The sequence below is a fragment of the Anomaloglossus baeobatrachus genome, chromosome 5 (genome assembly GCF_048569485.1).
Source record: "Anomaloglossus baeobatrachus isolate aAnoBae1 chromosome 5, aAnoBae1.hap1, whole genome shotgun sequence".
Taxonomy (NCBI): domain Eukaryota; kingdom Metazoa; phylum Chordata; class Amphibia; order Anura; family Aromobatidae; genus Anomaloglossus; species Anomaloglossus baeobatrachus.
The window spans coordinates 303,278,877-303,350,965 of NC_134357.1; positions in this window are offsets into that span (position 1 = coordinate 303,278,877).

Here is a 72,089-nt window from a genome sequence, read left to right on the forward strand (position 1 = left end):
ATGTACTAGAGTCACTTACACATACCCTTCACACCATAGCCACCGGACATACTTACTTCGCTACAGCCATAAACGCAAGTTCAACATTTACACCTGTCTTTGCGCTAGTCTCCATGAAAGGAATGCCATACTCCTAAGGATTAGAAATCAATGTATAGTTAATACAGCCCACCGTCACATGGCTTTAAAGATTAGAGGGGTGTTCCCATGAACAACGTTCATTTTAAAGTGGATTTTAATCTAATATAATTATATCATTTATACAATTAGATGTCTAAAAATAATGGTCCTGTGCTGAGATAATCTCAATAAAAATTAGAATATCATCAAAAAGCTAATTTATTTCAGTTATTCAATACAAAAAAAGGAAATGCATATACTAGAGTCATTACAAGCAGAGTGATCTATTTCAAGTGTTTATTTCTTTTAACGTTGATGATTATGGCTTAAAGCCAATGAAAACCCGAAAGTCACTATCTCAGAAAATTAAAATAATTACCACAAAACACCTGCAAAAGCTTCCTAAGCATTTAAAATGGTCCTTTAGTCTGGTTCAGTAGGCTACACAATCATGGGGAAAACTACTGACTTGACAGATGTCCAGAAGGCAGTCATGACACACTCCACAAAGAGGGTAAGTTACAAAAGGTCATTGATAAAGAAGTTGGCTGTTCACAGAGTGCTGTATCTCAAACAGATTAATGGACCGTTGAGTGGAAGGGAAAAAAAATAAATAAAAAAAGTGGTAGAAAAAAGGTGCACAAGCAACCGGAATAACCGCAGCTTTGATTGGATTGTTAAGAAAAAGGCCATTCAAAAATTTGGATTTACAAGGAGTGGACTGCTGTTGGAGTCAGTGCTTCAAAAGCCACCACACACAGCCGTATCCAGGGTATGGGCTACAACTGTCACATTCCTTGTGTCGAGCCACTCATGACCAATAGACAACGCCAGAAGCATCTTTCCTGGGCCAAGGAGAAAAAGAACTGGATTGTTGCTTAGTGTCCAAGGTGTTATTTTCAGATGAAAATAAATTTTGCATTTCATTTGGAAATTATGGTCCCAGAGTCTGTAGGAAGAGTGGAGAGGCCACAATCCAAGCTGCTTGAGGTCTAGTGTGAAGTTTCCACAATCAGTGATGGTTTGGGGAGCCATGTCATCTGCTGGTGTAGGTCCACTGTGTTTTATCAAGACCAAAGTCAGCGCAGCCATTTACCAGGAAATTTTAGAGCACTTAACTATTCCCTCTACTGACAAGCTTTTTGGAGATGGAAACTTCATTTTCCAGCAGGACTTGGCACCTGTCCACACTGCCAAAAGTACCAATACCTGGATTAATAACCACAGTATCACTGTGCTTGATTGGCCAGCAAACTCACCTAACCTAAACCGCTTAGAGAACCTATGGGGTATTGTGAAGAGGAAGATGAAACACCAGACCCAACAATGCAGATGAGCTGAAGGCTGCTATCAAAGCAACCATAACCCCTCAGCAGTGCCACAGGCTGATCGCCTCCACGCCACGCCGCATTGATGCAGTAATTCATACAAATGGAGCCCCAACCAAGTATTGAGAGCATTTACTGTACACACTTTTCAGTAGACTCCAACATTTCTAAGTTTAAAATCATTTTTTCAGGTTGGTCATATAATATTCTAATTTTCTGAGTTTTGGTTTTTCATTGGCTGTAAGCCATAATCATCAACAGTAACAGAAATAAACACTTGATATAGATCACTGTGTTTGTAATAACTATATAATATGGGTTTCACTTTTTGTATTGAATTACTGAAATAAAATTAAAATTTTGTTGATATACTAATTTATTGAGATGCACCTGTATGTGCCCCGGCTATGTACTGTGTAATGGCCGTGTCTGACCGTACAGGGACATGGTCCGATCACATCACATCTCCTGGGCCGGGGAAGAAGTAATAAAGTATATAACAATACAGCTTGGGAATGCAAATTATTCCAGGTGGTAAATTTTTAATTTTATTTTTTCAAATAACAGGCAGGGAAATGTTTTACCACACAAAGAATCAGATACAATCCTGTGCTGTAAGGTCTGTATATTCTTGTGCTTCCTCACCAGCCCAGGAGATGTGGTGTGATCAGAGACGGCCATTACACAGTACACATCAGGGGCAGGTACATAAGGGTATGTGCCCACGATCAGGACCAACTGCCTTATAGTATAAACATTTCCATTAAAAAAAAAATATATAAATAAATATATGGGTTCCATGGTCAGTGGCAAGCTGCCGACAAAAAACTCTCTTGCTTTGGTGCACCTGACTTGTCTACAATGCATGGGGTAATATATGGCCAGTAGGGGTTTGTACCAGCAATGAACGTCAATCATAAGGACTTCTAAAGCTGGATCCATGGCAATTCACTGCATAATAAAATATATCTATGAATCAGCACAACCTTTTATATAGAATAGATCATATACATATAGTAGGTGCACACATCCATAAATTGAATGGATACATATATTCGAAATTCTGGTTAGAAACAGAAAACAAGCTCCAGAAAAGATTACATTTATGGCTTAAAGAGAATCAGCCATGATTAAAGATTACATTAATGGACGCGTCTTGTTTTTTGTTTTTAAAAGGTGAGGATTTACTAGAAATAGGCGAGTGGTGGGAGTGCGGTGAAATGAATATATGTCTATGCTTAGTGGTGCTGACAGGAGCAGTGGTGAGTGGGGCTGGGGGCATACAGATTTGGCGGGGTCCTTGGGGCATACAGATCTGATGAGGGGGGGCTGATGTCCCCTGCAGTAATGAGCCCACTGTTTAGTAATGTGCTCCAGCAGGTTTCCTTCTGTCCCCTATTATGCAGTGTCTCACCTGTTCTCCACGCCTTCTGTGCCTCCAGCTGCAGCACACAGACCCCTCCGTGATAGCGTCCGGAGCGGCTGCTGCAGGATGTTGTGGCTTTACTGCAGTTAAACGCTTTACGGTGCCACAAAGCATTCAACTGCAGTAAAGCGCTGACAGCAGAAGCCGCGGCGGCTGCCCCGAACAGGCGAGTATACAGTAGTGTGTGTGCCTGTCTTCAGTGTATACATGCATGTGCGGTGTGTATGTGTGTGTGTGCGCGTGTGTGTGCGTGCGTGTGTGCGTGTGTGTGTGTGCGCTTGGTGTATCCATGTGTGCCTGCTATGTGTGTATATGTGCTCACGTGTGTGCGTGCGTGCGTGCAGTGAGGACCTGGAAGCCGGAGCATCGTTCGAACTGCAGCTGCACAAGTGACAGTGCCGCCATGCATGCCGGAATAGGAGGGCAGAAAACTGGAGATTATGTATGTAGATTAATTTCTAAAATTATAGCTATGGTGCCACTCATTATTACAGTGAATTGGTCAGCAGGTATTTGCTACCTGATCTGAGAGCAGCATGCTGTAGGCAAAGAGATCCTGAATCAAATGATGTATCACTTTGATTGCGTCAGAACAGTTGCAGCCAGTAATCTATGCATTTAGATTTAGAATGTATCTGAGTCCAGGGAGCTGTCACTCCCACACCGGGCTGTCATTAATTAATATACAGTTAGGTCCAGAAATATTTGGACAGTGACACAATTTTCGCGAGTTGGGCTCTGCATGCCACCACATTGGATTTGAAATGAAACCTCTACAACAGAATTCAAGTGCAGATTGTAACGTTTAATTTGAAGGTTTTAACAAAAATATCTGATAGAAATTGTAGGAATTGTACACATTTCTTTACAAACACTCCACATTTTAGGAGGTCAAAAGTAATTGGACAAATAAACCAAACCCAAACAAAATATTTTTATTTTCAATATTTTGTTGCGAATCCTTTGGAGGCAATCACTGCCTTAAGTCTGGAACCCATGGACATCACCAAACGCTGGGTTTCCTCCTTCTTAATGCTTTGCCAGGCCTTTACAGCCGCAGCCTTCAGGTCTTGCTTGTTTGTGGGTCTTTCCGTCTTAAGTCTGGATTTGAGCAAGTGAAATGCATGCTCAATTGGGTTAAGATCTGGTGATTGACTTGGCCATTGCAGAATGTTCCACTTTTTTGCACTCATGAACTCCTGGGTAGCTTTGGCTGTATGCTTGGGGTCATTGTCCATCTGTACTATGAAGCGCCGTCCGATCAACTTTGCGGCATTTGGCTGAATCTGGGCTGAAAGTATATCCCGGTACACTTCAGAATTCATCCGGCTACTCTTGTCTGCTGTTATGTCATCAATAAACACAAGTGACCCAGTGCCATTGAAAGCCATGCATGCCCATGCCATCACGTTGCCTCCACCATGTTTTACAGAGGATGTGGTGTGCCTTGGATCATGTGCCGTTCCCTTTCTTCTCCAAACTTTTATCTTCCCATCATTCTGGTACAGGTTGATCTTTGTCTCATCTGTCCATAGAATACTTTTCCAGAACTGAGCTGGCTTCATGAGGTGTTTTTCAGCAAATTTAACTCTGGCCTGTCTATTTTTGGAATTGATGAATGGTTTTGATCTAGATGTGAACCCTTTGTATTTACTTTCATGGAGTCTTCTCTTTACTGTTGACTTAGAGACAGATACACCTACTTCACTGAGAGTGTTCTGGACTTCAGTTGATGTTGTGAACGGGTTCTTCTTCACCAAAGAAAGTATGCGGCGATCATCCACCACTGTTGTCATCCGTAGACGCCCAGGACTTTTTGAGTTCCCAAGCTCACCAGTCAATTCCTTTTTTCTCAGAATGTACCCGACTGTTGATTTTGCTACTCCAAGCATGTCTGCTATCTCGCTGATGGATTTTTTCTTTTTTTTTCAGCCTCAGGATGTTCTGCTTCACCTCAATTGAGAGTTCCTTAGACCGCATGTTGTCTGGTCACAGCAACAGCTTCCAAATGCAAAACCACACACCTGTAATCAACCCAGACCTTTTAACTACTTCATTGATTACAGGTTAACGAGGGAGATGCCTTCAGAGTTAATTGCAGCCCTTAGAGTCCCTTGTCCAATTACTTTTGGTCCCTTTAAAAAGAGGAGGCTATGCATTACAGAGCTATGATTCCTAAACCCTTTCTCCAATTTGGATGTGAAAACTCTCATATTGCAGCTGGGAGTGTGCACTTTCAGCCCATATTATATATATAATTTTATTTCTGAACATGTTTTTGTAAACAGCTAAAATAACAAAACTTGTGTCACTGTCCAAATATTTCTGGACCTAACTGTATATGTATGCAAGAGAACCACGAGTTTTTTTGTGCAGAATTAGACAATTTTATTACATACAGAAGGTGAACAATCATAAAATCACATAAAATCCATAATTCATGGGACCAGAGGCTGGAATATACACCATATCAGGGCTCAATTACAGACAAGAATAGTGTGATACAATGTAATAATGCACCCATTCCAGTGCATGAGTGAAATACACTTAACTCCAGTGTCAACATGTCAGAATTGAAAATCCCTCAGAATCCCATCACATAAAGGCAACTGCCATACTAACATTGGTATATCTACCGGTCAGTGGTGGGATGGTATATCCAGGCCTGGTCACAATAAGGACCTCACAGAACGACGTACGTTTCGAAGAGACGATATTTTAAAATCTTCATCAGGGTGGAGGTATTCTGACCGTCCATCCCAGAGCTCCGGTTTTTAAATGTGCGCGTTAAAGCGCCAGCCGGAAGTTCGCATGCGGCGCATGCGCCGGCCCGCAGGCAAGTCCCCTCCTTTGCTCTGGATGATGAAGGGTTTAAAACAAAATGGGAGGAACTTGCCCAGACGTGTTCCCGTGGCTTTTTGGGCCTTTTATGGGATCACAATTCAGCTACCCTGACCTCGCTTGAGGCTGAACTAGAATCTATAGAGAAAGATCTGAATGGCACCTGTACACCTGAAACTATGACACAATTCAACTCCGAAATAAATCAGGAGTTGGAGAGATGGGAACGGGAAATCAAGGCGTTCAAGTTCAAAAAATTGAATAGAGACATTGCCGATTATTCGACGAAAAGGGCGTACAAATGGAGAATGGACACAATAAGAGGACGGGCAGGGGGTTATCCCTTTAAAAATCAGAAACCCAGATCCTCATCCTTAGTGTCGGACACCTCATGTGGCGACTCCTCCTCCGAGGCATCAGTGAGTTCCCCAACTGCAGCGGAAACAGTTGGGGCGCGCGTTAAGCAACGTGCCCGCCCACCTGCTGCTCAAGGAAAGAACAAGCGACAGGGTAACAGGCTGCAGGTAATTAACCTTTCAACACGGGTTCTCACTGGTGCTGAGGTGGAGGTGCTGTCACGGGGTCTCACGTTTTCTCCTGCTAACCCTTTTCATCTATTCACAGCCTTGAAAGACCTCAACCTTTTCTCTCGTAAATTAATTTTAAAAAAACTTTTTCACAAGCGGAACACAGTGTCTGACAGCCAGGTGGAAAGGGATGCCATTCAGAACTTGGAGGATCTGTTACAAGAACAGGAGGCACCAACCACAGGTATATTTCCACATGCTTTGTTACCTAGATCTACAAGGTTCCCCCCATTGTCCCTGAGTCCCGCTGTAGACATCTTCACCAAGATGGTGTGTGATGAATTCAGACAAATACCAACCAGGTGCAGACGTGACAATTTGACACGGGCACAAAGATCGGCACTGGTTGAACTACAAGGGTACAGGGACATAATAATAAAGGCAGCTGACAAGGGGGGGAATGTTGTGGTGTTACCAATAGAGAAGTATGAAAGGGAGGTATTGAGACAGTTACGCAATAGGGAGACATACAGGAAACTCCCCTCAAGCCCGTTGGTTTCATTTTCCAATGAGCTCACTGCCATCCTGAATGAGGCTCTTGAGAAAGGTTTGATTACTAAGAAAATGTTTGATGGACTTTGTAATAAACATCCGAGGATACCTACATTCTATATCCTACCTAAAATCCACAAAGACGCCGTCAACCCACCGGGACGCCCGATAGTGTCCGGCATAGAGGGCTTGTGCGACCCCATCTGCAAATTCATAGATTACCATCTGAAACCTTTGGTGGAAGCATTGCCATCTTATGTGCGTGACACTACGGACGTCCTGAGTCGCATTGACGGTGTCTTTGTGGAGGACGACATGATTCTGGTAACTGCCGACATCGAGAGTCTCTATACCTGCATTTCCCACGAGGATGGTCTCAGAGCGGTCCGTTTTTTCCTCAGTATGTCGGGTCGCGATGATGATATGGGCGAACTGATTATTGAGCTCCTCCGCTTCGCCCTGTCACACAATTTTTTTGTTTTCAAGGATGTCTTTTACCTACAGCAGCGGGGCACTGCCATGGGCGCGGCTTGTGCGCCTTCGTACGCCGGCCTCTTCCTGGGGTATTGGGAGAGGCTAGTTTTCGGTGACGGAGGCCCTGAGCTTTGCGCCCATGTGCAGTGTTGGCTGCGATACATAGATGACATCCTTTTTGTGTGGCAGGGCGACGCGGACCAGCTCAATCGGTTCATGGGACAATTGAATATCAACAAATTCAACATTAAGTTGACCTACAAAAGCAGCAGATGCAGGATCGATTTCCTGGATATACTAATTACTGTTGATGACAGGAGATCGATCCAAACGGACGTCTTCCGCAAGGAGACGTCCGTAAATGCACTGCTGCATGCGTCCTCAGCTCATAATCCATCTGTAATTCGTGCCATCCCGACCGGGCAATACCTGAGGATGCGACGGATCTGCTCATCTGATGTCATGTTTGAGGCACAATCTGTGGACCTCAGGGACCGCTTCCGTGATAGGGGGTACAGCATGAGGAGTATAAAATCTGGTTATAATCGTGCGAAAAACACCCCTAGAGCACGGTTGCTGACTAATACCCCAAAAAAACTAAAAGAACAGGATGGTATAGTGAGGTTTATTGGGACTTACAACCAAGAGTAAGAGACCATGCGTAAGATCATGAGGAAACACTGGCCGGTACTCCTCACTGATCCCGCACTTGCAGAGGTACTGACTAAAAATCCAATGATGACCTCTAGGAGGGCCAGAAATCTGAAGGATATTCTGGTACGGAGCCACTATATTCCACCCAGGACGAATCCGTTTGGCTCGAGTGTGCACACATGGGGATGTTTTCCCTGTGGGCATTGTGTAGCCTGCAGCAATATTCTCCGCAGTTCTTCCTTCCATTCATCAGATGGATCTAGGAATTTCCAAATTAAACAATATATCACGTGTGGCACTACTCACGTGGTATATTATGCTACTTGCACGTGCCCCCTGACCTATGTGGGGCTCACGTCTCGTGAGCTCCGCATTAGGGTTAGGGAGCACGTCAGAGATATTGCTGCGGCAAAATCAGAGGTAGATCGAAGTGTCTTAAAAACATTACCACGACACTTTAGATCTCACCACGCCTGTGATCCTTCCAAACTTAAAGTCAGAGGCATTGATGCCATAATGGGAGGAATCAGGGGTGGTGACATCAGGAAACGTCTCGCACAGTGCGAGACAAAGTGGATCGTGACCCTGGATACTTTGGTCCCTAAAGGTCTCAATGAGGCCGTTAGTTATTCCCCCTTTCTGTAAAACCGGGACAGAGGCTTAGATATGTGGGAAATAGATACAGCCCTATGGATAACCTCCACAGGGACTGAGAATTAGTGGATGTCTCCTTTGTCTCACTTGATTGTTGTGGTACCACTGCTGTCTCTTAACCACCTACGTTTGTATCACTTTTTTATTCTTTTAACTTTTTATCCATTCTGCCCGTCTTTTCCGGAGTTCTTATTCCACATCTTTTGTGATTGCAGGACAATACCCAAAAATCACCATTGGTGGAAGTGTGACAGAATGCCTATATGGACTACTAAAGATATGAAATGACCTTTTCTGCGAAAAATGATATAAATAGTGCCATTATGTCTGTCATGTCTTTACACCTGTGAATCTGGTACACCTGCATCATGATATTATGCATGTTCCATCACGCTCTCAGTGAGATCCGGGAGTTCCCGTGCGCGTGCGCCGGCTCACATGCTCGTCCCTGCTTGATCGCCGCCGTCTGGCCATCTCGCGCCTGCGCGGGAGCCATGGAGACGCGTCCGTGCTCCCGCGCATGCGCGATTGTGACGTGACGGCGGCGGTCTCGCGGGACTTGCCTGCGGGCCGGCGCATGCGCCGCATGCGAACTTCCGGCTGGCGCTTTAACGCGCACATTTAAAAACCGGAGCTCTGGGATGGACGGTCAGAATACCTCCACCCTGATGAAGATTTTAAAATATCGTCTCTTCGAAACGTACGTCGTTCTGTGAGGTCCTTATTGTGACCAGGCCTGGATATACCATCCCACCACTGACCGGTAGATATACCAATGTTAGTATGGCAGTTGCCTTTATGTGATGGGATTCTGAGGGATTTTCAATTCTGACATGTTGACACTGGAGTTAAGTGTATTTCACTCATGCACTGGAATGGGTGCATTATTACATTGTATCACACTATTCTTGTCTGTAATTGAGCCCTGATATGGTGTATATTCCAGCCTCTGGTCCCATGAATTATGGATTTTATGTGATTTTATGATTGTTCACCTTCTGTATGTAATAAAATTGTCTAATTCTGCACAAAAAAACTCGTGGTTCTCTTGCATACATAATATGTTACTGAGTTTGTGCCATTTGTGGGGGCTCTTACTATATTGTCCCCACACATTTATACGTTGTGCTCTTAGGAGTATTTGCCTAATTAACCTAACTGTATATATATATATATATATACATACATACACACATAAGACCTGGCAGGGATCGCTGGAGTGTCACTATATGGTCGCTGGTGAGCTGTCAATCAGGTAGATCTCCACAGCGATCAGAGATCAGCCACCAGCGACCCGTGTAACGACGCTGTTCTTGGTAACCACATTCAGATCGTTGCTCTCTCGCTGTCAAACACAGCGATGTGTGCTTCACAGCGGGAGAGCAACAACCAAGAAAATGGTCCAGGACATTCAGCAATGACCGGCGACCTCACAGCAGGGGCCAGGTCGTTGCTGGATGTCACACACAGCGACATCGTTAGAAAGATCGCTGTTGCGTCACAAAAACCGTGACTCAGCAGCGATGTCGCTAGTGATGTCGCTTAGTGAGACGTGGCCTTTAATCTGCTTCTTATATGTCTTGGTAATGTTGTTAAATAACGCAAGTAGATCACTTTGTGCAAACGTGGGGTTATCAGTAGAGAATACCTGGGAGGCTTCCAGTAAAAGGCTGTCTAGGTTGGATTTATGTGACAAAAAACCTTCCATATTAGGGATATAAATTAAAGGGACCTATACCATGGCCCCCAATTAGAACAACACTGAAACCTCAATTTATAACCCTAATCAGCGTAGGGTTTGGGACCAAGAAAAGGTAACCTGGATAGTCTTGTTACCGGAAGAGTCTAGGTGGATGTTTCTTTACTTTCCTACTTTTTTGATTTGTGGATAATCTTTAGTACTATTCTAATCAGATTCCCCTTTACAGGCACTGATAGTTGGTTTAGATAGCTCTTCCCTCTCTTCCCTACCCTGGTTTATTGTTTTATTCCCTTACATACTTGTGCCATTATATAAGGTAGCATACTTCACATGGCTTAGCCTTTATACATATGAGCCTTGATGAGAGGGTTTTTTTTCTGCTCATCCCAAAATTAGTGAGCATGGTCAATGTGTATATTTGAGTTTCCCAATATATGAGATGGAAAAATAGTATCCCTATCATATAGTCATAGTTATAATAGGCATATTATCTGAGTACTGATGTTAGACACTGGCATATTAATGCCCATTTATTGTGTGTGTGGGCTTAATTGTAATGATTGTGCGCTTTGAGATATGGCACTATTAATTTTCATGTGAATGGTGTTCTTCTAATTGATTTTTCTAAGTCCCTACACAAGCGCCGCTGTATTTAATTCCCACGGTGACTAAGTAGGGGAGCATGCGCACTGCTGACATACTGTTTCCTGGAAAAAAATCTCTATATAGCGTCTAAAGGGGGCTTTAGACGCTACGACATCGCTAATGCGAACTCGTTGGGGTCACGGAATTGGTGAACCCTTTGTATTTACTTTCATGGAGTCTAATCATTAGCGATACCGTTGCGTGTGACACCTATGAGCAATTTTGCATCATTGCAAAAACGTGGAAAAATCGCTCATCGGTGACATGGGGGTCCATTCTCAAAAATCGTTACTGCAGCAGTGATGAAGTTGTTCCTCGCTCCTGCGGCAGCACACATCGCTACGTGTGACACCGCGGGAACGAGGAAGCTCTCCTTACCTGCCTCCCGGCCACAATGCGGAAGGAAGGAGGTGGGCGGGATGTTACGTCCCACTCATCTCCGCCCCTCCGCTTCTATTGGGCGGCAGTTCAGTGACGCAGCTGTGATGTCGCTGTGACGCTGAACGAACCGCCCCCTTAGAAAGGAGGCGCTTCGCCGGTCACAGCGACGTCGCCGGGCAGGTAAGTACGTGTGATGGGTCTGGGCGATGTTGTGCGGCACGGGCAGCGATTTGCCCGTGTCGCACAACAGATGGGGGCGGGTACCCACGCTAGCGATATCGATACCGATATCACAGTGTGTAAAGCGGCCTTTAGTCCCCGGGCATGCACAATATGACTATAATAATGTAACTTGCACTAAGTGCCCGCGCATGCGCAGGTTCATCTATTATCGCGGCACTAACCATGGGGACGCTAGGAAACAGATGATTGGATGAACTCAGCATGTGGTATATGCCTGACCCGGATATCATCTCTGATTGGTAACGGTGCAGACTCGCAACAGTGCAGTTTATTGGTTGGCACGGGGATCGACAATCTCGCTGTATAACAACACGTAAGCCCGCGGTGATTTGCTGATATGCAGGCTTATCCTTATATGAGACAGCGATCCTGACTGGTCCTCTCAAGTGAATTACTTCCCTGTTAACGAGTAAGATAATAGAGAGTGAGGGCTTGTGTTTCATTATGCCAATGGGAATGGGGAAACGATATTGCTGGACATAGGATTGGTTGATCTTATATTTCCAATGATCAGGCACATTGGATGACCTATGGATGATGTTATCACCCGAACTTTTAAGAGGGGTTGCAGTCTGATTTTCAGCTCATTATAGCCTAAGCCCCCTGATGAAGCCAGTCATGGTGAAACATATTGGGGAGGCTATTAGCTGAACGCTTTTAAGTAGGCAGTGTAGGGCTGTACCGACCTTTATTTATTACTAGCTGTATTACCCAGCTTTGCCCGGGTTAATAACTGTTGTTAACAAAATAGAATGTATTAATAAAAATTTATTCTGCACACAAAACCCACAAAACAAATAGATAGAAATGTAATTATAATGTCTGTCTCCCCCTCTGTATATATCTCTCTATCTCTCTCTCTCTTTGTCAGTTTGTCTCTTTCCCTGTCTGTCTCTGACTGTCTCTGTCTGTCTCAATCTCTTTCCTTGTCTGTCTATCTATCTCTTTCCCTGTCTGTCTATCTATCTCTATCACTTTCCTTGTCTGTCTCTTTCCCTGTCTGTCTCTTTCCCTCTGTCTCTTTCCCTCTCTTTTCCTGTCTGTTTCTTTCCCTCTTTCCCTCTGTCTCTTTCCCTGTGTCTGTCTCTTTGTCTGTCTCTTTACCTGTCTTTGTCTGTCTCTTACCCTGTATGTCTCTTTCCCTCTCTTTCCCTGTCTGTCTGTTTTCCTGTGTCTGTCTCTTTGTCTGTGTCTGTCTCTTTACCTGTCTGGGTCTGTCTCTTAACCTGTCTCTCTCTTTCCCTCTCTTTCCCTGTCAGTCTGTCTCTTTGTCTGTGTCTGTCTCTTTGTGTCGGTCTCTTACCCTGTCTATGTCTGTTTCTTTCCCTGTCTGTGTCTGCCTCTTTCCCTGTCTGTGTCTGTCTCTTTCCCTGGCTGCATTGTGACACGCCAACATTCCATATAAGGGCGTGGCTGCGCATTCTTCTGAAGTTCTGGCTGCACTGTGGCTCCCAGCTCCATTCGCTTTAATGGAGGCAGTTTTTTTTTATGGAATAATTGTAAAGCGCGTGGTTAAAATTTCCCCTCAAAACATAGCCTATGACGCTCTCGGGGTCCAGAAGTGTGAGTGTGCAAAATTTTGTGGCTGTAGCTGCGACGGTGCGGATGCCAATCCCGGACATACACACATACATACATTCAGCTTTATATATTAGATAGGACAGTTGTCCAGCTGGTGATAGTGTCTGGTTCACTGCTGGACACCTGATTTAGTTAGTGGATTTGGTTGCCCTGCATGCTAATTTTAACCTTGTCCCTTAATTTTGATTATAATAGAAGTTATTTTTTATAGATCTTTAGTTAGGGTACCTCTAACTGCCATTTGGGCAAATTGTATTTACATTTATATATTCAACACATATCCATACAAAAAAATATATACAACAGGAAATATGTATAATATACACATTCAAAAACAATACTGTTCAAACATTTTAGGTGGGTGTAGAAAAAATATTGCAAAGAATGCTTTAAAAAAATAGAAGTGTGTCACGCTCCCGGTCCGACCGCGCCACTCACCACCCGTCGCTCCAATCCCTGGGGTCCCGGCTCCCCACCGAGCCCGCTCTCCTGCTACCCAGTCCATACCTTTTTCCCGTCAGCCCCGGCCCCGCGCTGCTCACTCACTACAGCCACCTGCGCCCCAGCGTCCTGCCTCTCCTCCTGTGGTATCGGCTCTGACTTCCGGGTTGCAGCTCTCACACATGCACACTAGGGCGCGCGCGTGTGCACTCTCCTTGACTTAACAGCACAGCTGTCCGGAATATCACTAATTAGTAACCTTGGGTATTTAAGACTTGCTACTCCCCATGGCCAGTGCTTGTTAAACGTGTCCCTGTAGCTTGTGTCTTGTACTAGTTGTTCAGGTCCCTCTATTCCTGTGCTTGGTGTAACTGTCTCTGCTTGCAGATCCTGAGTACCGTTCTGAGCACACACTCCAGCCTGATCCCAGTAACCTGCACCAGTCTCCGGTTCTGGACTTTAGCCTGATCCTGTTAACCTGCACCAGCCTCCGCCTCAGGACTTCAACCTGATCCCGTTAACCTGTACCTGGTCCAGATCGGATCCTGCATCCAGTGACTCTTGCTGATCCCGGCTTCTGTGCATCTAGGCCCTCTGTGGTTACACCGGACAGTCCCTGTATAGGGGTTCGCTCAATGCGACATCGCAGGGGAGCCCGGTGCATGGTCCAGAGGGTCCATTCCCAGGACTATCCTTACAAAGTGTTATTAGTTTAATTTGATCAATTAACAAAATGCCAAGTGAATGAGAAAAAGAGAAATGTAAATCACAATATTTGGTGTGATCGCCCTTTGCCTTCAGAGCTGTGTTAAAGCATCAGTGCTTCCAGGTACACCTTCACACTGTTTTTTGAAGGAACTCTGCCAGAAGATGTTACAAACATCTTTGAGAACTCAGAGATAAGAACTCCAAAGCTATCAATTGGAAGTAGCATAACCAGAGCTTTTTTTGCGGTGGTACGCGCCGGTACGGTGTACCGGAAAATCTGAAGAGCGCTGAGGATAAGCACCTCTGGCTCTGTCCACATGGCTAATTTGTAAATTTGCTATATCATCAGCCATTGGCTGGAGCAGGGTGACCTCTGTGTCCCCCCCCACTCCGATCTGATTGGAGCTAGCATCCATGTGACGCTATCCCTCCAATCAGATGTGGAGGGGCGGTGGGTGCCCACCCTCTTCAAGATGTTCATGGACGCTGAAGATCGATGTCACGGCCGGTCACCCCGATCTGCTGCCATCCGGTAAGGTATTTTCTCCCCTCTGCTGTCTTCCACTCCCCCCCGACCTCCGTTGCCCCTCGTCGTCCAATTCAAACCCCCCCACCACGACCGACCTTCGCTCCCTCCAACCTGCCCTGTAATCACTGTGCTGCTCCTGCCGCCGGCGATCGGGTCCCCCAGTGCTCACTCCCCCCGGCCCCCAGATGATATTGGATCCGGATTGGACGGCGCGGTACCCTTGACCCAGGATTACTGAGGAGGGGGGTTCTTTATTTCAATAAAGATGGAGTCACTAATTTTGTTGTGTTTTATTTCTAATAAAAATATTTTTCTGTGTGTTGTGTTTTATTTTTTATCTTTACAAAAAATTCATGGTGGCCATGTCTAATATTGGCGTGACACCATAAATTTCGGGCTTAAGGCCAGTTGATAATATACAGCTGGCCCTAACCCCTTATTACCCAGCGAGCCACCCATCACCAGGGCCGCTGGAAGAGTTGGATACAGCACCAGAATATGGCGCTTCTATAAAAGCGCCATTTTCTGGGGAGGCTGCGGACTGCAATTCGCAGCAGGGTTGCCCAGAAAGCTTGGGCACTCTGCGCTGCGGATTCCAATCCCCGGTGCCTGGACACAAAATTTGTGCGAAGCCCACGTCATATTTTTTTTCTTAAATTATTTCATGAAATTCATGAAATAATTTAAAAAAGGGCTTCCCTATATTTTTGGTTCTCAGCCGGGTACAAATAGGCAGCTGGGGGTTGGGGGCAGCCCATACCTGCCTGCTGTACCTGGCTAGCATACAAAAATATGGCAAAGCCCACATCATTTTTTTTAACGTTTTTGGGCAAAAAACTCCTGCATACAGTCTTGGCTGAAGGATGCTGAGCCTTGTAGTTCGTCAGCTGCTGTCTGCTCTCCTGCATACACTAGTGGAGGGAGTATGCTGAGCCTTGTAGTTCTGCTCCCCCTGCCTCTCTCTCCTGCATACACTAGTGGATGGAGTATGCTGAGCCTTGTAGTTCTGCTCCCCCTGCCTCTCCTGCATACACTAGTGGATGGAGTATGCTGAGCCTTGATGTTCTGCACCCCCTGCCTCTCTCTCCAGCATACAGTACCGTATGTAGTATGTAGTAAACCGTGCACAGGATCTCCCGGCAGCACGACAGCAACGACAGCACTCCCTCCCACTCCTCAAACTCGGCCGCCGGCTGACAGATCCTCCCCACCCCCCCCCTCAATCTTGGTGCCCGGCGCCTAACAGCAACCTTCCCCCCCCCCAGCTCCTCGTCTCAGAGATGCGTACCAGCAAATATTTTTTTACAAAAAAAAAGCACTGAGCATAACTAAAAGGTAATATTAACCCTTTAAGAGGGAACAAGTCTGTATGGTCTTTGTTTATTTTTTTTTTTCCTTTTGTGTGTGTGTGTGTGTTATTTTACAATTCTGTAGCTCTTTAAAAGATAAGTCAGTTGATAGCTTTATAGCCCAAAAGCGCAGCTCCAAACGTTGTGTCTGGAAGTGCATTGGGGCGTGACGATGCACTTCTAGCTTCTCAGCCTCATACCTGGCAACATTGTCCCCTGGCTTCATTGACAGGTCATTTGATTTGGTGCATGGCCACTTAACTGTCAATAGGTCACAGGGTGGTGGGGAGCTTTCTACTAGGTAGATAATCGATCGCAAGACTAAGAAGCTGTAAGTGCCCTGTGACACCCCAATACATTTCCGGACAACTTTAAAAACTGATCTTTTGCAGCTGGAGCAGTACTCTGGGGTCAAAAAGTAATTCACTGGGTTCTCTTTTGAAGGAATACACACAGTCCTCTAATGATGTGGGTGATGTGGGGGGTTAAAGTTTTTGACAGGTTTCCTCCTAAGGGTCTTGCCACATAACTTAGAATAAAAAGCCAAACCTGAAACTCTGTTTGCAACAAAGTGTTTTAAACCCCTTGTCAACATTTGACACAAGTTTATGTCATGGCCAGGAAGGGGTTTGCGCAAAATGATGTAAATGCACATCATGGCAATGATGCGGGCACAGGAGCTGTGCTCACGTAATCGTCGCTGGCTGTTGTACTCACTAAATGCTGCAATCAAGGCAATCACAGCATTTAGGAGGCTGGGAAAGGGAATGCTCCCATCTAATTGGGACCCCACTATCACGGGGAGGCAATCGTTGTCTTGGCAACTTGAGGACACGATGATGACCTCAGAGTCGGCCAGCTATGGCAAGCCTGTTATACCATGCCAGGACTTGGTCTAAAGAGGTTTTGGTCAATGTCTCATTTATAGGTATAATGTATTGCAAAGTAGGTGCATTGCAATACATTATACCAGCAATCAGACTAATAAAAGTTAAAGGAGTCCGACAAACTCAAAATTTTTTGTTAAGGTAATCTGTGCTGTATTGTCATATAAAACACCCCTACATTGTTATTTTTTGTTTTCTAACTTTTGTTCCTCTTGAATTATCCCTTTATTCTCTGCAGCTCTTTGTTTACATTCAGCTCCAGCAAACATGATAACTTCCTGTGCTAAACCTCCCAGTCAGAGCTGGCACCGCCCGCCTCAGTGTCCAGCCTTGCCCCAGTGTCCAGCCTCGCCCCCTGCCCGCCCCCTGCACACACATTCCCTGTCAGTATTCTGCCCAATACTGACCTGTTATCACTACAGCATTGGAAATAACAGCCCCACATCGGGCTCTGCGCCCCACACACACACACACACACATAGGGCTCTGCACTCCCCACCACATCGTGCTCTTCACACCACACACACATCGGGCTCTGCACTGCACACACACATCGGGCTCTGCACCGCACACACACATAGGGCTCTGCACCGCACACACACATAGGGCTCTGCGCCACACACACATAGGGCTCTGCGCCACACACACATAGGGCTCTGCACAACACACACACATAGGGCTCTGCACTGCACACACACATAGGGCTCTGCACACCACACACACACATAGGGCGCTGCACCGCACACACACATAGGGCGCTGCACCGCACACACACATAGGGCTTTGCACCGCACACACACATAGGGCTCTGCACCGCACACACACATAGGGCTCTGCACCCCACACACACAAAGGGCGCTGCACCGCACACACACATAGGGCTCTGCACACCACACACACATAGGGCTCTGCACCGCACACACACATAGGACTCTGCACACCACACACATAGGGCTCTGCACACGACACACACATAGGACTCTGCACACCACACACACACACATAGGGCTCTGCACCGCACACACACATAGGGCTCTGCACCGCACACACACATAGGGCTCTGCACCGCACACACACATCGGGCTCTGCACCCCACACACACATAGGGCTCTGCACTGCACACACACATAGGGCTCTGCAACCCCCCCCCCACACACACACACACACACACACACGGCGCTCTGTACCGACCCCACTACCCCCATAGGGAACACATGTAGGGAATACATACTTACCCTCCTCGGTCCCCGCCGCTCCTGCACGTTCGCACGCTGTCTGGTCTGGACATATCAGCACAGTAGTGACGTCACCTCTGTCCTACACTGTCAGACACAGACAGCGGGACAGTGATGAGAAGCAGCGCTGTGCTCCCTCTCATCAGTGCTTTCAAATGTATCGGCATCTGTGAAGCCGCAGCCGGTACATTTGAATGTGCGATCCTGAGCATGGGGCCCCTACAGCAGTGCCGGGGGAGGTTGCGAGGAGAGTACGGGGTGCGGGGGAATGTGTGGGAGGGTGCAGGGAAGGGGGCAGGGACTTATGCACTGTAGCCGCCCAGCAGGGCGGCAACATGCTGTTCCCAGATTTGCATGTCAACATGGTCCTGCCCATGTTGACATAAAATGACCGGAAGCAGCAAAATCGCGCAGGAGCAGTCACCTGACCACTCTGAGTCGGGGGAGAGGGGCTGACAGCAGGGCAGGTAAGTGCTCACTATCTACTTACCTGCCCCAATGTAGCCCAATATGGTAATTATAAAAAAAAAGTCAAAATAAGCCGGATAACCACTTTAATCAGACCACAAAGGCAGAGGGAACATTAGAGGTGGACAACGCTTCAGGCTGTGTGCACACATTGCGTTTTTGGATACAATAAATTAATGGATATATTTATTTAAATAGTTTAAAGCTTAAAAAAAGAGTAAAAATACCATACATATGCAGGAGATAGGTTTGATTGTAAATCAGAACAAGGCTGTCATGGGTGTGTCATGCGTGACAGACAATCATGTGGTTTCTGGCAATAGAAGGTCACAGTGTTTGGCTACACAGAATGCTCCCTAACTTTCTATTGTTCCTGCTGTCAGTATTCATTGGTATAGGTAGCTTTCATGCTGGATTTTCATCTCTTACCCTTTTGGACCCAGCAGGAGCTCGACTTCCACCCAGCTGCTGATCATCAGTTTTCTCTTGGTGCTTAAATCCTCCCTTCTTCTTTGGACTGGTGCTGGTGATATTATTCAGTTAATTCTAGCTCTGGTTCCAAGCAGGTGGCTTGTACTCGTCAGTAGTATCATTGCTGAACTCGTTGCATAGGTACATATTTACATAGGTTGAAAAAAGACCTAGGTCCATCTAGTTCAACCTTCCTCCACCAATTCTACATTTTGTACCTAAGTCACTTATAACCGACAATGTTCTGTATACTGAGGAAATCATCCAGCCTTTTTTTAAAGGAGTTATAGTATCTGCCATTACTACCTCTTGTGGTAGGGCATTCCACAACCTGACTGCTCTAACTGTAAAGAACTCTGTCTAATTTAGCTGCCGTAATCACTTTTCTTCCAGCGGCTAAATAGGAAAGGGTTCTTTACAGTTAGAACAGCCTCAGTCATCTGTGGATAAGTCTCCCATGTGCCCCCCTTGTGTCTTACTTTAACATTTAGTGGTATTGATGAAGAGCTCATCCAACCTGTTGCCTATTTAGGGTCCAGCACTAGGGTCAGGTACCCGGCTTGGCACATAGGTGTGGAACCTATCTAGGGTGGTGAGGGACCCCAGAGACCAGCTGAAGGTTTGGTCAGGGTTCACCATCTCCCCCTTTCCTAGACGCAGGTGTCCTCTTCCCTTTCCTGTCGTCGCTCGCTTCGTACTTCCCCGTAGCTAGCGTGACAAAAGGCTGGGAAGATAAAATATGAAGGATTAGCTTCAATGTGTAACTCTGGATCTTACAAATACTTGGAGATGTGCTCGGATTAGCTCTGCTCCAATGAGTGGATCAGTAATTTATGGCTGACAGATGGGACTCCTGTGGTCTAGCTCCTCTTTTGATTAGTCGGCATGGCACAATGTCATCGTTGCAACTTGAACACACAACAACAGACAAGATCGGCTAAGCAAGTGAGGAGCCACAGATGCTGGCAGGCAGGACCTACTTCTTGGGACTCCCATCTAGTGGCCATGGATATTTGACCTGGCCACTGGGCCAGAGTCCTGCACATTTATTTGTTCATCTGTAGTAGATAGATGTCGGTCCTGACTTATATTATTGGGCATGTTGGAAGGTTTGATAAAGGGTTGGACAGTTACTTAGCGCTATCTCCAAAAAGTAGCACTAGGTGGTTTTCTGTTCTTTACAAATGGTTTTCCAATGGAACATAGCCAGTAAGTCTCCATACAAAGCTGACCTTCTTCAGAAAAGTCAGCAGCCTCAAAGATGGAAATACAGTATGTTGGCCTCTTGACATATATACAGATAAAGCATTGTTCACAACTACATTGTGGTTTCATTTATTACATAAGTTACATCTCCAGGCTGGATCCATCATAAGACAAAGATCAGTTGCGACTGATGATGACCACATTGACTGTCACGACCCTCTCTCTGCATCTAGAGACTTGTGACAGAATCTGGGCCAGAGTCTCTCTGTGCTGTCTGATCTGAGACCCATCACATTAAATGTATTCTCATTCCTTTGGTGCTTAAAGGGTTAATGTCAGTTGTACTTTCCAGCAGCTTCTGACTCCTGGCCTCAGGTGTTTCCGGTTGGTGACCACTCCTTTCCCTTATATATGGTCACATCTCCCAGTAGAGGGGCCGGTTATTTCTGATTCATTCTGAAATTAGGTTTCGAGGTGGAAGGAGCTGCTGGAACCCTTGTTGTGTGAAGTGGTGTAGGTTGCAGTCCTGGTGTCTGACTGCAACAGTAAAGTTGGGCTTTATCCTTTGTTATTTCCCTTGTCTGTTGTACCCTCCCTTCATGTTGTTTTAGTGCAACGTTGGCACTAGCGATCCTCACCTGCCAGCTCACTAGCCACGGTTATTGCAGGGCTTCTTATAATTTTAGGTATCTTGCTCGGCGACAGGTGTAGAACCTTTATAGGGCTTGCTAGGAGTGCAGGTTGCAGCTGCATGTGAGTGCAGGAGGTGTCCCATCATCACCCTCCCTAGTGCCAGAGCCCACCATTGTTAAAGTGTCAACGGTGTACCCCTTATTTTTTGTGGTGAAACCCCTGTTTGTTGTGTGGTTCGACCTTCCCCAAGTCCATACGTGACATTGACTTATCATGGGTTTATTTAGGTCCTGTTGAAGTTTCTGTCGTTTTGACAAGAAAAATAGCGCAAACTCTTTTTTTTTTATTTAAGGGAAAATATGAAAAAATGTGATTTTCTGATGTTGAGTATTCTGCTGATTTGAGCCACCTTGATTTGTTGACTGCTAGTCGTCTGACATTTGACCACCTATGTTAGGACCACTTGAGCTGTCAGACACCACAGTCTGGGTTTTATAATGACATTAGGCTGCTTATATTTAGTTCATTGATAAATATTTTACATGATGATAATGTAGATCTTATGCAATAAAATATGTGTATATTTCCACCATAGTGTATACATCAGATTATGCTATCAATATCTGCTCGGTGAGGATCTGACCTCTGGGATATCAAAGGATACATACCTAGCTTTGTGTTTGGGAATTATAGCACTGTTCTTCAGTTAATAAAAGAAAGCCTTTGTTCTAGGCGCCAGTGGTCGGACCGTCAAGATCAGTCAATGACGGCATAGCATAGGGTTCTAGGTTCAGATTCAACCAAAGGCATCAACCCAATGTCTTTTTTGGGACAGGGGTTCTTTTTGGCAACAAGCTGAAGTGCGGAATATGTTGATTTGTTATTTACAATATCAGACTCTACAGCGGGTCACAAACCTGTAGCTTGAGAACCACATGTGGCGCGTGGGCTCATGTTATGTGGCAGGTTTAGCAAACAGCTATGAAGAGCAGGTCTCCAGATGGAGAATCTTGTGAATAGCCCCACACAGAAGAGCACATCGGGATGTGTGCATACAATAATGGTGGGGATAGGGAATAAATATAGTAAACTGGAGACAGGACGATACCGCCAGTTAGAGGAGACATGAAGCTGGGTGCAATAATGTGGGGAGGGTGCTTGATGCAAGAATATGTAGGATAGAGTGGGAACCCTTTGATGTAAGTATCCTGCCAATGCAACCAGGTTTCGGTGTGCTTTTTCGGGGAAGCTTTGCCCATCATTTCATTGGGACTGTTGGGCTCTTGGTGTCACTATTGTGTAAATTGGAGGGTTTCCATCTATTAGAGCTGAATATGGTGCTTAAGTTTAGAAAGGTTGGGGCCCGCTGCTCTACAGTCAGCTTGATGACCACCAGTGATCCCATTCTACTGCACTGCCCTGCACGCATAAGTGAGTCACGTCCCATTCAAGTACATTTATACCAGGGATGGGAGATTTTTTCTTTACTGTCACTTTCCCAGCTCCTTGAGAGTAGCTATTAAGATGTGATTTATTTTCCTCTGTCAGAGATTGCTCTCAACATGATTATGTCAACTACATGACGACTTCATTCAGATCACTTAGGAAATGCATTATTTTCACTTTCTACTGTTGTGTGGAGATATAATGATGACAATGAGAGAAATATGTAACCTAACGTGTTCTCTAATTTAAAGAAGTTGGCCTCTACTTTTTTAGGCCATGTTTAGGTAGACCATCAATATCTCATCGGTGGGGGTGCAACATTCGGCACTATACATATGCAGACAGTGTGTATGATTCCAAGCAGTCAGACATGCTGTCACACAGGATGGGGGCACGGTCTGACTGTAACCAATCACAGATGCCGGGACTGCCGGTGGGCGGGGGAAGCAGTGCATATTCATGTGGTTAATGAGCAGCATAGAAGTAGTGTTACAGTCGCGCGGAGACTGGTAAGCATAACACTCCTGCAATATTCTTATTTTCTTTTTCCTTTATTTTATTTTATTTTGTAAGAAACCAAGAATGTAGTGAGTCCATTGTATACCAGTGGGGGGCGCACTGGTGAAGTGAGGGTGCTGCCCAGCTGAGAAGACAAGGAAGAGGAAGCGGCTGTAAGAACAGTTCTCGTAAGGGATCACTGCCTTTGGCTGTGGGTGCAGGATACTCAGCGAAACATATTGACCCGTGGACTCCAGGGCCATAGAGATGACGGGCTTATTTAACTTTCCTGGCTAAAAGAATGTTCACAAGTAATATGCCGTCATTGGAAACTGCAATGATTGTGTGTCTGAGTTATACAGAAGATACTATAAAGTGTGCTGCCTGCTGTATTCTGTGACCAAGTGTTGTGCCAAGTAAAGACTACTTTGTTGTTATGAATATGTTTGTCGCCTTTATCTGGAAGTCCTATGGACCTGATGAAGAGCGTAACATCATCGGCATGAAGGTACTCCAAGTAACACTATCAGCACACACAGACCCAGAACTCTCATTTAAAACCCGTGTGTCGGGGTGCTGAACTTTACACTCTCGGTCATGGCTACTGCCCCGGGCACCATTGCTTCAGCCATGCACTGCAGTCTCCTGACACCTAAAAAAGAGATCACTCTCCGTCTTGGTACCCCCATGACATCTCTGCATTACACCTATTATTCCTAATTCCACTAAGTAATATTCATGAACATGGATATTTATATCTAGATTGCGTTTGTTGTCCTGGAACAAGCACTCTGCCCTCAATTGGATGCGTTTTATACCACAGTCACGGTATTGGCATGGGCTATCTACTAGTAAGAATTAAATGTGTAAGCAATGGAAGTTCCCATATTTAGGATCCACACCAAACCCATCAGGTAGATAATAAATGGCCAATTTACTCTCTATTTGCTGCTAACCTACATGATCATCTATGATCAGACATAATTATGTGTCGCCCTGGGCAAGCCAGGGGACACAGGTCACAACACCACCACACCCCACACTCCAGGTAGGCACATCTGCTAACCAGAAATCCTTGTTGCCTTCCTCCAGGAGTCTGATGATGCACACCAGGGGGTGGGCCAGGCGGTTGGCTCCGCCCACCGAGGAGCTCACAACTCTGGAGGCAGGAAGTAACCAGGCAGATTAGCCCAGGCAGGGCAAGAGTGCAGATAGCTCAGGGAGGAGCAGGAGTGAGGAGCTAAATGGAAAGTAAACAGCTAAGTGAAAGTAGTGAAAGTAGAGAAGTGTAAAGGAGAAAAGCAAGTAAAGTGGCAGAAGGAAAGAAAGCCTGAAGGGTCCAGCTTTGTGAAGGGCCAGATCAGCAAGGTCAGCGACGGCGGTGACTGTCCGGAGGGGGACCGTTTGGAAGTTCCTGGAAGGACCCCGTTGGCTGTGTGCCCGGTGGTCTGGAGCAGTGTTCCGAAGGACAGTCAGCACCAGGGCAGGGGCCTCTCGGACCCCGGCAAGGCTAGGAGTCGCCAGATTTGCCAAATCCGTCAGTGACGGGGACGCAGATCCCCCAACAACCAAGTCCCGATTGACGGCAACAGCCCAACCATTACCGGGGAGACACCGCCACCGCCAGGGCACCAGTTTCCCCAGGGCCAGCGCCTGCGGGCAAAGTGTAGAGCTCCTCCGGCCCAGATTGCAGTCGGGGAGCGGGTAACCGGAGGGAATCCACCGCTACCATCAGACAACACAGGTGCAAGGAAGAGAGACGTCACCGTCACCTACCGGGAGTGCAGGTGCAGCCGTCTGTGGGACCGTGCTACCAGCCGTTGGTTTACCGTACAAACTGTGTCCGTGTCTCAGGCTGAGTGAGTACCACAGTGCCGCAAGGCACAGCGCTGCCCCCGCGTCCCTGCGCCCACCGGGCCCTACACTTTACATCTCTTCACTGGGCCCCGGGATCACCAACCCCTACCCACGGAGGGGCAACACAACACCTGGCTGCTCCGCATCACCATCCCCGGGACCCCCATACTGAGCAGCGGTGGTGCAATCACCACAACCGTGGGTGGCGTCACGAACTATAACAATCCCCACACCCAACAAACACCCCCTTTCACTCACGGGCGAGGAGTGTCGCTTGAGACACCCCGGGATCCGGCCCACAGCTCGAGCCACCAGGAGCAACTGCCGGACCCGAGCAGAAGGGGTGAGCGCGGTGTGCTGACACCCTCCTCCCCGCCCGCGACAACTTGGCGTCACGAACAGGATCTTACCGCTCTGCCGTCTGGTAGAGGTGCGCCTTGTTACCGCCGGAGGTATCCGGCAGAAAAATTTCAGAAGCCGCCATCTTTGGCGCGAAAAGTTCCCGCTCGAGCGTCTTCTCGAGCAGTAGAGGCACGAAGGCCAAAACCCCGCCCCGAGAGAGGAGGGGCCGGAAAGAGCTAAGGGGGACGCGATGGCGGCTGGCGGCATGTAGTCGCCGCTATAAAAGCAGGGACGCCAGGACCTTGCAAGAAGACCGTTCCTGGAAGCAAACAGTGAAGATACCATGTGGATGCCGTCCCGAAACACCGTGGCCCCCGCACCGGGAACCGCAGCGTGGGTGGAGATCCGGACCGCGCAGCTCCACCTAAGGCTGCAGGTCAAGATGCAGCTCCTCTTGGAGGAGTGGGAGACCGACATGGCGGACGTTATAGCCACCGTGCGGAGACGCGAGGAGGAAGCGGAGGAAGGGAGGGTGAGTGACCCACGCCCCTATGTCCCGGAGGGACCGGTCGCTGCGGCTGAGGGACCCGGTCCAAGCCCTCTCCACCCGTTGCCTCCCTCGCCACCCGTCTCGGAGGCCGTGACCCCACCACTAGGCCCGCTGCCACCACAACCGGTAGCGATACCCAGCCCGTCCGCCCGAGCGGACCGACCTGTAGCCGGAGCCCGTAGAAAACCGGAGGCATTGCCTTGGAAGGCCCCGAAGATTGTGCCAGAGACAGTCCCCGAGCAGCTTCCCGAGCCGGAGACGATGACCCGCTCCGAGCCGAAGGCCCAACTGCGGAAAGCCCCTGTGCCCATCCCCCACACCTCGGCTGAGGTGGCGCCGGGTTGTTGCTGCAAGGCAGCGCCCAAGGCCATGACACCGCGGGATACGCTACCCACCTTCCTGACAGTGGGTAACGTGCTGGATGTCCCGCGGGGCTCAACCCGCGCGCCGGAGCTGGCAGCAGCGCCATACTGGGACAGGGAGCCGACAAAGCTGGGCCTGGAGATCGCGGAGAGGGAGCGAAGGAAAGCCGAGCTGGTGGCCCGAGCCATACGGGAAAAGGAGAACCTGCGGCAAGCGACCTTCCGTGTCCGGGGCCCGTTCTACGAGGGGCAGGTGCGGCGGTTTGATGTCCGCCGGGGCTACGGGTTCATATACGAACCAGGCCTGGAGGCCGAGGTGTTTGTAGCCCGGCGGGATGTGAACGCCCACCTGCCCGAGGAGCATCCTGGCCGAAATCTTATACCGGGAGACATGGTGCGGTATACCCGGCACTGCGGAGAGAGGGGGTGGTTTGCCCTGGACGTAAAGCTGAGGGGCAACCCGGAGAGCAAGGTGAGCTCTGCACCCCCTCCCTCGGATAAAGCAGCAGAAGGACCGGAGTAGGGCAGCGGATGCCCATTGCACCGTCCCCGTAGGGACCATCACTGAAGTTGTTGTTTGTTTAAAAGTTTGAAAGTTCTGCAAATGATAAGAAAATGATCCCCGAGTTTTTCACCTGATTTATTTGTTGATTAGTAACCGGCAGGAGCTGGCACCGTTGTCCCCGTGGGGACCGTTTAAAATGCATGGGAACTATCCATGGACAAGCCCGTGAACTTGCAGGGCACCACAAACGTTAAGTGGCTTGTAAATATGTTGGTTACCGTTACCGTTTTCCGCAATGCCGCCTCCGGAGAGGCAGGTTGGAGGGAGGGCCCTCAGCAGAGCAGGCTGGGGCCCAGCCACCAAAGGAACCGGTGGCTACCCTCTGGAGGGGAAGGACAGATCCCGCTCGGGTAACTTGTGCTGGACTGTGGGTCAAGGGGTGCTGCCTGGGCTTTAGGGGCAGCATCAGGGCCAGGTTGCTTGGGTGGGAGATAGCGGAAACCGTAGCCGTAAACCGTTGCAACGTTTAAGTAAATGTGCCTCCCGTCTTGGGAAGAGTTTTGATTAAAAATGTATTTATGTTTGCTTAACCCTGTTATCCCCTTTTTACAGAAAAATAAAACCGGTGTAGGACGGCAGCCCGCGGACGGTCTGCATTTTGCTAAGGGGGAATGTGTCGCCCTGGGCAAGCCAGGGGACACAGGTCACAACACCACCACACCCCACACTCCAGGTAGGCACATCTGCTAACCAGAAATCCTTGTTGCCTTCCTCCAGGAGTCTGATGATGCACACCAGGGGGTGGGCCAGGCGGTTGGCTCCGCCCACCGAGGAGCTCACAACTCTGGAGGCAGGAAGTAACCAGGCAGATTAGCCCAGGCAGGGCAAGAGTGCAGATAGCTCAGGGAGGAGCAGGAGTGAGGAGCTAAGTGGAAAGTAAACAGCTAAGTGAAAGTAGTGAAAGTAGAGAAGTGTAAAGGAGAAAAGCAAGTAAAGTGGCAGAAGGAAAGAAAGCCTGAAGGGTCCAGCTTTGTGAAGGGCCAGATCAGCAAGGTCAGCGACGGCGGTGACTGTCCGGAGGGGGACCGTTTGGAAGTTCCTGGAAGGACCCCGTTGGCTGTGTGCCCGGTGGTCTGGAGCAGTGTTCCGAAGGACAGTCAGCACCAGGGCAGGGGCCTCTCGGACCCCGGCAAGGCTAGGAGTCGCCAGATTTGCCAAATCCGTCAGTGACGGGGACGCAGATCCCCCAACAACCAAGTCCCGATTGACGGCAACAGCCCAACCATTACCGGGGAGACACCGCCACCGCCAGGGCACCAGTTTCCCCAGGGCCAGCGCCTGCGGGCAAAGTGTAGAGCTCCTCCGGCCCAGATTGCAGTCGGGGAGCGGGTAACCGGAGGGAATCCACCGCTACCATCAGACAACACAGGTGCAAGGAAGAGAGACGTCACCGTCACCTACCGGGAGTGCAGGTGCAGCCGTCTGTGGGACCGTCCTACCAGCCGTTGGTTTACCGTACAAACTGTGTCCGTGTCTCAGGCTGAGTGAGTACCACAGTGCCGCAAGGCACAGCGCTGCCCCCGCGTCCCTGCGCCCACCGGGCCCTACACTTTACATCTCTTCACTGGGCCCCGGGATCACCAACCCCTACCCACGGAGGGGCAACACAACACCTGGCTGCTCCGCATCACCATCCCCGGGACCCCCATACTGAGCAGCGGTGGTGCAATCACCACAACCGTGGGTGGCGTCACGAACTATAACAATCCCCACACCCAACAAACACCCCCTTTCACTCACGGGCGAGGAGTGTCGCTTGAGACACCCCGGGATCCGGCCCACAGCTCGAGCCACCAGGAGCAACTGCCGGACCCGAGCAGAAGGGGTGAGCGCGGTGTGCTGACACCCTCCTCCCCGCCTGCGACAATTACTACCCTTGTATTTCGGTTTGATTTAATGCAGAAGCCATAAGTCCTAAAATTGATAACTAATTTATACAAATAACTAAGTGTTACATAATATAAAGAAATGAGAAGACAGATCATTAAGTTTTGAACTCTTTATTAAATACAGTCTCTACCTATACCTAAAGCTATTGATCCAGAAGAAGGCAAAAAACCTGCACACGTTCAGCCAATTTGTGCCACAGGGAAAAAATTCCTTCTCGACCCCGCGAAAAGGCGATCAGTTCAAGAACCCTGGACCAAGGCTATACTACAACTGACTGAACTATAGGACAGTTATATCATATAAGAACCCTTATGTGGCATTCATAAAATGACCAACAGAAGAACTGGAATTAGGCCAGTGGTAGTATGGGACGTGTTTAGGCCTGTTGTTTGAAGACCAGAAATAGCCTTAGCTATTGTCCCAGACCAGGACAGATTTTGTATTTTATCACCTTTCAGAGCATCGCCTCCCTGAAGAATGAAATCATTAGGGCTGATTGAATACCACAAATATCCGACTTCGCGAATATCCGACCAATAGGTCACCGCTATGTGAATATTCGATGCGCAATGTAAGTCTATGGGAAGCCCGAATAATTGTCATTCGGGTTTCCCATAGACTTACATTGCGCATCGAATATTCGCAAATAGTCGAATAGCGGCGACCTATTTGCGAATATTCGCGAAGTCAGATATTTGTGGTATTCGATCATCCCTAGAAATCATCCTTAGTGACTAAGTGTGTAAATTAAACAAAAACAGTGCACGTTTGTTACGATGTTCAAGATGGGGACCATAATGTGGACAAAATAACAAAATAGGGAACATGATAGGGGACATTTCTACAAGACATACATTATTCTTATCTATATAATAGGATGACAACAGCTCTCCAGACCTGCATCCCACCACAAAGACCACTCCATCCCTGAAGAATGAAATCATCCTAAATGACGAAGTGAAGGACTTCGTGCCAACCTGTGGTCTCAAGGCATTGACTCTTATAAGAGTCCTGCTCAAGGTGAAGGGGTGCAGCTGTGGGACCCTATACCAGAGATGATGTCCTCCACCCAACTTTCAAAAAGCTGTAAGGGTCTTCAGTAGAGATGGGTAGTTGAGCTGGGCTATCAGACGGTCACCTCTGTAGCTGTAGTGTCATTATTCGTATGGTCCCAATGTGTAAATTAAAATAAAGTGCACATTTGTTATAATGTCCAAGATTGGGACCATAATGTGGACAAAATAATAAAATAGGGAACATGATAGGGGACATTTCTACAATACATACATTATTCTTATCTATATAATAGGATGACAACAGCTCTCCAGACCTGTATCCCACCACAAAGACCACTCCATCCCTGAAGAATGAAATCATCCTAAATGACGAAGTGAAGGACTTCGTGCCAACCTGTGGTCTCAAGGCATTGACTCTTATAAGAGTCCTGCTCAAGGTGAAGGGGTGCAGCTGTGGGACCCTATACCAGAGATGATGTCCTCCACCCAACTTTCAAAAAGCTGTAAGGGTCTTCAGTAGAGATGGGTAGTCGAGCTAGGCTATCAGACGGTCACCTTTGTAGCTGTAGTGTCATTATTCGTATGGTCCCAATGTGTAAATTAAAATAAAGTGCACGTTTGTTATAATGTCCAAGATTGGGACCATAATGTGGACAAAATAATAAAATAGGGAACATGATAGGGGACATTTCTACAATACATACATTATTCTTATCTATATAATAGGATGACAACAGCTCTCCAGACCTGTATCCCACCACAAAGACCACTCCATCCCTGAAGAATGAAATCATCCTAAATGACGAAGTGAAGGACTTCGTGCCAACCTGTGGTCTCAAGGCATTGACTCTTGTAAGAGTCCTGCTCAAGGTGATGGGGTGCAGCTGTGGGACCCTATACCAAAGATGATGTCCTCCACCCAACTTTCAAAAAGCTGTAAGGGTCTTCAGTAGAGATGGGTAGTTGAGCTGGGCTATCAGACGGTCACCTCTGTAGCTGTAGTGTCATTATTCGTATGGTCCCAATGTGTAAATTAAAATAAAGTGCACGTTTGTTATAATGTCCAAGATTGGGACCATAATGTGGACAAAATAACAAAATGGGGAACATGATAGGGGACATTTCTACAATACATACATTATTCTTATCTATATAATAGGATGACAACAGCTCTCCAGACCTGCATCCCACCACAAAGACCACTCCATCCCTGAAGAATGAAATCATCCTAAATGACGAAGTGAAGGACTTCGTGCCAACCTGTGGTCTCAAGGCATTGACTCTTATAAGAGTCCTGCTCAAGGTGATGGGGTGCAGCTGTGGGACCCTATACCAGAGAAGATGTCCTCCACCCAACTTTCAAAAAGCTGTAAGGGTCATCAGTAGAGATGGGTAGTCGAGCTGGGCTATCAGACGGTCACCTCTGTAGCTGTAGTGTCATTATTCGTATGGTCCCAATGTGTAAATTAAAATAAAGTGCACGTTTGTTATAATGTCCAAGATTGGGACCATAATGTGGACAAAATAACAAAATAGGGAACGTGATAGGGGACATTTCTACAATACATACATTATTCTTATCTATATAATAGGATGACAACAGCTCTCCAGACCTGCATCCCACCACAAAGACCACTCCATCCCTGAAGAATGAAATCATCCTAAATGACGAAGTGAAGGACTTCGTGCCAACCTGTGGTCTCAAGGCACTGACTCTTATAAGAGTCCTGCTCAAGGTGAAGGGGTGCAGCTGTGGGACCCTATACCAGAGATGATGTCCTCCACCCAACTTTCAAAAAGCTGTAAGGGTCATCAGTAGAGATGGGTAGTCGAGCTAGGCTATCAGACGGTCACCTCTGTAGCTGTAGTGTCATTATTCGTATGGTCCCAATGTGTAAATTAAAATAAAGTGCACGTTTGTTATAATGTCCAAGATTGGGACCATAATGTGGACAAAATAACAAAATGGGGAACATGATAGGGGACATTTCTACAATACATACATTATTCTTATCTATATAATAGGATGACAACAGCTCTCCAGACCTGCATCCCACCACAAAGACCACTCCATCCCTGAAGAATGAAATCATCCTAAATGACGAAGTGAAGGACTTCGTGCCAACCTGTGGTCTCAAGGCATTGACTCTTATAAGAGTCCTGCTCAAGGTGATGGGGTGCAGCTGTGGGACCCTATACCAGAGAAGATGTCCTCCACCCAACTTTCAAAAAGCTGTAAGGGTCATCAGTAGAGATGGGTAGTCGAGCTGGGCTATCAGACGGTCACCTCTGTAGCTGTAGTGTCATTATTCGTATGGTCCCAATGTGTAAATTAAAATAAAGTGCACGTTTGTTATAATGTCCAAGATTGGGACCATAATGTGGACAAAATAACAAAATAGGGAACGTGATAGGGGACATTTCTACAATACATACATTATTCTTATCTATATAATAGGATGACAACAGCTCTCCAGACCTGCATCCCACCACAAAGACCACTCCATCCCTGAAGAATGAAATCATCCTAAATGACGAAGTGAAGGACTTCGTGCCAACCTGTGGTCTCAAGGCACTGACTCTTATAAGAGTCCTGCTCAAGGTGAAGGGGTGCAGCTGTGGGACCCTATACCAGAGATGATGTCCTCCACCCAACTTTCAAAAAGCTGTAAGGGTCATCAGTAGAGATGGGTAGTCGAGCTAGGCTATCAGACGGTCACCTCTGTAGCTGTAGTGTCATTATTCGTATGGTCCCAATGTGTAAATTAAAATAAAGTGCACGTTTGTTATAATGTCCAAGATTGGGACCATAATGTGGACAAAATAACAAAATAGGGAACATGATAGGGGACATTTCTACAATACATACATTATTCTTATCTATATAATAGGATGACAACAGCTCTCCAGACCTGCATCCCACCACAAAGACCACTCCATCCCTGAAGAATGAAATCATCCCAAATGACGAAGTTAAGGACTTCGTGCCAACCTGTGGTCTCAAGGCATTGACTCTTATAAGAGTCCTGCTCAAGGTGAAGGGGTGCAGCTGTGGGACCCTATACCAGAGATGATGTCCTCCACCCAACTTTCAAAAAGCTGTAAGGGTCTTCAGTAGAGATGGGTAGTTGAGCTGGGCTATCAGACGGTCACCTCTGTAGCTGTGGTGTCATTATTCGTATGGTCCCAATGTGTAAGTTATTTTGTTCTGTATAGTCAGTGTGTGATGACACATAAGGCACCAAATATAATAAACCGATAGTCCTATAATCTAACACTAATCTATATCCTGGCCTTTTCTAAATTCTTCAGTCTTCCTTTCTGGATCCAGATATACTTTCTAGAAAGAAAAAAAAAATAAGTGTCAGGCAAAGGCCTAGAAATCTGAAGACTAATGTACAAATGGAAGATGGACTTCAGTTGGTTGTGTTTATATCTGATCTGAGGTCCTTAAATGAGATTGTGACTATATGCACCATATATGCACATATGTGAGAACAAATAATCTATTACAATCCCCCATCTACCAATTTTCAGATTATAATCACATATTACAATGCATACGTTACAACATTTCAAAGGTAATAGTCCCAGTGATCCAAAATGGCGGAATTTGCTCCACATTTTTCAGTATCACTCACTACAAAATCTGCCAATCCGTATTTTTTCAATTTTGCACCTTAATGATAAATGTGGGGCAGATTATGCCAGTGCAAGCATGATAATACACTGCCCAATGTTAAATGAGATCAATTTTCAAGTCAAGTAAACATTTTTTTTTTTTTTTAGAAAACTGGTATTTTTTAATCATGTTAAGAATGGTTGCAACAGAAACTCAATTGATGTATTTTTAACACAGGTATTGCCTGTCTACATTGTGTTACCTTTATGTAGAAGTGCAGTATTAACCTCTTCACGACACATGACATACTGGGTATGTCATGGATCGTGTCAGGTTAATCACAGCCAGCTGCTGCGGGCAGCCAGTGGAGATCCCCGCACATGTCAGCTGATTTGAACAGCTGACATGTGTGCCTTGGAGGCTGGAGTGGATCCGCGATCCACCTTTGCCTGTTAACCCCTTAGATCGTACTTTCAAAATGTGACAGCGCAATGTAAACGCCCGGCACGGTAAGCTCGTACTCACCTGCTGCCATCGGAAGTCACGTGGCATAATTACATGGTGCTGATGGTTTCCATGGTAGCAAAGGGTCATGTAATGACTCCTGTAGCTATCATGAGTCTCTTCCTCTTACTGCTAGCAGAGCACCATGTGTGAGAGGAGAGCAGCAGATTAAAGCTGTGCATCTGCGATCTACAAAAATGAACCAGCGATCAGACTGCTGATCCTTTTTACCCTCTAAGGGAACTATTAAAATAAAAAAAGTAAAAAAAAAAGTTTTAAAAATTTAAAAAAAACCTAAAAGTTCAAATCACCCCCCCATTCGCCCCATTGAAGATTAAAGGGTTAAAAAAATAAAACGTATACACTTATTTGGTATTGCAGAGTTCAGAAATGCCCAATCTCTCAAAATACAATATCAATCTAATCGGTAAATGGTGTAGCGGCATAAAAATTCCAAATGCCAAATTTACGGTTTTTGGTTGCCGCAAATTTTGCGCAAACTGCAATAACAGGCCATCAAATGTAGCATCTGCGCAAAAATGGTAGCGTAAAAAATGTCAGCTCGAGACACAAAAAAAACCTGTCACTGCACCATAGATACCAAAAAATTAGAACGCTTAGGGTTTTGGAAAATGGTGCAAAAAGTGTGCACTTTTTTTGGGAAATACTTGTGAATTTTTTTTACCCCTTAGATAAAAATAAACCTATACATGTTTGGTATGTACAAACTTGTACCGACCTGAGGCATCAAACCCACACAAAAGTTTTACCATATAGTGAACACTGTGAATAAAATATCCCAAAAACAATTGTGCAATCGCACTTTTTTGGGGGATTTTTTTTGCCGTTTTCCAGTACACTATATGGTAAAACTCTTGGTTTCATTTCAAAGTACAACTCATTCTGCAAAAAATTAGCTCTTATATGGCAAAATTGACGGAAAAATAAAAACGTTACGGCTCTTAGAAGAAGGGGAGGAAAAAAAATAACAATGGAAAAACGGAAAATCGCCCAGGGGTGAAGGGTTTAAAAATGTCATGTTTCCTATCGAAAAGTTACCTTCTTTTATATTTAAATTTTGTAATAGGTGTTTAAAAATGGTGTAATAAATGGCTTAAAGTAGTGGAAAATTATTTATAACAATGAAATGTTGCAATTTGCAAAAACAAATAAAATGAAGCAAATGGTATTATATATAGAATGGTCCCAAATGTATGAATACAAACCCCTCTTCCATATGACGGAATAATGAGAATTTTTTTGTCCCACAAAATCTGAAATTAGGTAACAGAATCACCAACAATCTGCGCCAACCACAGTCACCACTTGTAGAGTCACTGACTAAAGTCCCCACTATCCCACTATCCCAGCGCCATCTTTGCTCTTACATCTCTATGTGGAGACTCCATGTTTGCTGCACGGAACTCTCGGTGTCCAACATTCCGCCTTGTGACCTCACATAGAACCTTCATCACCCAAATCTACAGATTCTAACTGCAAAGACTGACGCAACATAGTACTGTACAGCCACAATCAGGACATTTAGGGGTCAGACTATGTTCACACAGGTTGTTTTTGGTGGGGGTTTTTTTTGCATTTTTTTTATGGGATTAATGCAAATAAATGTTAATAAAAAACTGCTTTTTGCCATACCAGGCCAAACCTATGGGATTCCAGAAATCTCATGCACACACAGACACGTACACCTACTTTTTTTCCTTACTGAACTGGCAAAATGATTTTTTTTAGCATTTGTTTTTGCTACCTTTTTCACTATTGAAAGCCATGAGAGTGAAAAAATAAACGCAGCAGAGCATTTTTTGGTGCTTTTTTTGCCGGTTTTTTTTTTGTTGTTGAATGAACATGTACTGTAAACAAATTACACTCCAAAAACCTAGTAAAAAATGTGGCAAAATAAAAAGAATAAAAGAGATCAGGTTTTGCTGCTTAAAAAAAAAAAAGCACAAAAATACAAAACATAGCCTAAGCGTACATGTTGGCACAAGTTTAACTGATTGAAAACCCTGTAAAGTTCCTCATTTACCTGTGTTGTTGATCCCGGATCCTCCGCTTTCCTCGTCTTCACCGTCAGAAATGATGGAGTCATCAATCCTGGATCCTCCACCCTCTTTGTCTTCACCTCTTGACTTGAACATGTCAGTTCACAATCCTGGATCCTCCACCCTTGTCTTCACCTCCAGACATGACAATGTATCTTCAATCCTGGATCCTCCGCTCTCTTTGTCTTCACCTCTTGACTCGAACATCTAATTTCACAATCCTAGATCCTCCACTCTTGTTGTCTTCACCTCCAGATATGACAATGTATTTATAATCCTGGATCCTCCGCTCTCTTTATCTTCTGAGATGATCATCTGAGTCCTCGATCCATGGTCCTCTGCTCTTCTCTTCACCTTCTGAGATGACCATCTGTGTCCTCGATCCTTCTCTCTCCTCTTCATCTTCTGGAATGAGCATTTGTCCCCTGTACACCAAGTTCTATAGATTCTCAGTCATTGTGACATCACGCGGTGACGTAACAATGGCCGCCTGTATCAGGTGATGTCACATATGTGACCATGAAGGACATCTCCTGTTGTTAACATTGATAACAAGTAGTAATTATATGGCAGACCATATTGGTGAGGATCAAGGCTGTGAGGAGCAGGTGATTGACTTCACAAAAGGAAAAATATGTTTATTTTTTCTGAAAAATCTAAATTCCTTATAAATATGTACTTTTGCGACAGATTACGAGCACCTGAAATTTTATGCCAATTTCCTTCCTTATACAAAAGTCACCATTATAGAAATAGAGGTCTCTTTTATTATTAATAAAAATGTAACTGTTGCCGATAGCAACCTGACCAATTCAACACTGCTATTTTTTTTATGCTAATATTTGTATTTTATTTTTTTATTTTTTTTCAGCAAAAACACTATAGCAATATGCTTGAGTTAAACAATGCATTTTCATGCCATTTTCTTGCTTTTTTAGGGGGTTCTGACAGTTGTTTCTAAACTCAGCTTTCTTTAGTTTTAGCTTTTTCTTCGTGCGTAATAAAGTTTTCCAATTACATCTTTTACAAACAGCGACTGCTAATGGTATAAAATCATGCACTAAGTAAGAGCCGCCTCACCGATCCCCCTGTGCCAATGCTGCCCAAACCCCTGGTAATGTTTGTACACTTCAGTTCAGGCTGCGTGATGTGGTTCTTGCTATCAGACAGTGACTGTAGCCATGAAGTCATGTACTGTAGCCATGTTCTCAAGGTTATGGAAGACATTCTCATAATACTGGTAGTGGTTTTCAAGATGGTGGCATGGGCACTGTTTGTTCCTTGGTTAAAGGGAACCTGTCACCAGATTTGGGGCCTATAAACTGTGGCCACCACCAGTGAGCTCTTATATACAACATTCCAGAACACTGTATATAAGGCCACTGTGTAGAACGTAAAAATGACTTTATAATACTCACCTAAATGGTCAGTGTGGTGCAGACTGGTCGGATGGGCGTCTCCGTTCTTCGGTACCGGCGCCTCCTCTTTCGGCCATTTTTGTCCTCCTTCTTCTGAAGCCTGGGTGCATGACGCGTTCTATGTCATACACACTCGCCAGCATTGTGGTCCTACGCAGGCGCACTTTGATCTGCCCTAAGCAGGGCAGATCAAAGCATTGTAGTGCACCTGCGCAGGACCTCAATGCCAGCGAGTGTTTATGACGTAGAACGTGTCATGCACCCAGGCTTCAGAAGAAGGAGGACAAAGATGGCCGAAAGAGGAGGCGCCGTACCGGAGAACGGAGACGCCCATCTGACCAGTCTGCACCGCACTGACCATTTAAGTGATTATAAAGTAATTTTTATATTCTACACAGTGGCCTTATATACAGGATGTTAGAATGCTGTATATAAGAGCCCACTGGTGGTGGCCACAGCTTATAGTTGCCAAATCTGGTGACAGGTTCCCTTTAATGGCTCATTTATACAAGCTAATCCAGGCTGTTAAACTGGCCTCTGTGTGACGATTCTGTGGTGCAGAAAATTCCATATTGTTCTGCTATGCTCTCCTGCAGAGCCGGTAAATGTTCCCTATGGTGCAGAGCAGGGCCGGATTATAGGCGGGGCAGACGGGGCTTCAGCCCAGGGGCCCCCACCACAAGAGCCTCTGAGGGGGCCCCCACCACCATCTGTGTGTCCGCCATTTTATTAATGTTGCAGTGGTTCAAGACTGCACTGTACCTTTAAGGTATTTCAATCCCGGCCATCACTATACTGCAGACACGCCCACTGCACGCTGTGTGGGCTGCGCCTGCCAGGATGACGTCACCGCGCTGCTGTTTCTTCCTGCCGTAGAGGAACTTGTGGGAGGACCGGAGGTCTCAGTGGATCCCGGTAAGTATGAGGTCATTAATCATGGTGCCGGCCGGGCAGGAGACTGCAGTGAGGAGGGAGCAGGACGCCGCTGATAACTCCGACGGGATTCCATAGTGTCAGCACAGCGGCCACTCTGCTCGGGATCAGTGTGAGTTATTGCCGGTCGCCGGAGTGTGACCTGCTGCAGATCAGGTCGGGCTGTCAGTGCCGGGTCATCGGCCTCATCCCTCCCCTGCAATAACTCACACTGATCTTCAGCAGAGACATCACTACACACAGAATCCTGCACTGATCACATCTGAGCCTGCAGCACACATTATACTACAGTATATGGCCCATATTACATATAGAATATGTGAGGTGCTGTAGGTCCAGGTGTGATCAGTGCAGGGGATTGTATATCTGTGCACATGGGATACCACATCCAGCGTACAGAGAGAGTAGTGTGATACACTGTGTACACACATTAGATGGTATATAATAATGTGTATATTGTATAACCTCTGATGTCTGTATCACAGTATATTGTGTAACAGTCATGTATTCTCCTGTACACTGTACAGGGGCGTACCTTTGGGGGGCATGCGTCATATGTTCCCCTGCACAGCAATCAGGGGGGCACCATTAAAAAGTGTGAGGCAGCAGTATAGTGGGAGAAAATTGTAAGTGGAGAGTATTGGTGGAAAAAAGTGTGAGGGACATAGTATAGAGACTGGGTAGTGGGGGGGGGGGGTGGGGATAAGAAGTATAGTGAAGGGGCAGCATGGTGGCCAGTGTGAGGGCACAGTATGCTGAGGAGGGGGAATGTGAGACTGAGGTGCAGTATAGTGATTTTGGTACTGAGGGTGAGGGCAGTATAGAGAGGGGCTTGCATGGGGAACAGTGTGAGGGCACAGCTCAGGAGGAGGAGTGTGAGGAGGGGGCACAGTATAGACATTTGGAAGTATAGTGGGTACACAATGTAGAGGACGGTGTGAAGAGGGGGCCCAGAACTGAACGAATAGGCCATGTACCGTAAGAATGACATTGTGTGGGTCATTTTGTGCAGGGAGCACAGTGAAGGGCAATTATTTATTCAGACACACAGTGTAGGTCATATATTTATATTTAGGAGCATTATAATCATTCTGCTATTTATTTTAAGGGCATAATGTCGAGATGTGCTGCAGAAGACCCGGGAGGTCTGCAGAGGGGAGCTGTAGATGTGAAAAGTCATCATGACGTCTGGACAAGATGGAGAAGAAAGAATAAGATGACTCTGATCAGGGAAGATGTCACCTACAAGGTACCTGGATGTGACTGTATGTGTGTGAGGCCCGTTTCACACGTCAGTGAAAAACACTGACGTTTTTCACTGGCGTGTAAAACACGCACATGTCCCTGCGTGTGCTGTGATTCACGGCACACGGGGGTTGTATAAGTGCAATCCGGGCTCCGTTCTCCGTGGCCCGTGATTGCACTTAGAGATTCACTCACCTGCGCCCGCTCCCGCTCTCCGTGGTGCTGAATCCTCCCGCGGTGCAGCATGCGGCCGGCGGTGACCCCCGCAGCAGCTGCTTCCGGGTCGGCTGTGTCGCGCATAATGAATATGCGTGACAGTAATCAGCCGGATTAGAAGCAGCAGGGAGAACGGGCTGCAGAGGACATCGCTGGAGCCGGGTGAGTAAAAATGTTTTTTATTTTAAAAGCACGTTTTTTTCTGGCACGTGTTTCACGGACCACACCACTGCGTAATCCGTGGGACATCAGTGATGCCAGAAAAAAATGGACATGTCTCCGTGCGGCAATCACGCACACGCGGGTACGCCGCACGGAGACACGTGCAGTGAAAAACCACAGACGCGTGAGCAGACCCATTCATTATAATGGGTCTGCGTATGTCAGTGATTCTGGTACGTTTAAAAAAAGCACAAACGTACCAGAATCACTGACGTGTGAAAGGGGCCTGATACTCAATGCTTCTCATCAGGACTGTGGTTCCTCTATGGTCCAAATTCTGATAAATACTGATAACAACTCCCAGCATTTTCTTACAATTGTTAAGGACATACTGGGAGTTGTTAATTCATGTGATACCAATGTATATGGGGATGTGACATTACAATATATTGTTGTAGTAAATTTGGTACTGTAGTCATGTATTGGTGGTTCTGGTGATATATTCGTTTAGTGATGAGGGTGCTAGTGATGTATTTTGGTATTGCTTTTGGTTCTGGTGCTGTACACTGTGTGCAGAATTATTAGGCAAGTTGTATTTTAGAGAATTTTTTTTTTATTATTGATCAACAGCAATGTTCTCAATTAGCCCAAAAGACTCATAAATATCAAATCTTAATATTTTTGGCAGTTGCAGTGGGGTTTTTTAGATTTGGCTATCTTAGGAGGATCTGTTTGTGCAGGTAACTATTACTGTGCAGAATTATTAGGCAACTTAATAAAAAGCAAATCTATTCCCATCTCACTTGTTTATTTTCACCAGGTAAACCAATATAACTGCACAACATTTAGAAATAAACATTTCTGACATGCAAAAACAAAACCCAAAAAAATTAGTGACCAATATAGCCCCCTTTCTTTCTGATGACACTCAGCAGCCGACCATCCATAGATTCTGTCATTGCTTGATCTGTTTACGATCAACATTGCGTGCAGCAGCCACCACAGCCTCCCTGTTACGGGGGGCTGTCTGATAATAACTGAAAGGAGTATCAGACAGTCAGGGTCCACCGTGCAAAGACTTTGCTGCAGACTATGGCAGAGTGCAATACCTCTGTTAACTCACAGAAGGATATAATAAGTAAGTAAATATAATAAGTAAAGCAATTCCTCCCTTACTTGGAGGGTGTGTGGAATGATCTCTGTTAATAATCACAGAGACAAAGGCAATGTGTGCGAAATGGCACCTACCTAGGTCCGCTCTTCTAGTGGTGCAAAAGAGACGAACAGCAGCATAAGCCGCACAAAGCTCCTACCTGCGTTCGCTCCACTAGTGTGCGAGGACACGAACCACTAGATATGGCACCTGCCTAGGTCCGCTCTTCTAGTGGTGCAAAAGAGACGAACAGCAGCGTAAGCCGCACAAAGCTCCTACCTCTGTTCGCTCCCCTAGTGTGCGAGGATACGAACAACTGCCAGACGCAGTATAAGGAACGTTACCCTAGCGGCAACGTCCACCTACGAGTAGAATCACAAGGCCCAGCCAGACCATGTGCCTCAGGCACCTGCCTATGTCCGCTCCCCTAAGAGGTAAGGATACGGACAGCAGCCGAAGCTGTAAGGTATAAGAACGCTACCCTGCCGGTAGCGCTCACCTAGCATAGACAGAGGAATGCCTAGAGGAACGCGCACAGAGCGTCTACTCATATGCATGAACCAAGAGGACTGAGCACCATGCGGCGTGTGTCAGGGTCTTATATAGACTCTGTGCCTCATCCAAGATGGAGGACACCAGAGCCAATCCGCTGCCAGAACGACAGGAGTGACGTCATGCTGGCCTATCACCGAGCAAGACGTCACAAGCACATGACCAGCGACCAATCGGCATAGAAGGTGTCAGAGACATGTGACCTCGTGTCAGCGATGATGTCACCCGCACATGTGCAATGGCTCCAAGATTGGACTTAGTCTCCGGCGCTCGCACATGTGCAGTAGCAAGAAATCTGGACTTAGTCTCCAGCGCTCGCACATGTGCAGTAGCAAGAAATCTGGACTTAGTCTCCAGCGCTCGCACATGTGCAGTAGCAAGAAATCTGGACTTAGTCTCCAGCGCTCGCACATGTGCAGTAGCAAGAAATCTGGACATAGTCTCCAGTGCTCGCAGCAACCGTAACAGTACCTCCCCCTCAAGGGCCCCCCTCCCGGCGACGCAGGTAATCGGCAACTAAGTCGGGAGCATGGACAGCCTCCTCAGGCTCCCAAGAGCGATGTTCCGGGCCATAGCCCTCCCAATCTATCAAGAAGAACCTGCGCCCTCTAACCATCTTAGAACCAACTATGGCTCGGACCTCATAGCTAGAGCGAGAGGAATCAGAGGCAGGAGAGTGCACTTCACGAGCGTGAGGTAAAATAGCCGGCTTTAGCAGTGAGACATGGAATTTGTCATGAATCCTAAGATGGACAGGTAACTTCAATTGATAGACTACAGGATTTACCTGTCGAAGAACCTCATAAGGACCCAGGAAGCGAGGAGCAAATTTGACAGAGCTCACTCTAAGTCTCACGTGTTTTGCAGAGAGCCACACAAAGTCCCCTGGAGAAAAGACAGGAGCCGGGCGACGAAACCGATCGGACACCGTCTTCATACGGTCCTTAGCTGCTTGGATCGACTCTTGAGTCCGATCCCAAACCTCTCTGGCATTAGTTGCCCAGTCGGCCACAAGAGGAGGAGGTGCAGCAGCGGGAAACGGTACCGGTACCCTAGGGTGTTGCCCATTATTGAGTACGAACGGTGTCTGCCCAGTGGCCTCAGCCAGCGAATTGTTAAGGGCAAATTCTGCCCAGGGTAGGAGGGAGGACCAGTTATCGTGGTTCTCAGCAACAAAGTGTCGAAGGTATATAATCATAGATTGATTGGTACGTTCAACCAAACCATTAGTCTCCGGATGGTATGCCGAAGAGAGATTCAACTCAATTTGCAGAAGGCTACAAAGATCTCGCCAGAAACGGGAAGTAAATTGCGGGCCTCTATCACAAATGATACGATCTGGCATCCCGTGAAGCCTAAAGACATGCTTGAGGAATAGTTTGGCTAGTACCCTGGAAGATGGGATTCTCGATAACGGTACGAGATGAACCATCCGGGAGAAATGGTCCGTAATGACCCACACAAATCTATGTCCCTGTGAACATGGAAGATCACCCACAAAGTCCATGCCTACCACCTCCCATGGTCTATCTGGCACTGGTAAAGGATGCAAGAGCCCAGCCGGTCTCTGCCGTAATGGACGGTTGCGAGCACACGAGTAGCAGGAACCGACATATCTCTTGACGTGGCTGGCTAAGTGTGGCCACCAATACCACCTCTCCAGTAACTCTCGTGTCCGCCTAATACCAAAATGCCCACCCACCTTTGAGGTGTGGGCCCATGACAGTATATCATTCTGTCGATCAGGCGGAACAAAGGTCTTGCCCGGTGGGATTTGGTCTAACGTCACAGGGGAGAGCGTATGAAAAACCCTGGAGGGAAGGATAAGACGAGGTTCGTCAATCTCTTCCTGGGTAGAAAGCATAGAGCGAGACAGGGCGTCTGCCTTGTTATTCTTACTCCCAGACAGATAGTTGATGGAGAAGTGAAAGCGGGAGAAAAACAAGGACCAGCGGGCTTGGCGAGGATTCAGACGCTGAGCGGTTTGTAAGTACGTCAGATTCTTATGGTCTGTATAGACCTGGAAAGGATGTTTCGCTCCTTCCAGCAAGTGACGCCACTCCTCCAAGGCTAATCTCAAGGCGAGCAGTTCCCTATCCCCAATGGTATAGTTTCTCTCTGCCGGTGAAAAGGTTTTAGCAAAGAAGAAACACGGCCTTTTTCTACCTGCACCGTTCTTTTGATACAAGACCGCACCAGCACCCACTGAAGAGGCATCAACCTCTAAGAGGAAGGGCTTATTCTCATCGGGTCTTTGAAGAACGGGAGCAGTTGAAAAGTGTCTTTTTACTGCCTCAAAAGCCTGAGATGTCTCAGTAGACCAGGCTTTGGGATTAGCACCTTTCTTAGTCAAGGCCACCAAAGGGGCCACCAAAGTAGAAAAATGGGGTATGAACTGCCTGTAATAATTTATGAATCCTAAGAAGCGTTGCACCGCCTTCAAGGAATGAGGTTCGGACCATTGCAGGACAGCAGAGAGCTTCGCAGGATCCATAGCCAGACCCTCTTGTGAGATAATGTAACCCAAAAAAGGCAATGAGGACTGCTCGAATACACATTTCTCGAGTTTAGCAAACAATGAGTGCTCCCTTAAACGGGAAAGGACACGAACGACATCCTGACGATGAGTCTCCAGATCAGGAGAAAAAATCAGGATGTCGTCTAGATACACCACTACTGAGGATAACAGTAAATCCCTGAACACATCGTTTACGAAGTCCTGAAATACTGCGGGTGCATTACATAACCCAAAAGGCATGACGAGGTATTCATAGTGACCGTCTCGGGTGTTAAAAGCGGTCTTCCATTCGTCACCCTTTCGAATTCGTACCAAGTTATACGCACCCCGCAGATCCAACTTCGTAAAAACTTGAGCTCCTCTCAGTCTGTCAAAGAGCTCCGAAATTAAAGGTAATGGGTATTTGTTCTTTATTGTGATTGCGTTGAGACCCCTGTAATCTATGCAGGGACGCAAATCACCCTCTTTCTTCCGAACAAAGAAAAACCCAGCTCCCGCGGGAGAGACAGACTTACGAATGAACCCCTTCTCTAAACTCTCTCTTATATAGGTCGACATGGCCTCCGACTCAGGTATCGACAGGGGGTAAACCCTGCCTTTAGGTGGAACCGAACCTGGGATAAGGTCTATGGCACAGTCATACGGCCTATGGGGTGGAAGAACCTCAGCACCCTGTTTGGAGAACACGTCAGCGAAATCCAAATAGGGTGTAGGTATGGGAGAGAGATCAGTTGATGCAACCGCAACGACCTTAGGTGGTAAGGGAAGACATCGGGACTGACATTTCGAACCCCAACTAATAATGCTGTCAGACTCCCAGTCAATGTGAGGAGCATGAGTCCGAAGCCATGGAAGACCCAGAAGGACGTCGTCTATACCCTCAGGCAAAACAAGAAAAGAAATCTCCTCTATGTGACCCTGAGACAGGGAAAGGCGCAAGGGAACTGTCCTCAATGTAATGGAGTCAGACAACATAGTTCCATTAACAACACGGACAGGAATAGGCGCCTCTAACATGATAGAGGGAATATTGTGTCCCTTTACAAATCCTGAGGACACAAAAATCCCGTCAGCTCCGGAATCCACAAAAGCCATAATAGGCCATGTATTCTCAGATAACGAGAGCTGACCTGGGATACAACACTTAGAGGGTGCAGAAGACGTCTCTAGTAACCCCCCTCTAATGGTTACTAGACCAGGGAGTTTCCCTGACGACTAGGACACTTGTTGGCATAGTGCCCAGCCTGACGACATACGTAACATATAGGAGGACCAGACTTGCGTAGTCTGGAGAACGTATGACCTAACGCCATAGGAGTGGGAGATGTTTCAGATGCTGAGGAAGATGGTAGTGGACCCTCAACAACTGGAATAGCCCGATGCTTAGGGCGTGAGGAAGAGACCTCGAGTCTACGTTCCTTATGGCGTACATCGATCCTCGTTGCTACTGTGATCAAGTCCTCCAGAGAAGCAGGGACCTCACGAGTAGCAAGGGCATCCTTGACATAGCCTGCCAACCCTCTCCAGAAGATAGGAATCAACACCTTCTCTGGCCAATCTAGTTCTGCCACCAGAGTTCTAAAAGCAATGGCATAAGAACTAGTGGATAACGAACCCTGAGATAGATCTAACAGTCTCAGGGCCGCATCATGGGTAACCTGCGGACCCATGAATACCGCCTTAAGAGCATCAAGAAAGTCTTGATGTCTCAGAGTAACCACATCAGAACGCTCCCATAGGGGAGTCGCCCATTCTAAGGCTTTGTCCTGAAGTAAGGAGATGATAAAGCCTACTCTGGACCTCTCCGTAGAGAAGCGAGAAGAGTTGACCTCTAGGTGTATCTGACACTGACTAATGAAACCACGACATGATCTGGCATCGCCAGAATATCTGTTTGGCAGAGCAAGTCGAGGATCATGTGCAGATGTCACCATGGTCTGAGGTTTATCCTCTATACTCTTGAGCCGTGACTCAAGTACTTGTATGTAACGGTGTAACTGCTGATATTCTGCCATAACTGCCAGACCCTTGGCTCAGTCCTAATGTTACGGGGGGCTGTCTGATAATAACCGAAAGGAGTATCAGACAGTCAGGGTCCACCGTGCAAAGACTTTGCTGCAGACTATGGCAGAGTGCAATACCTCTGTTAACTCACAGAAGGATATAATAAGTAAGTAAATATAATAAGTAAAGCAATTCCTCCCTTACTTGGAGGGTGTGTGGAATGATCTCTGTTAATAATCACAGAGACAAAGGCAATGTGTGCGAAATGGCACCTACCTAGGTCCGCTCTTCTAGTGGTGCAAAAGAGACGAACAGCAGCATAAGCCGCACAAAGCTCCTACCTGCGTTCGCTCCACTAGTGTGCGAGGACACGAACCACTAGATATGGCACCTGCCTAGGTCCGCTCTTCTAGTGGTGCAAAAGAGACGAACAGCAGCGTAAGCCGCACAAAGCTCCTACCTCTGTTCGCTCCCCTAGTGTGCGAGGATACGAACAACTGCCAGACGCAGTATAAGGAACGTTACCCTAGCGGCAACGTCCACCTACGAGTAGAATCACAAGGCCCAGCCAGACCATGTGCCTCAGGCACCTGCCTATGTCCGCTCCCCTAAGAGGTAAGGATACGGACAGCAGCCGAAGCTGTAAGGTATAAGAACGCTACCCTGCCGGTAGCGCTCACCTAGCATAGACAGAGGAATGCCTAGAGGAACGCGCACAGAGCGTCTACTCATATGCATGAACCAAGAGGACTGAGCACCATGCGGCGTGTGTCAGGGTCTTATATAGACTCTGTGCCTCATCCAAGATGGAGGACACCAGAGCCAATCCGCTGCCAGAACGACAGGAGTGACGTCATGCTGGCCTATCACCGAGCAAGACGTCACAAGCACATGACCAGCGACCAATCGGCATAGAAGGTGTCAGAGACATGTGACCTCGTGTCAGCGATGATGTCACCCGCACATGTGCAATGGCTCCAAGATTGGACTTAGTCTCCGGCGCTCGCACATGTGCAGTAGCAAGAAATCTGGACTTAGTCTCCAGCGCTCGCACATGTGCAGTAGCAAGAAATCTGGACTTAGTCTCCAGCGCTCGCACATGTGCAGTAGCAAGAAATCTGGACATAGTCTCCAGTGCTCGCAGCAACCGTAACACTCCCAGACACTGTTCCCAGAGGTGGACTGTTTTCCCTCCCTGTAGATCTCACATTTTATGAGGGACCACAGGTTCTCTATGGGGTTCAGATCAGGTGAACAAGGGGGCCATGTCATTATTTTTTCATCTTTTAGACCTTTACTGGCCAGCCACGCTGTGGAGTAGTTGGATGCATGTGATGGAGCATTGTCCTGCATGAAAATCATGTTTTTCTTGAACGATACCGATTTCTTCCTGTACCACTGCTTGAAGAAGTTGTCTTCCAGAAACTGGCAGTAGGTCTGGGAGTTGAGCTTCACTCCATCCTCAACGCGAAAAGGTCCCACAAGTTGATCTTTGATGATCCCAGCCCATACCAGTACCCCACCTCCACCTTGCTGGCGTCTGAGTCGGAGTGGAGCTCTCTGCCCTTTACTGATCCAGCCTCTGGCCCATCCATCTGGCCCATCAAGAGTCACTCTCATTTCATCAGTCCATAAAACCTTTGAAAAATCAGTCTTAAGATATTTTTTGGTCCAGTCTTGAGGTTTTATCTTATGTTTCTTGTTCAGAGGTGGTGGTTTTTCAGCCTTCCTTACCTTGGCCTGTCCCTGAGTATGGCACACCTTGTGCTTTTTGATACTCCAGTAACGTTGCAGCTCTGAAATATGGCCAAACTGGTGGCAAATGGCATCTTGGCAGCTTCACGCTTGATTTTCCTCAATTCATGGGCAGTTATTTTGCGCCTTTTTTGCCCAAAACGCTTCTTGCCACCCTGTTGGCTATTTGCCATGAAATGCTTGATTGTTCGGTGATCACGCTTCAAAAGTTTGACAATTTCAAGACTGCTGCATCCCTCTGCAAGACAGCTCACAATATGAACTTTTCAGATCCCGTCACATCTCTCTTCTGACCCATTCTGCCAAAGGAAAGGAAGTTGCCTAATAATTAAGCACACCTTATACAGGGTGTTGATGTCATTACACCGCACCCCTCCTCATTACAGAAATGCACATCACCGGATTTACTTAATTGGTAGTTGGCTCTCAGCCTATACAGCTTGGAGTAGGACGACATGTATAAATAGTATCATGTGATCAAAATACTCATTTGTCTAATAATTCTACACACAGTGTATTTATGTACATTTTACTGATTCTGATCCTGTACACATGTAGCAAGCCATAATTTGTAAAATTACATGACCGCAAGGGTTTCTACATTATGTTAGTAGCATTAAAGGGGTTGTCCAGGTTTGTGATGAAAGTTTCTATGTGACTGCAGACTTCTGAATCCTCAGTGTGCACACTGCACACTATCAGGACTCTCCGATGCCAGCAGTGAGAGCTTGAGGGCATGTAACTATTGAGTGAGGCTGCAGACGTCTAATTTGAATGTGGCCGGAAGTAAGCAAATCGCATACTTGCAGTCCCATGACTACTTGCTCATGGCACGGGAAAATCATGACAGTGTGCAGTCCGCAAGCTGTGAGAATTCAGAAGTCTGCAGTCATATAGGATAACAACAAATTTTCCTTGTCGACCTGGACAACCCCTTTAATAATAAAAGTAAGCCCCGTAGCATGCCCAATCCAACAACCTGTAATATACTCAATGTAAGGATTTAGCTCTGCTTGCTAATTCCAGAAGTGGTCACATGACCACTTGCAGGTCATTTTAATACTTTGAGTCACAATTAGCTTCTCTTCCTGCTTCTCTTTATGGGCTGTAGTATTTGACTGAACATTGAGAGAATTAGGAAGAGCTGCTCATCGGCACGTTGCAAGTGTGAAAATAGTGTATGAGCGGTCACCTGACAACTACTCAAACCGCATAAGCCGTGTATAGAAGGGGGCGCCAAACTGACCTCCTACTCTATGGACAGGAAAACCTAGATCCACCTCTGATACTGTGTATGGTATACCGTGTACAGACATCAGCTGCTATGTACTACTCCGGAGATAATACAATAGAGAGCACATTAGTATTTTTAGCAACCATTGCTGCCAGTGAGAACTTTCCCTTTCTGTATTTTTACTATTACTTGGCTGTCTTAACATTGGGATCAATAAAAAAAAATGTGAGTAACTTTCTATTTATAAGTGTAAATGTGAATGTGGCAGAACAGGATAAAATCCATGCTCAGTGGATTTATTTCTAAATGCTACGGTTCGCGCTCTACTGTTATGGCTAAAAATGTTAACGTTATGGGGCCCCCACCAGATTTTCTGCCCAGGGGCCCCCACCAACCTTAATCCGGCCCTGGTGCAGAGCATTTTGCAGGATGAACGCATTGCTGGTTGTTTCACAGCACTGGATGTCACGGAAGTATATATATATATATACATATATATATATATATATATATATATATATATATATATATATATATATATATATATATATATATATATATATATATACATATATATATATATATATATATATATATATATATATATATATATATATATATATATACATACAGTTAGGTCCAGAAATATTTGGACAGTGACACAAGTTTTGTTATTTTAGCTGTTTACAAAAACATGTTCAGAAATAAAATTGTATATATATATATATGGGCTGAAAGTGCACACTCCCAGCTGCAATATGAGAGTTTTCACATCCAAATCGGAGAAAGGGTTTAGGAATCATAGCTCTGTAATGCATAGCCTCCTCTTTTTCAAGGGACCAAAAGTAATTGGACAAGGGACTCTAAGGGCTGCAATTAATTCTGAAGGCGTCTCCCTCGTTAACCTGTAATCAATGAAGTAGTTAAAAGGTCTGGGGTTGATTACAGGTGTGTGGTTTTGCATTTGGAAGCTGTTGCTGTGACCAGACAACATGCGGTCTAAGGAACTCTCAATTGAGGTGAAGCAGAACATCCTGAGGCTGAAAAAAAATAAAAAATCCATCAGAGAGATAGCAGACATGCTTGGAGTAGCAAAATCAACAGTCGGGTACATTCTGAGAAAAAAGGAATTGACTGGTGAGCTTGGGAACTCAAAAAGGCCTGGGCGTCCACGGATGACAACAGTGGTGGCCAAGTCAATCACCAGATCTTAACCCAATTGAGCATGCATTTCACTTGCTCAAATCCAGACTTAAGACGGAAAGACCCACAAACAAGCAAGACCTGAAGACTGCGGCTGTAAAGGCCTGGCAAAGCATTAAGAAGGAGGAAACCCAGCGTTTGGTGATGTCCATGGGTTCCAGACTTAAGGCAGTGATTGCCTCCAAAGGATTCGCAACAAAATGTTGAAAATAAAAATATTTTGTTTGGGTTTGGTTTATTTGTCCTTTTGACCTCCTAAAATGTGGAGTGTTTGTAAAGAAATGTGTACAATTCCTACAACTTCTATCAGATATTTTTGTTCAAACCTTCAAATTAAACGTTACAATCTGCACTTGAATTCTGTTGTAGAGGTTTCATTTCAAATCCAATGTGGTGGCATGCAGAGCCCAACTCGCGAAAATTGTGTCACTGTCCAAATATTTCTGGACCTAACTGTATGCTTGCTTCGTACATACTAAAGGGGGTCTTCTAGATTTGTTCAGTGTACCCGGAGGAAGTAGGGAACTGCTCAAATCCTTAAAGGAGTTGTCCGACATTAGCGTACCAACAAATTTTGAGTTTATCTGTGCTGTATTGTCATATAAATCACCAATCATCAATCATTGTTATTTTTTGTTTTCTAACTTTTGTTCCTCTTGAATTATCCCTTTATTCTCTGCAGCTCTTTGTTTACATTTTGCTCCAGTAAACATGACCACTTTCTGTGCAAAACCTCACAGTCAGAGCTGGCACCGTCCGCCCTCAGTGTCCAGCCCCGCTCCCTGCCAGCCCCGCCCTCTGCGCACACATTCCCTGTCAGTATTCTGCCCCAGCAGCTGACCTGTTATCACTCTAGCAATGGAAATAACAGCCCCACATCGGGCTCTGCGCCACAAACACAGACATCGGGCTCTGCGCCACACACACACACATCGGGCTCTGCGCCACACACACACACACACACACACACACCCACAACACATCGGGCTCTGCGCCACACACAACACATACACACACACACATCGGGCTCTGCACCCCACACCACATCAGGCTCTGCAACCCTCCAAACACACCCACACACACACCCACACGGCGCTCTGTACCGACCCTCCCCCCCACCATCGTTCTGTACCGACCCCTACCCCCATAGGGAACACATGTCGGCTACATTCACATGACCGTTCCGTTTTTGCGGTCTGCAAAAAACGGTCCATATTTTCACGGATGCATCCGTGTGTCATCCATGTGCCTTCTGTTTTTTTGCGGACCGCAAAAAACGGAAGCAGCAAGAAAGATAAATAGATGAGTAGATATAGAGATGAATCGATAGATAGAGACAGATAGATAGAGGGATTAATGAATGAATGAATAGATAGATAGATAAATAGATAGATAGATAGGTAGATAGGTAGAATCATAGATAGATATAATCATAGATAGGTAGGTAGATAGATGGATAGATGGATGGATAGATAGATAAATAGATAGATAGATGGATAGATAGAATCATAGATAGATAGATAGAGGGATAGATAGATAGAATCATAGATATGTAGGTAGATAGATAGATGGATGGATGGATGGATAGATAGATGTATAGATAGATAGAATCATAGATAGATAAATAGATGAGAAAGACATATAATGTCCTACCCCCCTGCATATTCTAAGCTAGCACCCTTTAGTGACTTTCATGTGAAACTAAAGGGTGCTTAGCCTTGTATTTATCCAAAAAATAAATAAATAATTTAAATAAAAGACGACGTGGGGTTTCCCCATACTTTTGTAGCCAGCTAGGGTAAAGCAGACGGCTGCAGCCTGCAGACCACAGCTGGCAGCTTCACCTTGGCTGGTAATCCAAACAGAGGGCACCCCACGCTGTTATTTTTAAATTAAATAAATAATTTAAAACAAAAAACATGGGGTCCCCCCCAAATTGGATCACCAGCCAAGGTAAAGCGGACAGCTGTGGTCTGGTATTCTCAGACTAGGGAGGTCCACTGTTATTGGACACTCCCCAGGCTAAAAATAGCAGGCTACAGCCGCCCCAGAAGTGGCGCATCCATTAGATGTGCCAATCCTGGTGCTTCGCCCCAACTCATCCTGTGCCCTGGTGCGGTGGCAAACGGGATAATATATGGGGTTGATGCCAGATGTGTAATGTCACCTGGCATCAAGCCCTGGAGTTAGTGATGTCACGCGTCTATCAGATACCTGACATCACAAACCCAGTCAGTACTAAAAAAAATAGACAACAAAAAAAAAAAGTTTTATTTGATAAAACACTCTCCAAAACATTCCCTCTTTCACCAATTTATTGAAAAGAAAAACAAATCCAGGTCCGGTGTAATCCAATAAGGGGGTCCCACGACAATCCATACCATAGTCAATGTCCCAGTCAATGAAGAACAGAATGTTCCCCATTGGCTGGGAGAGTAATGCAGTGACCTGAGCTAACATCAATAGCCCAGGTCACTGCAGGGGATGACGAGCACTGCTGCCAGGAGGTTAGATGAGATCATTACCTGCTGTGACGATCTTCCCTTCACTCCTGTCAGCGCTGTCACTGACTTCTATGCCCGCCGCGTTCTCAGCAGTATCGCCCGTGACGTCACCGCTAGTGATGTGAGAACGCAGCGGGCATAGAAGGCAGTGACAGTGCTGACAGGAGTGAAGCGAAGATCGTCACAGCAGGTAATGATCTCATCTAACATCCTGATGGTAGCGATCGTCATCCCCGTGGCTGCCTGCGCTGCAGGGTGAGAAGCTGCTGAGCCTGCAGTGTCAGCAGCCGCGGGGCTGGAGCGGGACACAGACTGCACGGGCACTCCTGCTCTCCTGAGCAGGGGCCCGATGCTGGCGGTGACACCATGGGCGGGGAGAGTACTGGGTGCGGGGCAATGTGTGGGAGGGTGCAGGGAAGGGGGCGGGGACTCCACGCACTGTAGCCGCCCAGCAGGGCGGCAACAAGCTGTTCCAGATTTGCATGTCAACATGGTCCTGCCCATGTTGACATGAAATGACCGGAAGCAGCAAAATCGCTACAGGAGCAGTCACATGACCGCTCTGAGCCGGGGAGGGGGGCTGACAGCAGGGCAGGTAAGTGCTCACTATCTACTTACCTGCCCCAATGCAGCCCTATAGGGTAATAATAAAAAAAAGTCAAAATAAGCCGGATAACCCCTTTAATGTTCCATAAGGACTAAGTATAGAAATTAAAAAAGTTAAATAAAAATGTCAAAATAATTTAAAACATATCTGAAAATTAAGGAAAAAAAATCAAAATAATTTTTATTTCAATAGTGCCAAACATATTTCGCGGCGCTTTTACAATTCAGAGGAGACATGTACAGACAATATGAGACATTACAGAGTAACAAAATTAATCAGATACCAAGAGGAGTGAGGGCCCTGCAAGCAAGCTTACAATCTATGAGGAAATAGGGGAGGCACAAAAGGTAGATAATAGGGAATTCAAAAGCAGCTGTATGAACCGGTCACCAACCAGAATTTCTACAAGTACAGACACAGTGTAAAAATGTACAAGGAGTGTGTGTAACCAGAAGATACAGGAGACCAGAATTGGAGAAAATTTTATAAAGGGCAGAATGGGAATAGTTAGATGAGGGAGGTGAGGTGATAGGCCAGTCTAAAGAAATGCAGTTTTAGGGGCCGCTTAAAAGTGTGTATGTTGGAAATTAATCAAATTGTTCTTGGTAGTGTGCTCCAGAGCATAGGCGCAGCTCGTGAGAAATCTTGGGGACGGGGTAGGGTGATAGACAGAGATGAGGGAGGAGATGTAGGGGGGTGCAGACCTGTGGAGGGCTTTGTGAGTGAGAGTGATAAGTTTATATTGGATTCTGTAGTGGATAGGCAACCAGTTCAATGAATGGCACAGGGTAGAGGCATCGGTGAAGCGGTTTGGGAGGAAAAAGATCCTGGCTGCGGCATTCACGATAGATTGGAGAGGGGAGAGTTTAGTAATAGGAAGACCAATTAGTAGAGAGCTGCAGTAATCGAAGCGAGAATGAATAAGAGCGATGGTGAGGGTTTTTACAGTCATTAGTAAGAAAAGGTCGAATTCTAGAGATTATAGCAATACATACATACATACATACAAAAACAAAAATATACAAAAAAAATATAAAATAAATATGCATATGCACACACACACACACACATAAACAGTGGAATGTTGGATTACGAGCAGAATTGGTTCCTGGAATGTGCTCTTAAACCAAGTTACTCTTATATCAAAGCAAATTTTCCCATAGGAAATAATTGAAACAGACCATTCGTTCCACAACCCAAAAATATTTCCTGTATTTATACAAATGTATTAAAGTAATACAAAATAATGTACTGTATTCATCTAAAATTATTACAGTACACTAATAAAAAATACTGTACAGTAGTAGCATATAAAACAAATTACACTGCATGTTAGCTTACAATAGAATTGTTGAACTGCGAGAGGTACAGTATAAGTAATGTGCTGTACTGGTTACCAGAAAGGAAGTATAATACGGTATGCACAAATGCAAATTGATAGACATGCTATATAATATATACTGTATAGTACAATGGTATATTGTATATGACTCGCCCACCCCAGGGCTCTGGGACACCCGGTGCCGGGCCGGACTAGTCCGGGGGTAGTCAGCGGTGGCAGGGCCCGGCTCCGTGACCCTGGCGGGGTCAACTAATATGGCGACTGTGGGGATGGTGATTATAATTAAGTTTATGGAAGATTCGTGATGCCACCTGTGGATTGCGGCTATGGAGCCGCCGCTGCTGGATAGGGCCTCCGGGGCTGATGTAATGGCAGCTGGGATGGTTCTGCTCCCCACAGGTGGAGCGGTACCCCGGGGCAACCGTTGGTGCTTATGAAAGTCTATGCAATGGTGGTGCGGTGTAGAACAAAAGGGAGGCGACATCAGGAGTTGCAGTTTCAAGGTCTTTACTCACTGTTACCAGGGCTGCAGCAGACTGGTTGCCGTTGGAGTGCTGGAATTCACTATCCGGTGCCTCCGCCGATCCCAGGTAATTCTTAGGGTTAATACCGGTGCACCACTTTTTAAGTCTCTTTCCATGGCTGACTTCTTAGCCTCGACTTTGGTAGATGAACTAGTCTCGGCCTCTGCCCAGAATCTGGTCAAGAGGACTTGCCTTACCGGAATCTTGACCTCTTCCCAGGGGATCTATGGCAGGTGGTGGCCCTGGGCGCTTGTGTCACGGGCGGCGGGGCGCTGGGCTCACCACGCTCGGGTCCGGCGCTGCTGCTGCTGCTGCTCGGTGGCTCGAGCGGTGGGCCGGATCCGGGGACTCGAGCGGCGCTCCTCGCCCGTGAGTGAAAGGGGTGTTATGTTGGTGTTTGGGATGTCGGTTTGTGACACCACCCACGGTATGTGGTGAAGTTGGGGCACCACCGCTGCTCTGTACAGGGATCCCGGGAGCGATGACGGGGAGCAGCTGGGATGTTTCTCTCCCCTCCATGGGTAGGGGGATTTTGGTAGTCCCGGGGCCCGGAGTTGTTGTCTGTTTGGTAGATTGCGGGGCTTGGCCAGGTGCAGGGTCGCGGGGCAGTGCAGTGCCAGTCGGCACGGTGGTACTTACTCAGCCAGTAACGCACATGGAATCTCTGGTAAAACAAACGGCTGGATGGACGAGTCCCACAGATGGCTGCGACGGTCACTCCCGGTAGGTTGGCGGTAACTGTCTCTCCCTGCACCAGTGTTACGTTCTCGGCCCCGATGGCTTCCCACCGGTAACCCGCTCCCCAGCGGTATATTTGCCGGAGGAGCCCCTTTTGCCCGCAGGCGCTGGCCCTGGGAACTCTAGCTGTGGCGGTAGCTGTATTTCCCTTCACGGTGGAGCGGTTGCCTTCAGTTGGGTCTTTATTGCTGGGAAACCCTGGAGGTTCCCGTCGCTGACGGATTTGACTGGTTTAACAGCGACTCCTAGCCTGGTCGGGGTCCGTAGGCCATGCCGGATGGTGCTGGCTTCTCTTCGCTCCCCGATCCAGTACCGGCGGGCCACCACCCGTCCCCGGTCCTTACGGTTGTGTGTCAATCGGCCTTTCCTGCAGACGGTCACCACTGTCTTCCAACCTTGAACCTGTTTCTGTGCCCGGGCCACGTACCCGGACACGGCCAGTCAGTTCCTCCACTACCACTTCCCTAACTCACACTCTAAACTCAACTCCCTTCCTTTTCCCGCCTCCAGGACTGTGAACTCCTCGGTGGGAGGAGCCAACTGCCTGGCTCCGCCCCACCTGGTGTGCATCATCAGCCACTGGAGGGAGGCAACAAGGATTTGTGTCTGACTTCGATGTTCCTAATCGGGGTGTGGGGTGTGTTGTTGCAGTACCTGTGACGTCCTGGCTTGTCCAGGGCGCCACATTTGCAACCACCCTAGGCCTTCGGTGTTACTTTATGAGGAAATGTCTTTCTTCCCTCTGTCTGGGGACCGTCCCCGAATGCAGCCAGACCCCTCCACCCGATCTTCCTGTGGAGCAGGCCACGAGCAGATATGCCCTTCCGTGGCCCTGGGATCCACTCTTCTCTGTGGTGTCACCTGAGCCCTAGGATCTCCACCAGGAAACTTCTCTCTCTTCACTGTCTCAACCTACTACCACTCTCCTCCTCTGTCTCACGCAGACCACTCTGAGATTGAACTTCCTGTTTCTACTCTTACTTTCTAGTTGGCTCCTCCCACTCTCCTTGTTGCCAGGCCCCCACCCCATGGGAGGAGAGATGGGTCTTACGGCCCCCCTGACTACAGCATGGGGGGTAGCTGCCACTATCTCTGGTCCCTGTATGTGCCTAACAATGAGTGTTTGTGCAGATTTGCCTGTGAACCGGTATGTACCCTTGTACTTACCTAGGATGGGACATCACACCTCTGGCTGAGGTGCAATGTCTCTGTGGCAACGGAAGCCTCAGGGGCGCCACATATACTGTACATATGTGCAGAAAGTAACCTCTAGAGGGGGTCAGAGTGCGTTGAAAGGACGGAACCGAAACTGTGCACAGTGAGTATTTGCTCTTATTGCAAAGCATTGCTCTTAAACAAAGTTAAACATTTTTAAAAAGCTTTGTTTGTCTTGCAAAACGCTCTCAAACCAAGGTTCCAGTGTGTGCATATATTATATATATATAAATATATATATATATATACACACACAAAATAATAATAATTCCTGAATTGCTGTTTGTTTATGATTCTGCCTCACAAAAAGCGGAATAGACAGCGATAAAAAAATATTCTGTGACCTACAGTGATACCAATAAAAATTCCAACTCATCCTGCAAAAAACAAGCCCTCACATAACTGTGGGCAGGAAAAAAAACAAAAAAAAAACTACAGCCTTCAAGATTTGGTGATTAAAAAAAACCTATATTTTGTATAAACCCCCCCCCCCACATTTTTAGTGTGACAGTATCCAAACCTAAAAAAACAAACCTATATTAATCTGGAATCACTAATCATACTGACCCGAGGAATATAGGCGCTCTATCACTTATACCACAAGGTGAACAAAAATAGTAATAAAGCCAATCCTTCAGTGGCTGTTGATTTGTTTATTCTGCCTCCCAAAGATCTCAGTACTGTGCGGCTATCATTTATCCTGCTGAACGCTTACATTGGGGATTATGTATAAACCTCTAAAAAATGTAATTTAGACAGAATTTCCAATGGAGAATTTAAGTTACTTACCGGTAATGGGATTTTCCAGAGCTCATGACAGCACCACCAGAGAGAGAGAGAGAGGTCCACTCATCTTAGGACAGGAAACCGACTATAAAAGGGCGGCACCCCTCCACCACATCAGTTAGGTAACAGAGCAAGAGAGGACTTACAGACAACCATTAGCACATACCTTCACCAAAACTTCTAATTTTTACCCCAAGAACATACACATACACCCAGTGAGAAACACAAAGAAGTAGTGAGGGATTATAATGGTGCTGTCATGGGCTCTGAAAAATCCCATTACCGGTAAGTAACTTAGATTTCTTTGACGCCTCATTGGGGGACACAGGACCATGGGTGTTATGCTGCTTATCCATAGGAGGACACTAAGTAGATGCAAAGATGTTAACTCCTCCCCTGCAGTATACACCCCCTGGCCCAGCCAGGCTACTTCAGTTTTAGCTTAGTGTCTATAGGAGGCACATCTCTGCAGACTACTGCAGCAAGAATTTTTTGTTTTTAGAGGGCGACGGTTCCTTCGGGGACCAATTTTCCAAAACCATCAACAGGTGGGAACGCGGAGTATCACCTCCCTGTACCCCCTCCTGCGACGCTGGATCCTGGGCTGTTACTCGCTGGATGACAGGTCTCATGGCACTGATTTTCCAGAGCCCAGAGCAGATGAAAACTTCCTCAGTCCGTCTTGCAGGCTCTGAGTTGATACACGTTCTGCACCAAGTGTGACCAGACTGCCATCTCAACAGGAGCTGAGGTGAGATCATTCCGATTTTTCCAGAGCCCAGAGCAGATGAAAACTTCCTCAGTCCCTCTTGCAGGCTCTGAGTTGATACACTGCATCGGTGTGACCAGGCAGCAGGCATCAGACTGCCATCTCCATCAGACTGCCATCTCCACAGGAGTTGAGGTGAGATCCTTCTGATTTTTTCCAGAGCCCCAGAGCAGATGAAAAACTTCCTCAGTCCCTCTGCCAGGCTCTGAGTTGATACACGTTCTGTAACCGGGCACAGCAGGCATCAGAATCTGCACACTGGCTCCCTGACAGGAAATTAAAGCAAAGGTCACACTGACTGGATGCACATAGGCTGTGATTGCAGACTCCTGCATAGCATTCCACCTGTGGCGGGGGGAGGGGAGAGCTCCGAGGACTCAGTGCAGCTGCAGCTGCTGTACACTTATAGAAGTTTTTTCTGTCCACCATTGTTGTGCAGGGCTGGAGGGGGAAGGGGAGTCCCTTCCCACCATTTTTTGTTTTTTTTTGTTTATTATATTTTCTCTTGCCTTCTTGTCAGAGCTAAGCCCCGTCCTCTCCGACACTCGATAAGCCACGCCCCCCCCTCACACAGGATCTGCAGAGCATTGCTCCCTCTTGTTGTGATCAGAGCCTGTGGGCGTCTCTCAGAGCTGGTTTCCTCCTTCCCAGAACTGGGACGCAGGAGGAGGGGGGGGGGAAGGGGTCATCAGGGTTCTGGGTGAGTTATAGCCTCACTTCCATATTAGCTCTGCAGAGCATTGCTCCCTCATTACAATCAGAGTTTGTGGCTCATCAGCCAGGGGCTGCAGTCACATGTTTTATGCCCTACACAACTACAGCAACAACTATAAGATGCTGAGCTACTAGGGGATGATAGCACCTCTTCCTTCTGTGAGTCCAGTGCCCCTGTAGCTTACCCCCCCTTCCCGCCGCCACCGCAGCAACTGCTGCCAGCCCAGAGCCTACGGCTCCCAGTCCCCCGGAATGGGCACAGTTCCCAGAACCTGGTGCTGGCTATGCAACATCGTCCTCACACTCCTCGGGGCCCCGGGACAGAACGCAGCCTGATGACACCTCTATATAGGGTCCTTCTGATAAGAATCAGCCCTCTGCTTCACCGGTTGCAGATCAGAAAAAGGGCATGACCCCCATGGTTCTCCCTCTGGGGTACACAGATGGGGTTCTCCCACATGTTCTGCGGTCTCTGAGAAGCCGGAGGAAGGGGAATGATGTTTGTACCGGGATGATTCCTTGGTTTCAACCTCCCCAAGCGATCAAGGCACGATAGACTTATTGCAGCAATCAACCAAAACTCTGCATGTGGAAGATCTCCCATCCACTATTACTGACCCTGCGGTCTCCTTTAAAAGGGTGAAGAAACCTCAAAAAAAAAAGGGATTTTAACGCCGCTTCGGTATCCGTAAACTCATGGAGTCCCGGTACCCCTTTGGCTTAGCTGTCTCTAAGAGCTGGGCTGATCCAGCCTCGGTGGACCCTCACCCGGCTTCCGCCTGCCTGAAGGACCACTCCTCTCTTTTACTTGATGGATCCTCCTTCAAGGACCCGACAGACAGACAAGTGGAGCAGCTCGATCGCTCTGCCTCGAGTCCCTCTCCTCTTTTGTGTGGGTCGCACAGGCACCAGGACTACCAGTTTCCCTCAGACCCTCACAAATGTAACAGTTCACGTTGCTGCGGCGGCAGAGTACCTCATGCAGGCCTCCCTCGGCGCTGCTACCTGCGCAGTTATTGCCGCCTCAAATACCATAGCCATCTGTAAGGCCCTTTGGTTCCAATAATGAAGAGCGGACTCGGTCTCTAAGAAGCCTCTCACAGTACTCCTTTCCAGACCGATGGTTTGCCGATCATCTGGACAGGCTCTTTTTTTGTCTGACGCCACGGGAGGAAAAGAGTACCTCCCTCCCCCAACTCTAGCCCAGGATGTTTTTTACTAGACACGCAGGGCCCAACCTTCTCAGCCCTCCCCGAGTCCACCTCGTCCTCCAGTCTAGATAAAGACCGAGGAGTCTCGTCCTCTTCCATCTGGGCCGCCACCTCAGACCACCAATGGGTGTGATACCTTGTGTCTTCCGGTAACCACATTGAATTCTGGACCCGATCCCCTGGTCAGTCTTTTCTCTCAAATCCCCCCAAAGGCTCCAAAACACCACGAGGCCTTCTCCTCAGCAATCCACTCCCTCCAAACGGCGGGTGTGATGGTACCTGTTCCGGACAGCGAGAGGTTCAAGGCCTTCTATTCCAACCTCTCGTGGTCCTCAAAAAAGGACAGGTCAGTTCGTCCCATCCTGGACCTCTAACACCTGAGCAAACATGTGCACGTAAGGAGATTCAGAATGGACTTCCTAGGGTCCATTATTACCTTTATGATCGAAGGAGAATTCCTTGCCTCCCTAGCTATCAGGGACGCGTACCTGCACATACCCATCACTCCAGCTCACCAAAAGTTCCTCCGCTTCGCGGTTCAGGACTTCTTTTTTTTTTCATTTGTGGCCCTACCCTCGGCTCTGCCACAGCACCAAGGGTCTTAACTAAGGTCATGGCGGCCGCCATGAGCGCCCTTCACGCCAGGAGAGTGGCTGTTCTGCCTTGCTTGGATGACCTCCTCATCAAGGGCTCAACCAGCGTGCAGATCTCTGTGGGCACCCTATCCCGCTTAGGGCGGCTTCTGACTCCAGTCAAATCATCCCCGGTCCCGTCAAAATCTGTCACCTCCCTGGGGATGTCCCTGGACACTCTTCGGGGCTTGATATTTTCCCCTTAAGACAAGGCGACTGCTCTACAACAAGCGGTACACTGCCCTCTACGTACTCCTCTCGCTCCATACGATTCAGTATGAGAGTGCTGGGTAGGATAGCGGCGGCTATAGAGGCAGTGCTGCTCGCTTAGCCACACCACCGCCCACTGAAACTTGCGCTTCTAGCTGCCTGGGACAAGAGCCCCTTTTCCTTGGACGAACTTTTCACCTGACACCTTCAGTCAGGTATGCGCTTTGCTGGTGGCTTCAGTCCTCTTCCATATCGAGAAGGAGTTTTTCTCCCCCAAGTTAACTGGCTACTCCGGACCACGGGCGTCAGCCTCTTAATCTGGGGAGCAGCGTACTGGCTCCACACTGCTTCGGGAACGTTGGACACCCCAGGAGTCTTCCTTTCCCAGAAATCATCCTGAAAATCAGCGCGATCTTCTCGCACTCAGGTCATTCCCTCTTCGGGTCCAATTGGACAATGCAACAGCTGTGGCCTATGTCAATCGGCAGGGAGGTACCAGCAGCAAGACAGCTTATCTCGAGGTCCTCAGGATCCTCACCTGGGCCGAATCGACGGGGGTCTGTGTTTTCAGCGTTACACATACCAGGAGTAGAGAACTGGGCGGCGGATCTTCTAAGTCGCCAAGGCCTGGCTGCCGGAGAGTGGTTTCTCCACCCAGAAGTGTTCCCACACATCTGCACTCACTGCAGTTCACCAGATGTGGATCTAATGGCCACAAGGTTGAACGCAAAGGTACCCGCGTTCTTAGCCAGGTCACGTGATCCACAGTCCATTGGCGCGGATGCTCCAGTCTCCTGAAGTCGTTTCAGTCTGCCTTACATGTTTTTCGCCTCTGCCCCTGCTGCCGCGAGTAATCAGGAAGATGAAGGCAGAAGGAGTCCCGGTGATACTAATAGCACCGGACTAGCCCAGATGCGCCTGGTATGCTGAATTAGTACAATTGCTCATGGCGCCTCGTAAGCATCCCAGACCTGCTGACCCAAGGGCCCATTTCCCATCAGAACTCCAGAGCCCTGAAGCTGACGGCCTGGCCATTGAGACCTGGACTTTAACAAGAGCGAGATTCTCTCCTGCGGTCATCTCCACCATGTACAGTGCCCGAAAGCCGGCCTTCATCCAGTTTTTACCACCGTACGTGAAAAACTTTCCTTTCCCAGTGCAGGGAATCTAATGTCCAACCTATGCCTCTGTCAATCCCCAGAATTCTTGATTTTTTTTTTTTTTTTTGCAGGTTGCAAAAGGGGTTGGCCCTCAGCTCCCTTAAGGGGCAGGTTTCATCTCTCTCAATATTCTATCAATACCGCCTAGCGTGCAATCCGCAAGTCAAGACTGTCCTCAAGGGTGTTTCCCATCTAGTTTCCCTGTATAAATGGTCGCTGGACCTATGGGACCTCAATCTCGTTTTGGACGGTATCCAGATGTCCCCTTTTGAACCTCTTAAGGTTTCTTCTCTTGCTTTTCTCTCCTGGAAGGTAACATTCTTAGTGGCGATTACGTCCATCAGACAAGTTTCGGAACTGGCAGCACTCTCTTGCCGCGAACCCTTTCTGATCTTTCATCAGGACAAGGTGGTTCTACGCCCCCTTCTGGATTTTCTTCTGAAGGTTACTTCCCCGTTTCATATGAACGAGGATATTGTTCTGCCTTCCTTTTGTCCACACCCAGTCCATAGAGTGGAAAGGTTTCTATATTCGCTAGACCTTGTGAGGGCTCTCAGATATTCCGTACCCAGGACAGCCCCTTTAGGAACATGGACTCCTTGTTCGTCATTCTTGAAAGGCCTAAGAAAGGAGAGGCAGCTTCATGGGCAACGCTGGCTCGCTGGATTCGCTCTGTGATCCAGGAGGTCTACCGCTTGCAACTCAAGCCCATTCCTAGTGGGCTGTAGACTCATTCCACGCGAGCAGTTGGCGCCTCTTGGGCCATTAGGCATCAGACTTCAGTGGAACAGAGGTGTAAGGCTGCGACCTTGTCTTAACTACATACTGTTTCAATGCATTACTGAGTCAATACCCAGGCTTTGGCTGAGGCGAACCTAGGTAGGAAAATTCTGCAAACGATAGTGGAGTACCTATCTCAGTAGGCGCTCCTGGCTATCTGGGAGTGGTTCCAAGTCTTTGGGTTGCATTTATTGTTTACCCACCCATGGACTGCTTTAGGACGTTCCATGGTCCTGTGTCCCCCAATGAGGCATCAGAGAAAAACGGATTTTTGTGCACTCACTGTAAAATCGTTTTCTCTTAGACATCATTGGGGGACACAGGACCATGGATGTTATGCTGCTTATCCATAGGAGGACACTAAGTAGATGCAAAGATGTTAGCTCCTCTCCTGCAGTATACACCCCCTGGCCCAGCCAGGCTACTTCAGTTTTTTTACCGTCCCCCATTACAGCACCAACAGAGAGATTTAAACAGTTTTATCCAGCACCTAGGAAGGGACTACCACTACCACTTTCAGAACCCTTCTACCAAACGACAAGTCCACTCTGGAAGACAAATCTAGCCTACAGTGCTTAAAGAAGGTAAGAGAAAACCAAGTTGCAGCCTTACATATTTGGTCGATAGGAACTTCTGCCTTCTTAGCCCAGGATGTCGCCACTGCCCTAGTGGAATGAACTTTTTAATTGAGGCTTGTGGAAGATGTTCGAAGGGACCACCGGTTAGAGCATCCAGTACTAGATTTAAATCTCAAGGTGGAAACCTTGAAGAAATCTCCTGATCCAGCTATTAGGCCTAAGCCACACGTCATGAAAATCAGTGCGAGTGGAGTGCGATAAAAAAAAAAAAATCGCATTCCACTCGGACCAATATTAACCTATGTGTCAGCACCCATGAGCGATTATTTTCTCAGCCCTAATCGGACCGAGAAAACAATCACAGCATGTTGCGACTAATGAGATCCTGTTTTCTCTCGCACCCATTCAAGTCTATGGGGCGAGAGAAAAATTGCACTGCACTCGCGGTACACCGTTGTACTGCGAGTGTAGGGCGAGAATGGCTATAGCCGACTACAGAGAGAGGGAGATAAATCCCTCCTTCTACTCCTCCGTGCCGGCCCGCCCCTCCTCAGCATCAACCCATCCCCTCTCGCACGATTGGACCTCAGTCGCAGGGACACTCGCATGACACTCGGCTCTGCTGTACTGCCAGCGTGAGCAGAGTGTCATGCGAGGGGATCGCAGTAATCCCCGTGTGGCCCCAGCCTTACCTGCAAAATTGTAGTTGCACAATGCTCCCAGGGCTGATACCTGCACCTTCAGAGTGCTAATGGTCAATTCTAGTAATTCTAGTTCTAACCTACTCTGAAGAACCTCGAGAATGGAACCAATTAGGACCTTCCATCCTGGCGTCTCCCCTGAGCTAGAGTGGAATTTCCTCCAGACCCTACCATATATCCTGGTAGTTACTGGCTTCCTACTTCCCAGAAGGGTGGAGACTAAATTCTGGCAAAAACTAACCAGCTACTAACTAATTCCCTTTCAAATTCCAGGCCATTAACTGTAGTATCGAAACCTGTGGGGCGACTTACTGGACCCTGGGAAAGCACGTCTGGGGGCTCTGGCAGGACCCAAGAGTTTGATATTGACATCCGCTTCATTCAGAAGAACCATGATCTCTCGGGCCAAAATGGAGCGATTAGTATTACCCTTGCCCGATCCTCCCTTATATTCCTTAAAACTGTAGGAATCAATATAAAAGAAGGAAAGGCGGAGATAAGGCCTGAACTTCAAGAAACCTGGAAAGTGTTAACCACATACAGTCAGGGCCAGAAATATTTGGACAGTGACACAAGTTTTGTTATTTTAGCTGTTTACAAAAACATGTTCAGAAATACAATTATATATATAATATGGGCTGAAAGTGCACACTCCCAGCTGCAATATGAGAGTTTTCACATCCAAATCGGAGAAAGGGTTTAGGAATCATAGCTCTGTAATGCATAGCCTCCTCTTTTTCAAGGGACAAAAAGTAATTGGACAAGGGACTCTAAGGGCTGCAATTAACTCTGAAGGCGTCTCCCTCGTTAACCTGTAATCAATGAAGTAGTTAAAAGGTCTGGGGTTGATTACAGGTGTGTGGTTTTGCATTTGGAAGCTGTTGCTGTGACCAGACAACATGCGGTCTAAGGAACTCTCAATTGAGGTGAAGCAGAACATCCTGAGGCTGAAAAAATAGAAAAAAATCCATCAGAGAGATAGCAGACATGCTTGGAGTAGCAAAATCAACAGTCGGGTACATTCTGAGAAAAAAGGAATTGACTGGTGAGCTTGGGAACTCAAAAAGGCCTGGGCGTCCACGGATGACAACAGTGGTGGATGATCGCCGCATACTTTCTTTGGTGAAGAAGAACCCGTTCACAACATCAACTGAAGTCCAGAACACTCTCAGTGAAGTAGGTGTATCTGTCTCTAAATCAACAGTAAAGAGAAGACTCCATGAAAGTAAATACAAAGGGTTCACATCTAGATGCAAACCATTCATCAATTCCAAAAATAGACAGGCCAGAGTTAAATTTGCTGAAAAACACTTCATGAAGCCAGCTCAGTTCTGGAAAAGTATTCTATGCACAGATGAGACAAAGATCAACCTGTACCAGAATGATGGGAAGAAAAAAGTTTGGAGAAGAAAGGGAACGGCACATGATCCAAGGCATACCACATCCTCTGTAAAACATGGTGGAGGCAACGTGATGGCATGGGCATGCATGGCTTTCAATGGCACTGGGTCACTTGTGTTTATTGATGACATAACAGCAGACAAGAGTAGCCGAATTCTGAAGTGTACCGGGATATACTTTCAGCCCAGATTCAGCCAAATGCCGCAAAGTTGATTGGACGGCGCTTCATAGTACAGATGGACAATGACCCCAAGCATACAGCCAAAGCTACCCAGGAGTTCATGAGTGCAAAAAAGTGGAACCTTCTGCAATGGCCAAGTCAATCACCAGATCTTAACCCAATTGAGCATGCATTTCACTTGCTCAAATCCAGTCTTAAGACGAAAAGACCCACAAACAAGCAAGACCTGAAGGCTGCGGCTGTAAAGGCCTGGCAAAGCATTAAGAAGGAGGAAACCCAGCGTTTGGTGATGTCCATGGGTTCCAGACTTATGGCAGTGATTGTCTCCAAAGGATTCGCGACAAAATATTGAAAATAAAAATATTTTGTTTGGGTTTGGTTTATTTGTCCAATTACTTTTGACCTCCTAAAATGTGGAGTGTTTGTAAAGAAATGTGTACAATTCCTACAATTTCTATCAGATATTTTTGTTCAAACCTTCAAATTAAACGTTACAATCTGCACTTGAATTCTGTTGTAGAGGTTTCATTTCAAATCCAATGTGGTGGCATGCAGAGCCCAACTCGCGAAAATTGTGTCACTGTCCAAATATTTCTGGACCTAACTGTAGGTGTGTTGGTTCGGTTTTAAAGAACAGAATCTGTTCACCTTCCTGTTCATCCTATTGGCCGCTGTTATACAATCTATATAAAGTGAAAGCTGCACACAAAATTCAGAGAAATATGAACAAGCATAACTGCTCTATAATACATAAGGAATGAAAAATACAATTAGCGATATGAAAAATTGAAAAAATTGAAATGTGACATTCCATGACTGCTAAGGATTATTTGAAAAAAAGAGATATTTAGCTAATGCATTGATCTCTGGCTTCCCATACACAAGCAGGTTTTAACCGCACAGATTGTGACGTGGTTATGGGGCAGTAATGAATTGATCAATACATCAGGGTGGATAAAAATCTTGATTTTTTTAAAAAAATCAAAAAAATCAGATTTTTTTGATTTAAATCAGATTTTTTTGATTTAAATCATTTGATTGAAATCAGATTTTTTAATCAAGTTGTACACAAGCAAAACTTTGTCTTTTTGCAAATCTAATTGTTTTACACAAATAAAAATATTAAAACAGTTGATTATGAAACCTAATAATTTTTATTTGCACTATTAAACACTCAGAATTGAACTACAGAGAGTAAGTACTTTTTAACAATAGCCTATCTCTAACGTTTGAAGTAAGCAAACATCTTCAGTGAATACATCAGTCCTTTAAGCCTACTGTTTATTTAGGACTTTTAATAGGAAAACCAGTTGTCCTGCTTTAGCAGTTCCTAAGCGGTTTCGGACTGTTGTGTGCACAAAACCAAATGAAGAAAACAATCTCTCTACTCCTGCGGATGAAGCCGATGCAGTCAGTAGCTGAGTAGCTAGATTTATTATCTTTGCTGGAAGAACAAGTGATTGCGACTTCCACCAGTCCAGTGGTTTTAGTTCATTAACGACGTTATCTGCAAACATGTATTTTTGAAATGGTGCAGATTCACACTTCAATTTCAGCACAGTTGCCACAATGTCATGGTTAGTATTGGCGAGCCACTCCATTGCAGAGTTGATTTCCGCCTCAGATAATTTTTTCCCTCTGTAGATGGGATGCAAGATATTGGCTAAATAGTGTTCTTCTTTTAATGCTTGGTCCTTGCGGTGCTGTATTGCAACCTTTACATTGTTTGAGAGGTTCAAGAGATCTAGAGAACCTTCTAAATCTTTCCAAACTTCTGTGACATCAGCTATGGTTGCAGTATCTTTCTGCATTTTATCCAACGCAATCGATATTGGCTTTAACCTTTCCAAAAGGTCCTCGGCATTTCTCTTCACACCAAGATTTAATACTTTGCTTCGTATATTAGCATCAATTTTATCCCGATGTGTTTCGCAAATGGACAGTAATTTTGACCAGTTGTTAATAAACAGTTCCAAGCAGTCAGCCAAGGTATTCCATCTAACATCTTGTGGTAGAACCAACTTCAGTCCTCCCATTTCCTTGTAGGTTGCATGTGCAAAATGATTATTGCGGAAATATTTAACAATTTCTACAACATGTTCCTTGACACCCAAAATATGCAGGTCTTTTGCCAAAAGATGCAACAAATGGGCAGAACAACCGTATGTAATGACATTTGTGTCATCCTGTGCCAGTTCCGCTCGCATTTTTGCCACATTGCTTGCGTTATCAGTAACTAAGCTCTTACTTTACATCCAAACTGTTCTTGGCATTGGTGAATTGAGTTCTTAGCAATTTCAAGTAAATATTCAGCAGAATGTGAATTTCCAGATGTGTCGATTGTGTCTGTAAGGTAAGTTTCACCATCTTCTGTTGTGACACAAGTGCAAATTATGGGGTCGTTGTGGATGTTGCTCCAACCATCCAAGCTCATGTTAACAACCTTGTCTTTCAAATATTTTGTACAAGCCGTTCTTTCTATGTCGTATACAGCCTGAAGATGTTTTCCTGAGATATCAAATCTACTTGGTGGTTTGTAGCCTGGTCTAATTCCTTCAATCATTTGTACAAACAATGGGTGCTCAACTAGTCGGAAAGAAGAATTGGTTGCAAATATGAATTTAGCAATTAATTCATCAAAATGTTCTTTCTGGCTCGTCGTAGTCTTTAAGATGAATTGGTCTACACTTTGTTGCACGCAAAGTTTTTTTTTGGGCTGCTTTGTTGAAGTTGTACCCAGATATTGTCACTTGCAGCACAAGCCATATTTGACCCTGAAAGCACAGAAATTAAAAATATAAATCGACTGCGTATTTGAAGAAATATAACGAAAATATTGAAACAAACTTTTTGAACAATGTAATGGTCCTCGTCCTATAAGGGCTGTCTCAAAAGTTATGCTACTCAAGTTTTCCGGTGAGGTTGCTGTAATACTGGTAACTAATATCAGAGCCTCAGCAACTGAAAAAAATTATGTCACAAAAGTTTTAAAAATGTTTTTTTTTTTTAAAATGGTCAATTTGGCAGACTTCAAAAGTGAATTGCAGCCTACAATAAAAAAAAAATAAGCGTATACACACTTTATTTTTACTTAAAGGACATGTGCACCTTTATTTTTTAAGGTGCAGCCAGTCACAGTGTGCACATGTCCTCCCCCCGCAGCTCTCTTACCTCCGATGTCAGCGCTGCGGGGATCCGTGGCTTCGTTCTGCCCGTCCGCGAGCGCGCCTCCATTCATTTCAATGGAGCGTGCGGCCCGCTGACGTCACGCCGCTGGATCACTGCGAGTAGGCCGCAACCGGAGGACGGGAGGCGGACGGTCAAAACGAAGCCACGGATCTCAGCGCTGCGGGGATCGGAGGTAAGAGCGCTGCGGGGGGGGGACATGTGCACCTTAAAAAAATAAAGGTGCACATGTCCTTTAGCGTTAATTTTCTGTGAAATATTGCCTTAACATAAATTTAAATTCTATACTCCAGAACTACCAGTGCTAGAAATTTTTCTTTTCATAGACTTTAACCATCCCAGTAAAATGTCTGTTAAAAAAATAGGTTGTAAATTAATTGCCAGACTTACCACTAGTACTAGGCTCCTGGTTCATAAGAAGCTGTGGGGGTTCATTGACTTCAGTTGTATCACTATCAACATCTTCATTTCCCTTCTGGTTGCAGTTTTCATAATGTGATTTCAAACGGCAAACAAGTCCTTGGATATCCTTTTGACAGTATTTGCACTTTGCTCTTGCACCTTTCTTTCCAAGATCTGCTGCTGGCATCTCAACAAAATGAACCCAAATAGGGTCTCTCTTACGACCTGCTGCCATGGCTCACACAGATCACTTATGAAGTTTGATTGTTACTACAGCCTGAGCCAAGCACTGCTGATGTTACTACAGCCTGAGCCAAGTACTGCTGACTATCCAACAAGTTTGGGCATGTCAACTGAATGCAGGGAAAAAGAAACTAAACCAAAACTGAAACCAAGCTAGAAGTGTGGAATTAAAGGGAACCTGTCATCAGAAATTTCGCCCAAAAGCTAAAAGATTCCCCCTCTGCAGCTCCTGGGCTGCATTCTAGGAAGGTCCCTGTTATTATTGTGCCCCATGTGAGACCAAAATAAAGCCTTTATAAAGTGCTACCTTTTTGTATGCAGCTTCTGTAAATGTGACACGGGGGCGGGCCTTCTGCCGTCCGTTATTCTGCCTCCTGGTCCTGTATGCCGCCCCCATCGCTCCTTTCCATATCTGATGCACCGCCCACTGCTCCAGCCATCCCCGTGCATGCCCAGTGCCAGTCTCACAGGACTGAGAAGTGTGACCGCTGGTGACGTGTGCACAGGCAAGTGATTATGGGCGGGACTGTGACTGTTATCAGCAAGTACCCGCCCATAATCTCGTGAGCGCGCAAACCTCTCCAGCGGTCACACTGAGCTCAGTGTAGATGCTAGACTGTATGGGCTGCTTCCAGGGATGACGTCCCTTTGTCACGTGATAGGGGCGTGTTCAAAATACTATCACGTGACAAAGGGACGTCATCCCTGGAAGCAGCCCATACAGTCTAGCATCTACACTGAGCACAGTGTGACCGCTGGAGAGGTTTGCGCGGTCACGAGATTATGGGCGGGTACTTGCTGATAACAGTCACAGTCCCGCCCATAATCACTTGTCTGCGCACACGTCACCAGCGGTCACACTGCTCAGTCCCGTGAGACTGGCACTGGGCATGCGTGGGGATGGCTGGAGCAGTGGGCGGTGCATCAGATATGGAAAGGAGCGATAGGGGCGGCATACAGGACCAGGAGGCAGAATAACGGACGGCAGAGAGCCCGCCCCCGTGTCACATTTACAGAAGCTGCATACAAAAAGGTAGCACTTTATAAAGGCTTTATTTTGGTCTCACATGGGGCACAATAATAACAGGGGGAATCTTTTAGCTTTTGGGCGAAATTTCTGATGACAGGTTCCCTTTAAAGGGGCAGTATGAACAAAATGTGGAGGCTATTAATAGTTTATACAATTAAGACATGCTGCTTTTAAACACCTACCTATTGCCATATAGTAAAACAAAAAAGATTTTTACTTACTTTGTGGTCCCCCCCTCACCCTGGCGTTAGATCGTTGCCCCTAGTTTCGTCCGTGTAACTATGGGCGCACATGCACACTGCTCTCACTTCTCATTTTAATCGTGATTTATATTAAAAAAAAAACCTTTTGATTTAAATCAGTGATTTAAATCATGATTAAAATCATGATTTAAATCGATCCGATTTAAATAGAAAAAAATCTTTTGATTTAAATCGTGATTTAAATCATGATTTAAATCGGCGTGATTTAAATCAATCCACCCTGCAATACATTAGCTAAATCTCTTTTTTTTTCAAATAATCCTCAGCAGTTATGCAAGGTCACATTTCAATTTTTCCATTTTTTCATATGGCTAATTGTATTTTTCATTCCTTATGTATTATCAAGCAGTTATGCTTGTTCATATTTCTCTGAATTTGGTGTGCAGCTTTTACTTTATATCAATTGTGTATTTTTTAGCTAGCACCCTGTTCATATTTGCAATGGTGTTCCAGTAGTCTTTTTGATTGCTCTTCTACAATCTATCTGAAGACCACTGGACTTAGGGGCCATCCCCCCCCCCCCCCGCTTTATTCGGTTTCGGCTTAGGAAATCTGCTGAACAGTTCTCCCTTCCCCTTATGTGTAGTGCTTTCAGAGAGGAGAGATGATCCTGCGCTATACTGAAGATATTCTGTGCCATGCTCATCAGGGAGAGAGATCTTGCTCCCCCCTGGTGGTTTATGTATGCTACCAATACCCATTTGTCTGATAGTATCCGGGCATGCTGACCCTGCCATGCTGGGAGAAACTCC